Source organism: Phascolarctos cinereus, unplaced genomic scaffold (assembly GCF_003287225.1).
Source record: "Phascolarctos cinereus isolate Bilbo 61053 unplaced genomic scaffold, phaCin_HiC Scaffold_726;HRSCAF=1367, whole genome shotgun sequence".
Classification (NCBI taxonomy): Eukaryota; Metazoa; Chordata; class Mammalia; order Diprotodontia; family Phascolarctidae; genus Phascolarctos; species Phascolarctos cinereus.
This window is the reverse complement of record NW_027556098.1, coordinates 147991374-148063462: the sequence shown is the minus strand read 5'-3', so window position 1 is coordinate 148063462 and position 72089 is coordinate 147991374. Positions and strand designations below refer to the sequence as shown.

The 72089-nt window shown below is 39.0% G+C and overlaps 2 protein-coding genes across 2 annotated transcripts in view; both read left to right on the top strand.

Annotated features, from left to right (window-relative positions):
* The first annotated feature begins 15104 nt into the window (after positions 1-15104).
* DDX18 (DEAD-box helicase 18) lies at positions 15105-37432 on the top strand. The gene is made up of 14 exons (XM_020972923.2): positions 15105-15294; positions 18645-18836; positions 22809-22943; positions 24524-24659; positions 25217-25317; positions 25452-25651; positions 25745-25859; positions 27295-27434; positions 28218-28379; positions 29298-29450; positions 30446-30559; positions 35190-35246; positions 35521-35698; positions 36807-37432. Exons 1-14 carry the CDS (start codon positions 15204-15206, stop codon positions 36950-36952), a joined length of 1920 nt encoding a protein of 639 aa, XP_020828582.1. The 5' UTR covers positions 15105-15203; the 3' UTR covers positions 36953-37432.
* A 24465-nt stretch (positions 37433-61897) lies between these two features.
* Positions 61898-72089, top strand: part of LOC110198560 (5-hydroxytryptamine receptor 5B-like) — a 26068-nt gene continuing 15876 nt past the window's right edge. Inside the window, exon 1 of the mRNA XM_020972916.2 lies at positions 61898-65365. Within this exon, the coding sequence (XP_020828575.1) occupies positions 64580-65365 (786 nt within the window). The 5' untranslated portion in view covers positions 61898-64579. The remainder of the gene's footprint in view (positions 65366-72089) is intronic.

Below are 72089 nucleotides of genomic sequence, written 5' to 3'. Positions count from 1 at the left end.
GCCAGAACTAGAAGCTCCCTCTCCTAACTCTAAGTCCATGAATCTTTCCACTGTGCCATCTTGCCTATATTGTCATATATTGGCCTTTAGTGTATGTTAAGTTTTGTCTCTCCAAGAGAATAGGGACTGTATTTTCTTTTGTATCATCTCCAGCACTTAGGACATAGGGATCAATAAATACTTTGTGAATTGAGTTGAGTTGTGGCCATGGTTTCTCGTATCCTGCTTTCTTACTTCTAGGAATACAAAGAACTCAAGCATGCCATAAATGAGATGAATCAAATTGAAGAGAATGACTCACTCCATATTTGTTTATAGTGATATAGCACTTCTGAAAATACTTAGAGTGGGTGGAGTTGATCTTTATGGGAGCTTAGAAGTTATTGGTAAAAAATTTTCAAATATTCTAATGCAGAGGTTGGAGAGGATGAAAGAAAGAGGAGCATGTTTGATTCCAGCTGTAACTGACTCACACCTCTATATTATTATTGACAAAAATAAAAACTGATTTCTCTCCCCTCACCCACACCCCAGTGAAGTGGAACTTTTGTATTTGAATGAAAAGAATATATATATACAAATTAGATTTTATTTTACATACTTCTATGAGACTGGAAGGCTGCAGATAAAAATTTAAAGAACACCAAACAAAAGTATGCCAATTAATATTTAAATACTATCATGTAGGAAAATGGAAAGAGGCTACTTTCTTTCCTCTCCTACCTACACGTAGCACAATACTTTGCATAAAATAGTCACTAAAGAAAGGATATTTTTATCTCTTGACACCCTCTTCATGGAAGATGACTTATTCTCCCACTTTTGCTCACCCTGTGAGTCAGGAGGTACAATGGACATATTGCTTATGTACAGATCATTTCTGTCTCCTGACTGACCTTTTTTCTTTCAAGAGCCATTCAATTCACTTATTCCACCCTCTTTCCATTCTCATTACTTTATTCCATCAACAATCAGTCATTCTCCCTGTTTTCTCAATAACCTTAATATCTGGTTCATGGACTTCCTCTTCATTGGCCATATCCCTTACCACCAACTGCAAAGGAAAGAAGGAAGAAAAGATGGAAAGAAGGAAGGAAAAAACATAAAAACATTTATTATGTTCCTATGCCAAGCACTTTGCAAATATTACCATTTAATCCTCATAACAAGATGGGTGCCTGAGAGATGGGTGCTATTATTACTCCCATTTTACAGTTGAGGAAATTGAGGCATACTTGCCCAGGATCACACAGCTAATAAATGTCTAAAGCCATATTTGAACTCAGGTCATCCTGACTCTAAGCTCAGCACTTATCCATTGCCACCTAGCACCACCTAGGAATCTAGGTGGAGTCCTACCAGTTTCTGTTAATAACCACTCACTTAACCACGTAAAGCTCAACCTCTTCAGTTTCAGTGACCTCCTTCTCAACTCTACTTCAATCACACCAACATGTCATATCTTACACCTTACTATCTCTCTAAATTGTCAAAATTCCATTCTAACCTCAATTCCTACCCTATGACCTTTCCCACCCTTTTACTCACTGAACTTACTATTCCCTCTTACTGTGATCTTCAATTCATTGATACATCCATACTTTTCCATCCCATCTCTCTCCCTTTGGCTTTACTTGGGTCCATATCCAGCCTTGACTCCATGTTCAGAATGTTTCACTTACTACTCTAGGATCTCTGGCCTCTATAACTTTTGTTCTTCAATCAATCAACAAGTGTTGAACAGAGGACAGTTTGTCTAAACTGCTGGCTGTGGAGAGGGAATAATGTCCAATAAGGCTGGAAAGAAAGTTTGAGGTGGTTGTATAGGGTTTTGAAAAATAAATAGAGGAGTTTATATTTTAATCTAGAGGCAATAGGAAGCTACTGAAGTTAAATCTAGCTTCTGTTTGATAAGCTGCATTGCTTCATTATATAACCTTAAATAAATCTCCTTTCCCATCTTGAGGCTTCCTTCCTCTGTCAAGTGAAGTTATACTTTGACATTCTTATAAAGATGAGCCAAAATTTTCCTGGATTCCCATGCTAGTAGTCAGCTATCACTCTGTAGCTTTCATTGTTGTTTGTAAGTTGGTGGAACCTGTTTTGGAGTGGTCAAGAGAGGCTAAAAGCTATAGATGAATCATCTCCAACCAGCAGATTAGAACTGGAATGTACAACTTGATCCTAATAACAATTCACATTGCTTTAAATTTTTATTCTGAACTTAAATAACAAAAAAAAAGCATTTCCATAAACACAGAACACAAAGAAACTGTGTCTATTTTGTACCAGTTAGTTTTTTTAAGTATATACTAAATTCTGCTTGTTCCTTTTAAAACTTTCTTGCTTGTCTATGCTTCTTTCTGAACTTCATTCTGTTCTCTTCCATATATTTATTTGAAAAATGTTACACTGGCTCCCTCTTTGTAACAATTCACACTTATATGGTAACAAAAGCAGCTTCTATTACTATAGAGAGTTAACGTTCACAATGTACTTTCCTCCCAACAACCTTATAGGGTAGGTTGTAGAAGTAATATTATATTGATATGTTGTGTTCTGGGGAAGAGCTTACAATTTTACTCCTGGAAACTGCAAATCTTTAATATAAAAATTAAGGGTATAGGAAATGGGGTTCCTTGTTACCACTAAGCTTCTATGACAAAAATTGGTCAGTGTAAGAAATTCTCTTATTCTCTTCTCTTCTTTTCTCCTCTCCTCTCCTCTCCTTCTCTCTCTCTCTCTCTCTCTCTCTCTCTCTCTCTCTCTCTCTCTCTCTCTCTCTCTCTCTCTCTCTCTCTGTCTCTCTCTCTCTGTCTCTCTCTGTCTCTCTCTCTCTGTCTCTCTCTCTCTCTCTTTCCCTCTCTCTTTTTCTTATCTCCATTCTATTCCCTTTTAATGGCACCTTCTCTTTGGCTATGATCTTATGTAACTACTCCAAAATTCTTTTAAAAGTTTTACTCACTTTGGACCATGAAACATAGACTGAACATGTCTACCTTAATTGGATGGGGGAAAAGGAGGTGAGGTGGGGTTTGCACCTTTCACTTGACTTCATTATTTCTTTCAAATATGAAACTTTGGCAGTACAGCATAATATAATAGTGTCAAACTCAAATAGAAACTGATCCCTGTGGGGCCCCATATTGACTAAGAAAATCACATATTAACATTGTCCATGTTCTATTGCATTTTTATTTATTTCTCTTAAACATTTCCCTGTGATGTTTTAATCTGGTTTGGCAGTACCAAGGGAGCTTTGCAATCTTGAGGTTTGACCTCTATATATGTGATTCCGTGGAGGTTTTATCAATTCAATCAGATGTCTAAAAGGGGTGTTCTTCACACGTATTTTCCCTTCAGGGAGTCAACTTGGAGTAGACAGGAGGATGACACCTCTGGCATACTGGATAGATGGGCTAGCTTGGAGTTGAGAAGGTGTAAGTTCAAGACTGCCTTTGTCCCATGTTGGATACTTGACTCTGGGATCATAGGGTCATAGATAGGGCTTGAAAGATCCTCAGAGACCATCTAGTCTGACCCCTGCACTTTATTGATGAGAAAACTAAGGACCAAAGAAGTTAACTTGCCTGAGGACACATAGGTAGTGGGTAATAAAGCCTAGATATGAATGGAGGGTCTCTAATTCCAATGATTCTCTAGCACAAGTTACAAATCCCCAGAAGTTTTCAACACCAATGAAACCATAGGTCTAGTTTCCACACCCTCTAAAAAAATGACATCTCATTTCTTTTCTACCTTGTGTTGCTAAATAATTTTATCCCTCCATTTCCTCTCAACTGGACCAATCTTAATTCCCTTATAAAATGGTTTACATTTTCACCTTTAAGGAGGTTCCAAGAAGGAAGGGAGGGAATAATGATTTATGTGGGGCCTACTATGTGCCAGGCATTGTATCAAGTGCTTTACAAATACTATCTCATTTGACTCTCACAACAACCCTGAGAGGCAAGTGCTATTATTATCTTCATTTTGCAGTTGAGGAGATTAAGGCAGACAATGGTAACATTTCTTGCCAGTGGTACCCAGTTAGTAAGTGTCTGAGGGCACATTCTGGTCTTCCTAACCCCTGGCCCAGCATTCTGTCCACTGCGCCACCTGGCTGCCTCAAGTTTGGGTCCAAAACTAGTTGCTTATATCTAGATACATTTGCACATTCTAAAAGGTAGGAGTTTAGAACAGAGTATTCAAGAAGGTGAATAGAAGGGGCCATGCTTTTTGGTTTTGCATTCTTCCATATCATGTTATTTCACTGGCATGACAGACCCAGACTGGATCTTGGTGAGGGCAAGGAAAGCTATTGTGTTCCAAACCAATACAGCCCTCTTAAGTTTGTTCAAATGAAGTCCCCTGAAATGATAGAAGGGGAATTTAAGTAGACAATCAAAAACTGACATTAGTTAAAAGCAACTTTCTAACCATAAGCCATAAAGAGACTTGGGATCTTGATAATCAGCAAGTATTTATTAAGTACTTAATACATGCCAGGTACTATGCTAAGTGAAGGGTATACAAAGAAATGCCAAGCAGGGAGCCCAGATAGTGGAGTAAGCACTAAATCACTGTTGCTCTCCCCTACTGACCTCTAAACAACCATGAAATAGAACCCCAGAAAAAATCCTGTAACAGAGGAGCCAGCAGAAAGACAGAAGGGAGCAGTTTTTTAATGCAAGAAACTTAGATGATGGGCAAGAAAGGTCCATCTCACTGGGGTAAAAGGATAGTGCATTCCAGGGCAGGAAGTGTCCCAGCAAGCCCCACCTCAGCAAACCAGCAGGAGATCCTGAGTCCCAGTGTGGTGGAGCAAGTAAATGCCAACATCAGGACCCCCTTCCCCCTCTGTGGGCCCTCAGCTGACAGGCATCCTCCAGGGGCCAGACCTCCACGTGCTTCAGGGTAGCCCCAGGGAAAAGCAGAAAAACCCCACCTGAGCTCAGAACACACCAGACACCACCACCAGGACCTCAGGCCAGCAACAGGTAAGCTGCCAGACCCCTACAGCCTGCAGCTGCCAGCACCTGAGGCTCCAGCACACAAAGCCAGTGACTAGGCCCCTGGCCCCCAACACAAGAAGCTTGGGACAGTGCCCCCCGTGCTCCAGTTGGAGAATTTAACTTTAAAAGCCAGGAAATAGGCAAACAAGATGAGCAAGAAGCAAAAACACATACTGACCGTAGAAAATTACTATGGTGACAGGGAAGATCAAAACAAACGCAGAAGAGGATAACATTGTCAATATACCTACATCCAAAACCTCAAAGAGGAATATGAATTGGTTTCAACCCAAAAAGCCTTTTTGAAAGAGCTCAAGAAGGATTTTTAAAGTCAAGTCAGGTAGAAGAAAAACTGGGAAAAGATATGAGATGTATGCAAGAGAGAGTCAACAGGACAAAAATTGACTGAAGAAAACAATTTCCTAAAAAATACAATTGGCCAAATGGAAAGAACTCCACTGAAGAAAACAACTCCTTAAAAAGTAGAATTGGCCAAATGGAAAAGGATATACAAAAATTCACTTCAGAGAAGAACTCCTTAAAAAGTAGAATTGGACAAATGGAAAAGGAGGTACAAAAGCTAACTAAAGAAAGAAATTCCTTAAAAATTAGAATTAGACAAGTAGACGCTAATGACTCTATGAAACATCAAGAAACAGTCAAAAATCAAAAAAATGAAAAATTAGAAGAAAATGTAAAATACTTCATTGGAAAAACAACTGACCTGGAAAATAGATCCAGGAGAGACAATTAAAGAATTATTGGTCTACCTGAAAGCCATGATCAAAACAAAGAGCCTGGCCAGCATCTTTCAGGAAATCACTAAAGAAAACTGCCCTGAGGTCCTAGAACCAGAGGGTAAAAGAGTCACTGAAAGAATCCACCAATCACCACCTGAAAGAGATCCCAAAATGAAAAATCAAGGAACACTGTAGCAAATTCCAGAATTATCAGGTCAAGGAGAAGATACTGCAAGCAGCCAGAAAGAAACAATTTAAATATCATGGAATGACACTCAGGATTACGCAGGATTTAGCAGCTTCTACATCAAAGGATCAGAGGGCTTAGAATATGATATTTTGGAAGGCAAAGGAACTTGGATTACGACCAAGAATCAACTACCCAGCAAAACTGAGCATAATCTTTCAGGGAAAAAGGTGCATATTCAATGAAATAGGAGACTTTCAATCATTCCTGATGAAAAGACCAGAGCTCAACAGAAAATTCAATCTTCAAATACAAGACTCAAGAGAAGCATAAAAAGGTAAACAGGAAAGAAAAAAAGCATGTTATTCAATAAGGTTAAACTGTTTATATCCCTACATGGGAAGATGATATTTATAACTCTTGAGAACTGTATCTTTATTGTAACATATAGAAGGGGTATACATAGATAGAGGGTGTGAGTATAAGTTGACTTTGACATGATAGAAAAAATTAATTAAAGGGTGGGGGAAAAAAGGATTGTACTAAGAAAAAAGGAAAGGAGGAGGCAGAAAAGGGTAAATCACATCACATCAAGAGGCACAAAGACCTATTACAATAGAGAAAAAGAAGGAAGGAGGCAAGCATTGTTTGAACCTTACTCTCATTGGATTTGGCTAAAAGAGGGAATAACATACACACTCAGCTGGGTATAGAAATCTATCTACCATATAGGAAGTATGAGGGGAAAGAGGAATGAAAAGGGAGGGGGGCTGATAGAAGGGAGGGCAGATTGAGGAAAGCAGTGATCAGAAGCAAAACACTGGTGAGGAGGGAAAGGGTGAAAGGAGAGAGAAAAGTACAAAAAGGGTGGAAGATAGGATAGAGGGAAAGACAAAGTTAGTAATCATAACTGTGAATGTGGATAAGATGAACTCTCCCATAAAACAGAAGCAGATAGCAGATACCACAATCCTACAATAGGATGTTTACAAGAAACACATTTGAAGCAGAGAGACATACACAGAGTAAAGGTAAAAGCTGGAGCAGACTACATTATGCTTCAGCTGAAGTTAAAAAAAAATCAGCTGTAGCAATCCCAATCTCACACAAAACAAAAGAAAAAATCGATCTAATTAAGAGAGATGAGGAAGGGAACTTCATCCTGCTAAAAGGTACCATAGACAATGAAATAATATCAATACTAATGTATATGTACCAAGTGATATAGCATCCAAATTCTTAGAGGAGAAGTTAAGTGAGTTACAGGAAGAAATAAACAGCAAAACTATACTAGTAGGGGATCTCAACCTTACCCTCTCAGAACTAGATAAATCTAACCACAAAATAAACAAGAAAGAAGTTAAAGAGGTGAATAGAATATTAGAAAGGTTAGATATGGTAGACCTCTGGAGAAAACTGAATGGGGATAGAAAGGAATCTAACTTTTCTTGGTGGTACATGGCACCTACACAAAAACTGACCGTGTTAGGGAATAAAAACCTCACAATCCAATGCAAAAAGGCAGAAATATTAAATGCATCCTTTTCAGATCACAATGTAATAAAAATTACATGTAATAAAGGGCCATGGAAAGATGGACTAATTAATTGGAAACTAAATAATCTAATCCTAAAGATGAGTGGGTCAAACAACAAATCATAGAAATAATCAATAATTTCATCAAAGACAATGACAATAATGAGACAACATACCAGAACTTATGTAATGCAGACAAAGTGGTTCTTAGAGGAAATTTTTTATCTCTAAATGCTTACATGAATAAAATAAAGAAAGAAAACATCAATGAATTGGGCATGCAATTTAAAAGCTAGAAAAAGAACAAATTAAAAATCCCCAACTAAATGCCAAATTAGAAATTCTGAAAGTCAATGGAGAGATTAATCAAATCAAAATTAAGAAAACTATTGAACTAATAAATAACACTAAAAGCTGGTTTTACAAAAAAAAACCCAACAAAATCAATAATTATCTGGTTAATTTGATTTTAAAAAAAAAGAAAGAAGAAAACTAAATTACTAGCATGAAAAATGAAAAAAAGTGAATTCACCACCAATGAGGAGAAAATTAAAACAACAATTAGGAGCTATTTTGCTCAACTGTATGCCAATATATCTGATAATCTAAGTGAAATGGATAAATATTTACAAAAATATAAATTGCCCATATTAACAGAAGAGGAAATAAAATACCTAAATAACCCTATTTCAGAAAAAGAAATTGAACAAGCCATCAATGACCTCCTTAAGAAAAAATCTCCAGGGCCAGATGGATTTACAAGTGAATTCTACCAAACATTTAAAGAACAATTAATTCTAATATTATATAAACTATTTGGGAAACTAGGTGAAGAAGAATTGTTTTCATTATATAAATATGGTGCTAATACCTAAACCAGAAAGTGCCAAAACAGAAAAAGAAAACTATAGACCAATTTCCCTAATGAATATTGATGCCAAATTTTTTAAATAAAACATTAGCAAAGAGATTATAGCAACTTATCACAAGGATAATACACTATGACCAGGTGGGATTTATACCAGGAATGCAGGGCTGGTTCAATGTTAGGAAAACCATCAACATAACTGACCATATAAATAACAAAATTAACAGAAATCATATGTTTCTCTCAACAGATAGAGAAACAGCTTTTGACAAAATACGATATCCATTTCTATCGAAAACACTACAGAGTATAGGAATAAATGAAGTTTTCCTTAAAATATAAGTACCATCTACCTAAAACCATCAGCTAGCATCATATGTAATAGGGATAAGGTAGAAACATTTCCAATAAGATCAGAAGTGAAACAAGGATGTCCATTATCACCACTGTTATTCAATATTGTACTAGAAATGTTAGCTTTAGCAATGAAAAGAAAAAGAAATTGAAGGAATTTGAATAGGCAATGAAGAAAAAAGTCATCACTCTTTGCAGGTGATATGATGGTATACTTAAAGAATCCTAGAGAATCAACTAAAAAACTACTTCAAATAATTAACAACTTTAGCAAAGTTGTAGGATATAAAATAAAGCCACATAAATCATTAGCATTTCTATATATTACTAACAAAGCCCAGCAGCAAGAGATAGAGAAATTCCATTTAAAGTCACTACAGACAATATAAACTATTTGGGAGTCCATCTGCCAAGACAAATCCAGGAACAATATAAACACAATTACAAAACACTTTTCACACAAATAAAGTCAGATCTAAATAAGCGGAAAAATATCAGTTGCTCATGAGTAGGCTGAGCTAATATAATAAAAATGACAATTCTACCTAAATTAATTTACTTTTCAGTGCCATACTAAACTACCAAATAATCATTTTATAGAGCTAGAAAAAAAATAATAAAATTCATCTGGAAGAACAAAAGGTCCAGAATATTAAGGGAATTAATGAAAAGAAATGCAAGGGAAGGTGGCCTAGCTATACCAGATCTTAAATTGTATTATAAAGCAGCAATCACCAAAACTACTTGGTACTGGCTAAGAAACAGACTGGTAGATCAGAGGAATAAGTTAGGTACACAAGACACAGTAGTCAATGACTATAGTAATCTATTGTTTGATAAATTCAAAACTCCACCTTGTGGGATAAGAACTTATTATTTAACAAAAACTGCTGGGCAAACTGGAAAATAGTATGGCAGAAACTAGGCATAGACCAACACCTTACATCATATACCAAGATCAAGTCAAAATGGGTACAAGATTTAGATATAGTATCAGAAGGCTGATACTATAAGCAAACTAGGAGATTGTCAGACTTATGGAGAATGGAAGAATTTATGACCAAACAAGAGATAAAGAACATTATGAAATAAAGTTTTTGCACAAAGCCAATGCAAACAAGATTAGGAGGGAAGCAGAAAACTGGGCAAGAATTTTTATAACCAGCGTCTCTGATGTAAGCCTCATTTCTAAAATACATAGAGAACTGACTCAAATTTATAAGAATACAAGTCATTCCCCAATTGATAAATGGTCAAAAGATATGAAATTTTCAGATGAAGAAATTAAAACTATCTATAGTTGGAGCAGCTAACTGGTGCAGTAGATAGAGCTATGGCCTTAGAGTCAGGAGAACCTGAGTTCAAATCTGGCCTCCGACACTTGACACTTATTACCTGTGTGACCCTGGGCAAGTCACTTAACCCTGATTTTCTCACCAAAAAAAAAAGCCAAAAAATAAAACAAACAAAAAACTTATCCATAGTCGCATGAAAAAAATGCTCTAAATTACTATTGATCAAAGAAATGCAAATCAAAACAACTGTGACGTACCACATGACTTCTATCAGATTGGCTAACATGACAAAATAGGAAAATGATAAATGTTAGAGAAGATGTGGGAAAATTGGAACACTAATGCATTATTGGAGTTGTGAACTGATCCAACCATTCTGGAGAGCAATTTGGAACTATGCCCAAAGAGCTATAAAACTGTGCATACCCTTTGATCCAGCAATACCACTTCTAGGTCTATATCCCAAAGAGATCATAAAAATGGGAAAATGACCCACAGGTAAAAAATATTTATAGCAGCTCTTTTTGTGGTGGCCAAGAATTGGAAATTGAGGGGATGCCCATTAATAGGGGAATGGCTGAACAAGTTGCGGTATATAAATGTAATGCAATACTAGTGTTCCAAAAGAAATGATGAGCAGGTTGATTTCAGAAAAACCTGGAAAGACTTGAATGAACTGATGCTGAATGAAGTGAGCAGAACCAGGAGAACATTATACACAGCAACAGCAAAATTGTGTGATAACTGACTTTGATAGATTTAGCTCTTCTCAGCAATGCAATGATCTAAGATAATCCCAAAAGATTTATGTTGGAAAATGCTACCTGGATGTGGATAATCCAGAGAAAGAACTATGGAGTCTGAATGCAGATCAAAGCATACTATTTTCTTTTTTGTTGTTGTTGTTGTTTTTTTCTTTTTATTCTGATTCTTCTTTTACAGCATTACCAATGTGGAAATATATTTAATATGATCATACATGTATAGCCTAAATCAGATTGCGTGCCGTTTTAGGGAGGGGGAAGGGGAGGAAGAAAAAATTTAGAACTCAAAATCTTATAAAAGTGAATGTCAAAAACTAAAAATTAATTAATTAATTTTTTTTTAAAAAAGGAAAGGCCAAACTATGGTTCCTGGACATTCTAATGGAGAAGATGACAAGCAAAACAGTATACATACAAGATATGTGAACCACGTCAATGGAAAATAGGTAATCTCAGAAGGAAGACGCTAGTATTGGGGGAGGGAACACTGAAAAAGGTCTCCTGCAGAAGGTAGTACTTGACTTGAGTCCTTTAAAAGGAAGCCAGGAAAGCCAAGAGGCAGAGATAAGGAAGAAGAGCCCTCCAGACATGGGGGACAGCCAGTGAAAAAGCAGAGTCAGGAAACGGACAATTTTATGTCAGGAGCTGACAGAAAGAAATCTGCTTTTCCTTTCTCTGACATACAGGTATATGAGGGCTTTCCTTTCCCGCTAAAGAGAGCCCAAGTTTAGCTCTGGATTACATGTTAAAAAGAAAGACAGAGATAGCAGAGTTATAACTCCTAATCTCATGTGGAAGACTCCAGCTGACCCAGAAGGTGGCAAGAGCTAAGAAGAGCCAGGCAAAGGAAGAGAATCAGAAATGCAACATTTACTGGGGAGCAGCTAAGTTATAGCACTCCGGGAAAACAAGCCAAACAGAGCCATGTAATAACATCACCAGAGAACACCAGTGGCCCTAAAACATCAGACAGGTGAGTATCCTTCCCCCAGGTATGGGCTGGCTAGACAAGCTCCCTGTGTGTGCCTCGTCCTTCATGCGAGATCCCACTGATGGTGTATTTCTGTGTGCAGGAACTTTATTACATCTCTTACTAAGCAAATTCATTAAATCTCTTTACTTTGTTCTAATTGCATCCTCTGTCTGACTAATGGGAATTTATGAGCTATGGTTTCAGCTATATTGTCAAGATCTTATACCTTGAACTTTGGGTCACTTTTCAGATGGGAAAGGGAAAAGCAAAGGGAAAAGGAAAGGGAAAGGGAAAGAGACTCTCCAACAAGCCCAGTTGCTACACATTTGAGATGCATTCTTGCATTCTCTAAGGTTTTCACTGACCTCCTCCCAGTCAAATTCAATAGCTTTCCTTCTTTCTCTATGAAAGTATGTATCCATTTTTTAAAAGATGGTGAATTTATGCACAGCCCTCCAGTTCTCACCCAAGACAGAAGTCAAGAATTCAAAATCCGGATGTGAAAATGTAAATGATACATCTTTAATACTTTTAAAGACTGTCTGCTTAGATCTGTCCTCTTCCTTCCACTATCATTGCCACCACTCAAGTTCAGACATTTATTACTTATTGCCTCTTACCAGGACTACTACTTCCTTACTAGTTTTCCTGCCTCTAGTCTTTGCACTATCCAGTCCATACTTTTCCGACAGATCTGCTTCCCTTTTGAAACAAAAACAATAATGCAAGAAGAAATTTAAAAATTCCATGTAAGATAATTTCAGAATATATAAAATATTTAAGTCTGTATGCTAACACATGCAGAAACTATATGACTACAATTTTAAAAACAAGTCTTCACAGAAATAGACAATTAGAAAAAATATTAATTGCTCATGGCTACACCAAGTTAATATAATAAAAATGAGAATACTAACTAAATTGATTTATTTATTCAGTGCTATAATTTTTGGGTCAAACTACCAAAGAACTATTTTATAGAGCTAAAAAAAAATAATAAAGCAATTCAGCTGGAACAGAGGTGTCAAGCTCCCCCGAGAACACACAACCTGCAAAATGCCCTACTGCACCTGAACCAGACTGAAATATAATTGGGAAATGTTTAGTAAAATTAAAATAATAATAACAACTTACAACATAATGTTAATTTGTGGCTTTAAAATCAATATGTGGCCCACAGGGGTCTGTTTTTGTATGAATTTGACACCACTGATCTAAAGGAATAAAAAATCAAGAATCTCAAGGGAAATAGTGGGGAAAAAAAAGTCAGAAGGAAGGAGGACTAGCAGTACTAGATCTCAAATAATACCGCAAAGAAGTAATCATCAAAACAATTTAGTACTAACTAATAAAGAGGTTGATGGGTGATAGAGTAAGCAACAGACAGAAGAAAATCAAGACTGTAGCTTAGTGTTTAAACCTAAAGACCTGAGTTACTAGGGTTAAGGACCCACTATTTGACAAAAAATGCTGGAAAAACAGAAAGCAGTCTGGCAGAACCTAGATATAAACCAATATTTGCGTTGTTATTGTTTAGTCATCTCCAGTAATGTCTGACTCTTCGTGACCCCGTTTGGGGTTTTCTTGGAAAAGATAATGGTGTGATTTGCCATTTCCTTCTCTAGCTCATTTGACAGATGAGGAAACTGAAACAAACAAGGTTGGTGACTTGGCCAAGGTCACACAGCTAGCAAGTGTCTGAAGCCAGATTTTAACTCAGGAAGATGAGTTTTCCTCACTCCAGGTCTGGCACTCTATCCATTATGCCACCTTGCAGCTCCTTAAAACATCTTACAACATAAGATAAACACCACATGGATACAGGACTTAGACAGAAAGAGTAGCATGAAAAATCAGTTAGAGGACTAAGGAAAAAACCACCTTTCAGACGTAGGGATAGGGGAACAGTTCATAACCAAACAAGGATATCACAGAAATTAAAATGGATATTTTGATTATACAAAAGTTTAACAGATGAGGACAAATAAAACCAATATAACTAAAGTTAGAAGAGAAGTAGATAAATATGCAGAAAGTTTCTCTAATAATGGTGTCCTTTCCAAGATATATAAGACTGTATTCACATTTATAAAAACAAAGATCACTCTCCAATTAATAAAGGGACAAAGCATAAACTTTTTTTTTTGAGGCAATTGGGGTTAAGTGACTCCCGAGTGTCAAGTATCTGAGGCCAGATTTGAACTCAGGTCCATCCTGATTCTAAGGTAGAGTTCTATCCACTGCACCACCTAGCTGCCCCAAGAAATTCCTAAGGAAAATAAGCTATCAACAGTCATATGAAAAAATGCTCATATAAGAGAAATGCAAATTAAAGCAACCCTGAGGTTTCACCTCACCCCTATCACATTTAGCAAAGTTGACAAAAAGGGAAAGTGACAAATGTCAAAGTTGCTATAGGAAAAGTCAGAAGAAAACACTGTTGATGCAACTGTGAAATGATCCAATCGTTCTGGAAAGCATTTTGGAATTATGCCCATAAAGTTAATAAACTGTGCATACCCTTTGAACCAGTAATACTGCTAGTGACCTATATATCAGACAGATTAAGTTAAAAAGAAAATGATCCACATGCAGAAAAATATTCATAGCTTTTCTTTTTGTGGTGGGAAAGACATGGAAATTAAGGGAGTACCCATCAACTGGAGAATGACTGAACTAATATTATATGAATGTATTGGAATACTATTGTGCCAAAAGAAATGATAAAAGGTATGGTTTCAGAGAAACTTGACAAGACTGATGTAAAGTGATTGCATAGTGAAGTAAGTAGAATGAGAACAATTTATACAATGACAACATTTTTATAAAAGCAAACAACTTTGAAGGACCATGACAACATTGTAAAGACAAACAACTTTGAAGGACTATGAACTCTGATCAACACAATGAGCAACCAGAATTTCAAAGGACCAATGATGAAGCCTGTTACCTTCTAACAGAAAGGGGATCTACTCAAGTACCTAATAAGACAAATATTTTTGGACATTCTAATGCTGGAATTTGCTTTACCTGACTTCTCCCATTTGTTAGAAGGTTTTTTGTTTTCATTTTTTAGTGATGGGGAGGAAGGGACAGGACCAGACCAGAATGGCTGGAATCAAGAGCTTTTGCCGTCCCATCCGCATCGCGAGTAAAGGATGAAACATGAGAGAGATCTCCCCATCCCCAGGTCCTGGAGGCTGGGTTGGAGCAAAGGTATCAGCAGAAGCAACGCGACTTCCTCTCCCGCAGGGGACGCTCGTCAGGGCCTGGCTGCCAGAGGTTACCGTCTCACCGCCTGCCTTCTCCACCTGTCCCGGAAGCATTTGTCCTGTGCGCGAAGTGGTCTGACACGTACTTCCGGTTTCCGACGTGCCCCACGTGTAGACCGAGAAAGGAAGGGTCTGAGGAAGCGGCGACAGGAAAAAGACACTTTAAGCAGCGGCGAGAAGAACGGGGCCAGCCGGCAAAATGTCGCACCTTCCGATGAAGTTGCTGCGCAAGAAGATCGAGAAGCGCAACGAGAAGCTGCGTCAGAGAAACCAGCGGCTGAAGCAGAAAGGTGAGGTTTGGCTGGCGCGGGCCGCGGGGCCGCTACGGTGGCCGGCCAGGCTCAGGCCGGGTTTCCAGACGCTCTGGGGGTGCCCTGGGGAGGCGTCAGAAGGCCAGAAAAGCCCGATCCCTCCCTTCTTAGGCTGTTCCCAAACTGGTGGCGGGGACTGTCCAGGCTCTGAGGGCCGCCGGGGCATCCGGGGCTGGGCTGCAGGGGACGACGCGGCGTCCACCTCAGTCTGAGGGGAGGCCCTGGGTCCGGAGGCCACCGCCCCACTGGACCCTCCGCAGTGACTCTCCACACGAATCCCTGCTTCCAGGCCCGGCGGGAACTTTCCCGGGGACAGAACAGCCACCTCTTCAGACAGTCTGCAGGCCTTTACTAGGGGCCTACTCTGACAGGCCAAGCACGATACTAAGTCCTGGGAAAAGGAAGAAAGGCCGGGGAAGAAGCCCTTGCTGTCACTGTCTTAACTGTGAAAACAAGAATCTTGTTTCACTGTATTTTTGTGATTGAGGTTCTTTCTGATCCTGGACCAAAATCCACCTGTAATCTTTTTATGAGTAACAGTGACCAGGTACTCCCTGCCTGGATCCTTAGCTAGGGACCGATGTATCTCTCTTCTACCTTGTTAGTATATTCTAGGGTTCTAGCCAAAAGGTTGGCCTTCCCAAGCCAGCCCATCCACTTTGACTTCTCCCTTCTCGGAATACCAATAAACACTTTGCCTTTTCTTATATGGTGTACTGTATTCTCAGCTTGTTTTGTATGTTTTCATCTAAAACATGGGGTGTTTGACCTTTTTTATTTCTTGGACCTCTTAGGTAGTCTGGTGGAGCCTTCTTGGAATGTTTTTAAATGTTTAAAATTGTAAATGAAACTAATTATATTGAAATAAACGTGTTTTGTTTTGTTCTATCATCCAAGGGCACAGACCTTCCTGAAGTGGGATCCCCGGGTCTGTGGTTCCTAAGTTAAGAACCCTTGAAATAAGATATTGTTAGTTCCTCCAGGACGAGGATTTAAACTTTAAAAAAAAAACATTTTTATGCTTTCTTCAACTTTTACACATACCCTGCGTCCTCAGCGCTTAATAGTGTTGGCTATATGTAGTACAATATAGCACCAAGTTCTTGTTATTAATATACAGAATATAAGCTTATTTATTATATTGTTACGGGCTTTTTAAGTGTGGCTTAATAGAAAAGACTGAAATAAAAATCAAGAGATAGGTATTCTCATCTCAGTGCTGCTACTAAGTAGCTTTGAAACTTTGGACCAGCTACTTCCTAATTTGAGAGATCACACCAAATGAGTTTTATTACCAATTGTTCCTAACTTACATTTCTCTCTTTCCCCATCCCAAGCATCCCACATACTACTGTCAAGTTATACTTGATAATGCACATAGTTATGGTTATTAATAGTTATTTCAAACCTTTGCTTAAAAATCTTTAGTGGCTCCCTTTGCCTGTTAAATAAAATCTGTACCTCTTACCCTTCCCTTAATTGCTTCCACAATCTAGTTCTAACCTACCTTTCCAATCCTTCCCCCACTATTCCCCTATAAGCACTCTGTATATCCTAGTGGGACCACTCATAGTCCCTTCCCCAAACATGATTTTTACTAGCCTCTGTGTTTATTCTCATGCTATTCCTTCCACCTAGAATATCCTGTCCCATTTTCTCAACCTGTAAAAATCCTAATTATCTTTCAAGGCCCAATCCAACTAACACTTTATGAATCCTTCTTCATATACTGTGAGCTTAAAATGATTATTGGTACCTCACATATGGCACTTATGTAGTTGTTAAATATCTTAACCTTCCTTCTGAGCTATTCTGCAGGATACTTGAATTTATTGATTATGTCAGCACCTAGCAAATTGTTTTGTAGGAGCTCAGTAAATAATGGTTGTGTAAATAAATTAATGAATTGCTGCATGTTTTGAAATAAGGCATCACTTGCAGCAAGCATATCCCTATTCTACCCATTTTGGGTTGTAATCAAAGTATGTAAAGGCTGCTTGGAATATCAGCTTTTGCCTTCTTCCATAGCTGTGTTTGTGACAGCAAAGCTATACAAAAATAGCCTGTAACTCTTCGTAATCTCAGCCAATGTGGGCTTTGAAGAACTGAAGAACAAATCTGTTAGAATTATGCTTTGAAGATAATATGTGGTCATTAAATGTTGATTGATAGACGTCCTGAGAAACAGTGTGAGGTTCCCAGAAATAATGTGTTGAGTGCCTTGCCTGCTTTTCTTACTACAAAAGAATCATTATGTTAAAAAAAAAATCATGGATATAGAATTTAAAGGGACATTAGAGATATTCTAGTTCTGCTCTTTTGTTTTACAGATGGGGAAACTGAGGTACAGAAAGGTTAACTTTTCAAAAGGGCCTATGGGAAGTAAGTTTCAGAGGCAGACTACAGTATACAAATTGTGATTTGAATTATGTAAGGGTAATAAGCATTTTGGGTTTTCATTTGGATAAAGAAGAGCATATAAAATAGGATTATATTAATGGTAAATATTAGCTAAATGAGTGGTTTCATCAGTTGATAATTTTATGGGAAAATTTGGGACACTTAAGTGGCTGTAGAAATGACTTTAGGAGGATCAGAACATGATGTGATGAATGAACAGCCACATTAAATCTATCAGTCAAATATTTATTTTGTTGTTATTCATTTCAGTCATATCTGACTCTTTGTGACCCCATTTGGAGTTTTCTTGGCAAAGATACTGGAGTGGTTTGCCACTCCAGCTCACTTTACAGATAAGGGAACTGAGGCAAAGAGGGCTACAGGATCACACAAGCTAGTAAGTATCTGAGGCTGGATTTAAACTCAGATCTTCCTGAGCACTCTGTCCGCTACAGCACATGGCTGCACTTAATATTTATTGAGCTCCTACAATTTCTGTATTTTTTTTTGATCTGGTATAATTATATTCTTTTACCTGCTAATTACCATAATTATTCTTTTAGAATGTCAGGGACATATTTTAACTAGTTCTTTGTGGTGCCTACTAAACGTGTATAATAAGTTCTTATTAAAATGCCACTTGGTTATGTGTCAGGGGGTAGAATCAATGAGAGCTTCACTATTTTCTCTGTTCTTTATCTGAAGGAAGGAAATCTTGCCAAGCTCTCAGATTATTGAGCCATACAAAATATTAGTATGGTAAAAATGGGTTAGAGCTGTATGAATGCCACATAAAGTACAAGTGAAAAAAATAAAGTATTGTAGTTTTGGATAGCAGTCATAGGTTAATTCTTTAGCAGCCAAATTATTTAAATTATTAACTTACAGAATTTTAGAGGCTTACAACTTTGTCTTTGTTTTTTTGATAGAGGCCTTGAGGGCCAATATAGCAGAAGCCCAAGATGAGCATGTATCAGAAGAAATAGTAGAAGAAATAAAAGTGGAAAAATCTCCCAAGAAATCTACAGTATTAGCCAGTGAAGAATCAACTGCACAGCTCCCCAGTTCTGAATTAAAAAAGAAAAAGAAGAAGAGAAAAATAACAGCTGATGCAGGACCTGGTAGGTCCCCTCTTTTTTTCCTGGATTCTTTAGAAGCCATCTTTTTGTCATTGGAACTATTCATTTGCCCAGATGACTAAAACTTTATGGATTTACTGAGGAGGACAATGCATTTCCCTACCCAGCAGAGGTCCAAAAATTTCTGAGGTCCTTAGTGCTATGTCACTCTATCCATCTTGCCTCCAGGTATACCTACCTCTGTCTTCACAGAAATGTCAGTACCACTTGCTATATTCCCCCTCTCCTCAAGGGGAGATCATTTAGATAGTTTAGTGGGTGAGGGCCCCTAAACTGTCTACGTTGGCCATTGTAGAGCTATTTGCTTGTGTATTTGTGTTTTACCTTAAAAAATTATACCAAAAATTAGTTAAATAGACTTAATAACCTTGAAGAAAAACTCACAATAAAAAGAGTCATGTTTGAATTCTAGAAATAATCTTTTCTTTATCCCTGATTGGACTTTTTCTGTCAAACTAAATATCAGGGGAAAAAAAGTCCTGTCAAAGTGAAGCCTTCCCAAGCTCTCCCCTGAGCACTCTAGTGCACAGTGATCTCTTCCCTCGCTAAACTTCAGTATTGTCTTTGCCACGCATTTGGCCCTTACTGTCAGGTACTGTCTTGTGACATCCTGTTTTATTATTTAAATTTTCGTCAGTTTGTTTCCCCAGGCCAATTGTAAGTTATTTGAGGGTAGGGAACATACCTTGTTGCTTATCTTTATTCTTTGAATCATACTGTATGTGGAACGATTATTCCTACTCTCTACCAAGTTACTGTTTTGAAATAGGCATGGGTGGTGGCCTTTGAGGCTAAGAGTGGTTATGTATGAAGTGACCTTGGACAGGTTATTTCCCTTGTCTGAGCATCAGTTTTCTCCTCTGTAAAATGAGGGAGTTAGACTTTATGATCTCTTAGATCTGTACCAGAATTATGGGTTTAGGGGTAAAGGGAAGACAGTTGGAATGGCATAGTGAGCAATAAGGACTGTGACTAAATATTAGAGACAATTGGAGCTGTGCTGGGCAAGGAAATCCCCCAGGAAAGTAATCTGTGTTGTAAGGTCCCTTGTACTTCTAACTTCAGAAAAGTTATGGTAGCACTGTCAACACTAAAGACACTTGAAATTCCAGGAGAGCTTAACTTCCAGCCACTTGTGGGTCAGATGACTATGCATTGAGATAGTATCTTGAGTTTTTTAATTTATCCCCAAACTGACACATACATATAAATTTTTTAGGTTTTGATTTAAATTTTGAGTTCTTAAAGATTCTTTCGGTAGAACATAAGCCAAAGCATGTACTCCTGAACCAGAAAACCTTAAAGCATGGACCCAGTTCTAAATTGTGTCTGTCATGTGAGGACTAGCTCATTTGCAGTGAGTTATCACCAAAACATGTCACTATTTTTTTAGCCACAGTGGTTCAAGAAACTATCTGCTAAGGCATGGAAGAGTTGGATTCTACATCAGCGGACAGAGGGAGTAACTATGGTTGTGAGATTGTAGATCTTTTGAAATAGCACCATAGAACTTAAAGAAAACCTTAGAGGTTATCTAGTCCAATTCCATACTTCTGTATCTGTGGAAATGAGGCAGTACGTGACTTTTTTTCAATGGGTGATAGACACAGTGAACGTTACAGGTGTTCAGAGAAGAGAGACGACGAGGCAGGAGTGGTCTATGAAAGGATATTGAAGTGAGGTCTCTTTGATCGGCCTCTTAAGTTGGGGGTGAGCAAAACTTCAGGAGCTGAAGTTTGGCCTAAGCCTTGTAAGAAAAGTAGGAATTTTTTCCCTCTTCCTCTCAAAGAGGTATGGTTCCATTTAGAAAATAAATTGAACTTGATTAAAATTCCATTGATTTTTCTATACTTTTTGCTAGTTGATATATAAGTAGTTGTATCTCAGAAATGCACAGGGAGCAGAAAAATAAGTAATCTGTTCTTGTTTTCTGAACACAAAGACACTTAATACTTAAAAGATTATTGCTAAGAAACTCCCCTAGGTAATCTTTTGTTCAAGGCAGATGCGATTTCTAAGATTATTTTTTCCCTGCTGAATAAAACCTATTATTTCTGTATGTTTAGAAAGGAATTGCATGAATAAACACAAATTCAAATGAGAGAGGAGTAGGATTGGGCCTTCCAGTTTTAGTATAAACTAACCATGACCCTGCTTTTTTGTCATTGAAGTGAATATAGCAAAGGTTTGTGTTTGGAGTGTATTTTCAGGTGCTGAACAATTGGCTTGAGAGAGTTAGTTCTCTTTTTTGAGAGCTTTTTTTGGGAAAATGAGAGGTCAGGCAAAGGCAGTGTGCAGATGAGCTCACATTTCCATGGTCTTGAGATGATTTTGTTGGCTCAGCTTATGGCCAAAGTGACAAACTCAGAGGGTAAAACAGGAGTGAAGTGGGAAAAGCCCTGAACTCTGAGGCAGGACCCCAGGGTTCTTATCCCCACTGTCATTATTCCTTTTTTAACCGTTGACAAGTCAATTTCAGGGCTTTCCATTTCCTCACCTTTTAAATGAATGGGGTTAAACTAGATGATCTGTAAGAGTCCCAGTGGGCTTCAGTTTCACTTGTTTATAAACCAGTCAACATAGACTGGGGAAAATCAGAAGTTGGAGATACAACCAGAAATGGAGCTTGAGGCCAGATAGTAAGGGGGAAGGTGAACTTAAAAATAACAGCGATTTTTGTACTTGATCTCCCTCAAAAGGTTCTTTTTCAAAACATTCTTAATGTACTTCTTTTTGAGATTTACCATCTCTTTTTTTCCCTGGCTAATAGATTTTTACTCTCACTTTGCAAAAAAGACTTTACGGAAATTTTCAGATTTCATTGTATAGGGGGCAAGATCCTAGTTTACAAATGAGCATGGAAAAGCAAATGCAGCACATTTCTTTAACACATTATGCTAACAGAATTCAGCATTACAAGGAGGACTCTTGAAACCATGCATAATTGATGTCCTCAACTTGATTCGGTTTTGATAATACATGTAGAGGCAAAATAAAATTTAAAGCAAATCCAATTAGGGCTTTTCAGTTAATTGTATTACCTAAATGATTACATAATAATTTTCTGTATACTGAGCAAGATACCAGGGTGCCTGGTACTAATACGTGCTTAACAGATCCTTGATTGATTGACTCAGGGTAAGGAAGATAACTTTATTCCCCTTTGTATCTTCCTCATTGCTTAGTATATAGAAAGCATTTAATAAATTTTACCTTAGTAGAGTAGAGAGAAAGATGAGAAATATGAGGTAGAAACAAAAAGATATGACAGCTGATTAGACATGTGGAGTCAAGAAGACAGGTGTCCAGAATCCTGAGGGCACAAACTTGGGAGATTGGAAGGATGGTGGTGCTTTCAACACTCATAAGTAGGTTTTTTAAAATGAGTTGTGGGGTAGAGGGAGGGAGATGATGAGTTCAGTTTGGGTCATGTTGAGTTTGAGATATCTCTGGGATATACAGTTTGAAATGTTTAATAGACAAGCAAGTGACGAAAAGGTGATGAGCAAGACTGAAGCTTAAGGGAGAAAAGGAATCTATTGCTAGGGGATAAGACATGAATTCAAATGTAAGAAAAAGTTGCATGTAAAAATGCATGACAAGTAGAAAGACAGTGTTGTGAGAATTCAAAGGAGAGAAAAAAAATCTTCATGGAGCAGAGAATGGAGGAGATAGGATTTGAATCAGACCTTCAGGCATGAGTGGGATTTCAAAACTGTTTCCAGTAAAGTGACCTCATAAATTACTCTTATCGAAACTTGATATAGATAGTGATTTAGAGAATTGAAAATTATTAGCAAATTCAAATCAGTTTTTTGAATTCTTGAAATTTGTTTCCTAGGTTTGTTACATGTCTTCTTCCTGTGGGTTCTAAGAGAGTATCTGATTAGTTTTGTCTATTTTGAGAAATTTTATGATTGAAGTTGGGGTGGTATGGTGTTTTTCTTTAACCAGAAAACAAAATAGCAAAAACTGAAGACCAACAGGGATCTGATGAGGAAAGTGAGAAAGATCCCAAAATAAAAGAAAACACTGTGGAGAATCAAAAGGAGGATGCAGAAATGCCCAGCCTTCCTCATGGTCTAACAGGTAATTTTCAGTATGCTTTCCGAATGTAAACCTCCTCTCCTTTGCCCTCTTTTCTTCCCTGCCACTTTCTATCTCTTTCTTTAACATAAAATACTTTGATACATCTAATTGGAGCCAGGTTGGTGGCATAGTAGATAGAATACTGGACATGGAGTCAGGGAGACCTGGGTTCAAATCCTGACTGAGGCATTTAATAGCTTTGTTACACTGAGCGATTCATTTAACCCCTCTCAGCTTCACTTTCCTTATCTGTAAAATGGAATGGAACCCAGCTCATATCAAATGAGATGATATATGTAAAGCACCTTTAAAAAACTTTACAAATACTAGCAATTATTTTTACATTCTAAGGACCTCTAAATTCTTTTTTTCCTTTTAACTTTTTCTGCTTCTTATGTAATGTTGAATGAGTGTCCCTCTTTTTTCTGCTTCTGATTTCTTAAACATCCAAAATCCCTTTGATGTGATTAGTCCAAACACTTCTTTTAATTTTTTTAAATTTGCAATTTTTTTTTCAATTTGTCCCATTCTGCATATTTAGTCATCACTTGGAGATGGGTAGCATGCTTCATAATTTGTCCTCTGGACTCATGGTTGATCATTGCTTTGATCAGAATTCTTATGTATTTCAAAATTGTTGATTTGCGGTGTTATTTTACAGTTGTTTACAAAGTATTTTTTTTTAGGTTCTCCTCTGTTCATAGACATCTTCGCATATAATGCTAAGGCCATTGCCTTCATCATTTCTTATAGCGTAATAATATTCCGCACATTCATGTAACAGTTTGTTCAGCTATTCTGCACTGATGGATGCCCCCTTATTTCTAGCTATTTGCCACTACAAGAAGAGGTGCTGTATGTATTTTTACACAGTTAGCACTCTTTCCTATTTGGAAAAGTATGTGGTATTACTGGGCCAAAGGGGGTACACAATTCCAGGCTGCTTTCCAGAATGTCTATACCACTTCACACCTCCACCAAACAATACATCAATGTACCTGTTTATCTACATCCCCACCACCATTTGTCATTTTCCCTTTTTTGTCCACTTTGTCACTCTGGAACCTCAGATCCCTTTTGTTCTATCAGTTTCCAGTTCCTACAGTCCTTCACACTGGTGCCCTCTGATCTGAGTGACAGGACCATATAGTAAAAAAAGGACTAGACTTAGAGTCAGAATACCTGGGTATATGTTGGAACTTTAATGCTTATTAATCATGTGACCAGTGAAAGTTCCTGTAACTTCTCTGAACTTCTCTTTTCTCATTGGCAAAATGGAAATGTTGTAAGGAAAACATTTACCTTTAGTCATCCTTTTTTCATCTTGGTAACAGATCTCTTTTGATTCCCAACTCCTAACTTCACAACTTCTTATGGTTAGAAGTTAAAAAAAACTAATGTCTCTTTCCAGCTGCTATCATGCAGAAATAATGATTAAATCATGACTTTATTTTAAAAGGTTTTCCTAAGCTGGTCTCCTAGTTTAATAAAACTAAAATCATCAAAATGAAGCATTTAGTTAACTCGTAATGTTCATCTTAAAAGATAAAGTTTGCTAATAGTCAACTATTTCTATCTAGGGTCCTTTGAGGATATTTCATTCACTTCACTTAATAATATCGTCAATGAAAACACTCTGAAGGCAATAGCAGAAATGGGCTTTACTAACATGACTGAGATTCAGCATAAAAGTATCAGACCACTTCTAGAAGGCAGGTAAAGTGAACATTGGTATGTATTATGAGGTGGTACAGTACAGATAGACCAGGAGTCAGGAAAACCTGAGTGCAAGTATGACCTACGCTTACTAGCAGTGTGGTCACATCACTTTTTCTCTGTCTGCCTCACTTTACTCTTCCTCTAATATGGGGGTAATGATAGCACCTGCCTCCCAGGGTGGTCTTGAGGCTAAAAATGTGATAATAGTTGTAAAATGTTTTGCAAAACATCAGGTGTTATATAAATGGTAGCTGTTGTTGTTATTGTCACTAAGGCAATATGGTATCTTCATTTGGTGCAGGATGAATTACAGTACCTGTCTACCTTGATAAATATTTACATGGTATTTTAATTTTTTTTTGTAAAGCACCAAAAAATATTGAGAATTAACCAGTTAACAACTGCTTAGGAAAAAAGAGTAATAGATGTGTTACCTTGTAGATGATACATTTTTGATTTGGTTTGGTACTTTTCTAGAATGAGACAAATTTTTTTCATTCCAGCATTGTTAGTGTACTAGTCTAAATATGTTTTTTTGTTTTTTAAAATAATAGGGATATTCTGGCAGCTGCAAAAACAGGCAGTGGCAAAACCCTAGCATTCCTCATCCCTTCGATAGAACTCATTGTTAAGTTAAAGTTCATGCCTAGGAATGGTAAGCTCTCAATTTATGTCTGTTTTAAAATATAACTTATTTTTACTCTTGTGGCTTAAGACTGTTTGATTTTGTCATTATTTTCTAAGAGGTTTGGGCTTGGGGGTTTGTTTTGTTTTGTTTTGTTTTTTTAGGAACAGGGGTCCTTATCCTCTCACCTACTCGGGAGCTGGCTATGCAAACCTTCGGTGTGCTAAAGGAACTGATGTCTCACCACGTGCATACATATGGTTTGATCATGGGAGGCAGTAACAGATCTGCAGAGGCACAGAAACTTGCAAATGGGATCAACATTATTGTGGCTACACCTGGCCGACTTCTGGACCACATGCAGGTAAATATCATGCAGCTTGTACTTTATTTTTCCCTTCCCCCTAAAGAATAAACATGTAGATAACAGGCTTCTTTCTGCTTCTTTATTTTATAGAACACCCCAGGATTTATGTTTAAAAACCTGCAGTGTCTTGTTATTGATGAGGCTGACCGAATTCTTGAGGTTGGGTTTGAGGAAGAAATGAAGCAGATCATCAAACTTCTGCCAAGTGAGTTGAATCTGCATATAGCTTAAGCACTCTCATTGTGTTTGGGGCTTTGTGTGCTGCTAATTGGAGGTGGTAAATGATGTTGCCATTAATAAAATCTAGTGTTAATGATAATGAAATTCTAGGTGGGGTCAAATCCTAAAGTTAACTTCTCGATGTGGATTTTTTTTTTCCCAAAAAATAATTGAAAGCACAAATAAAAAAAAATTCCCCTTGCCTCTATTTGCTGGTCTTTGTCAAAACATTAAGCCACTTGCCTAGATGTGATACATAGAAGATGTATAAAGCTATTTCACAGACATCTAGGAGATTATTATCTAAGATAAAAGGCACAAACTGTCTCATTCCCTCCCCCATCCAAGTTATCTCCTTTTCCACTTAGTACTTCCCATGTATTCAAGTTATAAAATAGACAGTTATGTCTACTTTCCCAAAACATAGGCAAAAATGCCAATAAAACTCTGGTCTTCTTGTTCCTTTTATAAAGGCAACAATCCCATTTATGAATTTAAAATATTTCATTTTGGAGTGGGAATTTATTTTGCTAATTTGACATTTACAATTATAGATTTATGGATTGAGGTTATTAGCCATTTCTGAAATATAATTGCGTAAAAAGTAGTGTTTAGGGGCAGCTAGGTGGCACAGTAAATAGAACACTGGCTCTGGAGGCAGGAGGACCCAAGTTCAAATCCGGCCTCAGACACTTAATACTAGTATGACCCTGGTCAAGTCACTTAGCCCCAATTGCCTTTCAAAAAAAAAAAAAATAGTGTTTATCCGTCTTAATTAATTACTTTGACTGACATGATTGTTTTCGATAATAGATTTTAGAGCTAGAAAGGACCTCCTAGGCCATCTAATCCAGCCTTTCATTTTATACTTGAGGAGACAGGCTCAGAGAACTTAAGTGATCAGTCAGTCGCAGAGAAGGGTTTTAAAACAATATCCTCTGACTCCAAATCTAGAGTCTTTTGTATTGTACCCCGCTGACACTCAGGGTTACCTTTGTTTGGGAAAAATGAAATTTAAGTGATTTTGTCCCAAAGTCAAGTCCTTTCAGCTCAACTCAGTGATGAGCTGTGCTCTCTGCTATTTGAAGCTTTCATATTGAAATACATTAAATTTGACAGCTGAGTCAAAAAACAAAACTATTGACAAATGTCCAGGTTACCAAAAATGGGGAGGATAGAAAATAGAAATAAGGCTATAGATATGAAGGATAAGGCTTTCATTTGTGTAACATTCCATGCATTGACTTTTTGTTTGAATGTTGTTCTTTGCATGTATAGAGAAAAAATGAATGGATTTGCTAAGCATGTAAGTTTCATGAGATAGTCATTAACACTTTTTTTATGGGAAAGTTTCATTCAAGTGTAAAATAGTTGGAATTCTCTGAAAGGCTTACTGTATTTCTCTACCATCTTTGTTTTAGGACGCAGACAGACAATGCTCTTTTCTGCCACGCAGACTCGTAAGGTAGAAGATCTAGCAAAGATTTCCCTTAAAAAGGAACCATTGTATGTTGGTGTTGATGATGATAAAGATACTGCAACAGTAGATGGTCTTGAACAGGTAATTTTTGCCAGTATTTGGGGACATATATGCAGAAAGACAATCCCTGACCTCAAGAGACTTTCACTCTTACAAAAACTACATTGTGTAAGGACATGGTGGCTTTGGAAGAGCATTTTGGTCTGAAGACCAAAGGATGGATCATTGCATGGTAGGGCTAATGCTAGAAGAGAGAGACCTTATTGTCATTTGCCTTTTTCTTCTAAAAATGGAATATATACTAATGAACAAAAATCCATGGAAGTTGAGGTTTTCATATATTACAGTTTCTTCATCCCATCCAGAATTGGAACCAAACCATGGATGAGGAACTCTTAAAAATATCAAGGGCATAAAATATCTAGTGGTTACAGCAGGAAATTATTTGTAGTTAGAGAGTAGTTAAAATTATAACTGAAATGAAAAGGTCACTTAGATTATTTTGGGAAATCATTGTTACTATCATTGTGATGTTCTTCTCTAAATGTAGGTCGTAAAAATGAATACATAGGTGTGTGTTACTAGTGCTTTCATTCCAATGGTTGGAATACATCAGTGTGGGAATGGGTGCCTAAAGATTGCCCTTATCTTTGAATAGTTTCTTGTTCTTAACATGAGAAGTACTGGAAGAACCGAGCTGTGTCAGTTGACTCAGTGTAATTTTTTTAATCCATAATAAGGCAAAGAAAATAAGGTGAAATTTTTTTATTTTAAAGTATAATTGTAATAAAAAATTTTTGTCAGTTGATGCACCTGATTCTTCTAGTGTTGAGGTACGTAATTGTTCACTTGAATTGTTTTTAGGGATATGTTGTTTGTCCATCTGAGAAAAGGTTCCTTCTACTCTTTACATTCCTCAAGAAGAACCGGAAGAAGAAGTTGATGGTATTTTTTTCTTCATGTATGTCAGTGAAATACCACTATGAGCTTCTGAACTACATTGATTTACCTGTCATGGCCATTCACGTAAGTGTTCTGTTCGAGGATTTTTTTGCCCTTTTAAAAAAAAAATCTTACATTTGTGATGTTACAGACTAACAGTTCAATCTGATGCTCCCAACCTAATCTATGAACTCATCTGTTAAAGCTGATCAGCAAACATTTAGTTATCAGCTCTTGTATTCAAAGACTGTGCTATTTGTTTGTGAGAATACAAAGAGATATGAAGCACAGTCCCTGCCCTGATGGTGGAGAGCATAACTGTCAGTACAACACAGCTTATAAATGCCAGCTTGTGTTATTTCTGAGGAAGAGAAAGATCACTGGGAGCAAAGGAAGATTTCACTGAAGACATGGGACTTGAGCTGAACCTTTATGGATGGGAATTCACTTTGTGTGTTGGGGACACCGGGAGTAAATAGGTGTGACTTAGAAACAGTTTACCTGGGGTAATAAATAAGAGGCTAGAAAGGGGGACTGGGGCCAGATTGTGGAGATTCCTTGGATTCTAAGTTAAAGGAAATAATTTAGAAGGAGAAAGATCACTGAAGGATCCAGTGAGATGCATGGGATCCCAAACCACTGAAGGTGACATGACCTCACTACGCTTTCAGTGAACCTAGAGTGTTTTGATGCTATATGCTTTGGTTTTGAGTTACTGCTTCTATAACCTGACTGAAAAAGTAAGTCTTGAGGACTCAGATCCTTGAAAGGTTGAGTGTTATGTGGTTTGTCCCATTATTGTCTGTCTCAATGTAATTTGGTGCCTTTTGCTGTGTCCTGGAGTTTTATTTGAATGTTATAAAACAATCCTAAATTTTTTTTTTTAGATTTGAGTCCTTAGATTTAGCCTTTTTTTTTAAAAAAGATTTGGATCCCCATAGTGATTGCAGTATATTTAACTGCTCACAGTGTGGCTCAGTAATGCATTTCTTTTTAATCTAGGGCAAACAGAAGCAAAATAAGCGGACAACTACATTCTTTCAGTTCTGCAATGCAGATTCTGGAATTTTGCTGTGTACAGATGTGGCTGCTAGAGGGCTAGATATCCCAGAAGTAGATTGGATTGTTCAGTATGACCCTCCAGATGATCCAAAGGTAATTGTTATCCTTTCTCTTCCAGATATTATCATATATGGATGATTAATTTTCTGAATTGTTTATTTTTCTTCTTTGTAAGATAAATTTTTTACAAATAATATCCTAACAAATGCTATAGTGTCCAGTACAGCTGGAAATGACTTTGACTACATTTCACAACAAATATCTTTTCCCTAGGCTTTTTGATTAATGTTACACAGTGAAGTAAATCCACAGTGTTAGATTTGTTCTGATATATGCTCTTGCTTTTGGAAGACACATTGCTCACAGAGAGAGGCATTAAGGTGGCACCGTGGAAAGTGTACTAGGAAGAAACAAAAACTTTATTAAGAGAGTACGTGAAACTTTACGTCAATACCATACACTTCATGTAGATGCTGTAAATTCGATGGATTGTAAATTACATTATATCCTAAACATGAAAAACTGGTATCAAGCAAGTTTGCAGAGGCAGCATGGTGCAATGAATGGAGAAGTGGCCTCAGAACCAAGGAGAAGTGCATTCAAGTCCTCCCTGTGATAAGTCTTGGCTCAGTAACACTGGGCAAGGCCCTTGGGCTCTTAGTGCCCCAGGCAGCTCTACTAGACTAGAAGTTGCCCAGCAGTCATCAGTCAGCATTGATAGAGGGAGTTTCTTCACCAGAAACCTTCCTACCCATAAGAATTCACAGACTACAACTTTAGGACCTCCTTAGGCTTATGTTGTTCTTGCCTCCTTTGTCTTGGTATTCACATTATGTTCTTTTGACATAAATAGGACATTGAAAGAAGGTAGCTATTACTGATTTTTTAAGCTAAAGATTGTTACTCTCATAATCCTGTTAATCCTATTTTATACAAAAAATGAAATTGAGAACAAATATGCCATCCGTACAAATAAGAGTGCAGATGATGTGCCATCATTAACAGATTCTTGGAAATTAACAGATAAATTGCCAGCATATTTTTACATGGGGCCACATTTTAAATCATATTTCCTTTTTCCATTTAAGGAATATATTCATCGTGTAGGTAGAACAGCCAGAGGTATAAATGGAAGAGGTCATGCTTTGCTTATTTTACGACCAGAAGAGTTGGGTTTTCTTCGTTACCTGAAGCAAGTCAAGGTAAGGAAACATATTTTAGACCTGGAGGAGGCCTTAGAGGTTATTGATTATCTGTTCTAACTTATTCTTACAAGTGAAGAAGCTGAGGCCCAAGAGGAATAAAGGCAGTTTGCTTGGAAAATCTTAAATTAGGAAAAGTCTAAATTAACCTGCATATATGAAAGAACATGTAGACTATGGGACTGTGAAGACTCCAGCATGTCTATAGAGCTGTGGGAGGTAATGGAAAGTGCTGGAGTGGGACTCAGTGGCCTGGGTTCCAGTCATAGATGCGATACTTACAGGCAGTGTTTTCTTGGCGCCCCTGCTGTGAGCTACTTTCTTTGCCCATAAATTGGGATAATAATACTTGGAGTGTTTACCATGAAGGGCTGTTAGGAGAAAATGCTTTATAAACCAGAAAGTACTATATAAAAGTGAGTTATTAAAGCAGTTTAGTGTGTCTAAAAACATTTTTTGATCTTTTCAAACAAATCTCTAACATTGTAATTTTATTGAACCGCACAGAGTTTATCAGAATATTGCCTATCATAAAAAAATCCTTATGTGACCATTTAACTAGCGCTAGTTGTTGACACAAAACTCTACTGAACACTATTGGAGAGGAAAGTAAATGGTCTTGTTTCTGCTGTCTATAAGTGTATTGTCTAAAAGTAGAGATTCATCCAGTTCATTCACATGAAGTGTTGTCTACTCTGCTAGGTGCTAGAGATGCAGTAACCAAGTAGTCCCTGTCCTCAGAGCTTACATTCCACTGCTCACAAATATAATACAAGTTAATTTGTGAAGGAAGAAAATAGGTTTGCGAGGATCTAAAAAGGTGTCAAGGAGATGACACCTGAGTCTTTATGGAAGGTAAATACTGAGAAATAGAAATGAGACTGTAATGCATTCCAGTTATTACTTATACAAATGTACAGATAGGTAGTAGCTGGAATGTTATATGCCAGGAACAGCTCATAATCCAGTTTGACTGGAAAATAGAGGGAGAAGGGAATAATGTGAAATAAAGTTAGAAAGATAATGAATGCAGATAGTCAGAAGCCTTAGGTGCCAGACCAGGTGGTTTATATCATATCATAGAGTCACTGAAGGATTTTGAACAGAGGGGTGACATGGTCAGACCTTTACCTTAAGAAGATTATTTTGGCAGCCTTCTGTAGAATAAGATTGAAGAAGGTGGAGAAGCTAGAGGCAGGGAGATGTGTTGGGAGGCTTTTGGAATAGTCTAGCAAGAGGTAATGAGGGTCTGAACTAGGGTTGTTCCCTTGTGAAGTAAATAAAAGTAATAAATGCAAGAGATTTCATGGAGGTAGAAGTTATAAGATTTTGGCAGGTAATGTGATATATTGGGATAGAGAGAGGCAAGATTCAACAATGATACCAAGGTTAAAAATCTGATAGAGTAGCAGGATATCTTCAGAAACTGTTTAGTGTGGAGCTTGGGGTGAGGGAGATGATGAGTCAGATCATTTGCAGACTCATCAGAGACACTCAAATTCAAGGTACAAACAAGGCATCCTGGTGGAGATAGTCAGCAAGTAATTGGTAATGTAGAATTAGAGTTCGAAAGCAAAATTGGGGCCAAGATATACAGAATTGAGTGTCATTTTTACAAAGATTATAATTGAATTCACAATGATGAATGAGATCACCAAAGAAGAAAATGTAGAGAAGGGAAAAGGGCCCAAGACACAGGTGGCAGGGTTAAGGGTGGGAAGTGATCAGGCAGTAGAGAAGGAGCCCACAGATTAGAAGAGGTTGATAATTAAAAAGAAGGAATGATCAATAGGGTAAACTCCTTGAAGAAACAGGGGGATCAGATAAAAGTATAAGTAAAGATGTTGGTTTTGGAAAAGAGAAAGTGCAACTCTTTCTCAGAGTTTAGAGCAAAGGTAGAAAAGATAGATGAACATAGAATAGAGTTGTGAGGTGTGGCATAGCAGAAATTTAAGGGAATTCATGCAAGTGACCTTGATATTCTCACTGGCACAAAGTGGCATTGAAACAGCTGATCGGGGGAGGATTTTAGCCAGTGGATGATTTGAAAGATTGCTATGTAACATGAGAATCAGTCCACATGATTGTTTACTTCTTCCAGCAACATTTCAGCATTTCAGAAGTAAGGAGTGGAAAGCATGGATGGAGGGGAAGTAACACAGGGTTGATGGCTGGCAGAGAACAAACAGTGGAAAAACGAATCAAGAGTGACGTGAATGCATTGTTAACCATATAAGGAGATCATGATTGTTGAGGTAGTAAAATGAGGCCAGAGCAGATGTGATGGACTAGAGATAATGGTGAAAAACAGTAGATTTAGGAAGCTTGAGTTAGGAGGAAAGATGGTAGGACATTAAAGTACACAGTAGCACAAAGAGGAACATTTCAGAATTCAGGATAGTAGTGGTGTGTACTTTTGAGTCTTGGTGAAGTGAGAGGTGTGACTCACCCCAGTGAGTGACTGGAATAGAGAGATTTAGGTCATGAGAATTGAGGTTGATGAATTGGGAGGCCTTGGTGTTCGAGGTGACGTCACCCTGAATGTTGAAGTCTCCAAGAATAAGGTCAGGAATTGGGATGGACAGGAAAAATATAAGCCAGGTATTGAATTACTTAAAGTAATTAAGGTAAAGTTAAGCTAATAGAGAGCCCTGTAGATAACAGCCAAATGGAATGAACCACAAAGGAGAAGTTTCTGAGTGATATCAGCAGGTAGAAGATCTAGAAGCAGCCATAGAAGAGTGGCTCTCTTGGGGTTAAATGTTAGGGCAATGACAGAACAAGCAGCCTAGAAAGGATGCCCAAGGATTGAGGTCTTTTCCAGGGAATTCCAAGTTTTCATGAGCATAAAATGAAAGAAGTGTGAGAAAACTAAATCAAATTCATTGATTCAACAAGCATTTGTTAAGCACCTACTATGTGACGAGGACTGATAAGACACTAGGTAGAGTTCCCCCCCAAAAAAAAAAAACTTCCCCTCAGAGAGCTTACTTTCTATTGGGGAAAACAACATATATGCATAAAAGCAAATACCAAATCTATACAAATGAAGGTGAAAGGGAGTTTGTGAAAAGTAGAACAAGGGATCCATAGGGCATGGTGAAAAGGGGCTATAACATATTGCCGAGCTGGAATGAGATAAAAGTACAAGAAGAGGTAGTAGGGAAAGGAGGGCTTTGTCTTGCTGGACTTTTTATCTGAATCACAGGGACTAAGAAAACGGGAGGTAGGAATTTGCCAGCCATAGATCCAAACTAGCATCAAGGGAAAGGGGAGAGGCAGCTCTAGGATAACATGATCAATAAGAAGGCTGGAAGGGCCATATGGAGAAGGTGGTAAAGATAACAGTCTACGTCCGTGGTGATGGTGGCCCTTACCTCCCTGGGCCTGTGGCAGCAGAGAGTTGGAGCTCATTTTTCTGTTGGTGATGATGGGCTCCAGGAGGATCAAGCAGGCTGTGGAGCTGCAGGTGGCAGTGGTGAAAGCCCAGCCCCTCAGGGGGAGCCAGGGCTACCTTGAGAGGAGTTATGTATAGTTAAGTTATGCATAGGGTTGTGCCGTAACTTCACAAAGTGGTTATCCAGTGACAAAACCTGCCCTCCACGCAGGAGTGTATTATCACCATAAATTAGAATTGGTGCTGATTGCCACCCCTCATCAAATGCCTGGCACGTAAACCTATATTAGAATAGCCTATGAGTCGTCATAGATGTTTATTTGGGAAGGGCTTTATCTGCTTTCCTTTCTTCACTACATTGAGCTCATTACTCCCTGTGGCTCAGACAAGCAGTTTTCCCTCCCTAAAGTATGGAAGACATTGTGACTTTGGTCCCCCAGAAAGGATTTGGCTAGGTTCTGGTCAAGACTGAAGTTAGCTCAGAGCAATAAGCAAATGTTTCAGTGTAGTTTGGAGCAGTAGTTAACAGAAAAGTTTATTTTATGTCTCCAGAAGATAATGTAGTGTGGACCAGACTGCCTATTAGAAAAATTGGGGGGGCAGCTAGGTGGTGCAGTGGATACAGCACCAGTCCTGAAGTCAGGAGGACCTGAGTTCAGATCCAGCCTCAGACCAAACACTTGACACTTGCTAGCTGTGTGACCCTGGGCAAGTCACTTAACCCCAATTGCCTAAAAAAAATAAAATAAAATAAAAAAGAAAGAAAGAAAAATTGGGCAAAGTTGAGCCTATAAAGTAAACCATATACACAATCTCCACATGTTCCTGTTTTTCTCTGTCCCTTTCCTTTCCTCAGCTTTCATAGCAGCACTTAAGGACAAATGATCTTCTCCTGGAAGTCAGCATAGTGTAGTTGCAAGAGCAATGGAGCAGGTGCCAGAACACCTGTATTCTAATCCCAGTTCTCCCATTCACTAGCTAGATGACTTTGAATCAATTACTTCCTTTCTCCGAGCTTCATTTGCCTCACATAGGAAATGAAAGAGGACAGATGGGATGAACTCTTTAATTCCTTTCTAGGGCCAACATTTTGGGATCTAACCCGAAACATTCAAAAACCCATAGGGTTTGCAACCCCACTGGAACATACCAAAGTATTACTCACCATATCTTAAACTTGGCCTTTGATTTGTTCTGGTTTACTAGTATTGGCTTTTTTTCCCCTCTTTCTAGGTACCATTAAGTGAATTTGAATTTTCCTGGTCAAAAATTTCTGACATTCAGTCTCAGGTATTTCATTTTTAAATGTCTATAACTATTTTTTATGTGCCCAGTTCCTCATGTCCCTAGGATATCCATCTTCTGCATTGAACTTGCCTTTAAAAACCTTTAGTCTTTGTGATAACATGTTTGAAAGTCTTTTTGGATCTTTGGAGTTATTTGGCAAATTTGAATGGATAAGGGCTGGGCAAGATAGTATCGCTGTATATGTAATGAAATTTGTATGTTTGAGGAAAAGTAGCACCTTGGATATTACAAAATATTTTGCTTCTTAAAATTTCAGTTGGAAAAACTAATTGAGAAGAACTACTTCCTTCATAAATCGGCACAGGAGGCATATAAATCCTATGTTCGAGCATATGATTCCCATTCTCTGAAGCAAATCTACAATGTGAACAGCTTAAATTTACCTCAAGTCGCTTTGTCATTTGGTTTCAAAGTACCTCCATTTGTTGACCTAAGTATCCTTTGCTGTGTTCTTATATCAGCAATCTGAAATCTCAGGGGAGTTTTTAAGTGAAACTCTCCTAGGCTCAACTGGCAAGTTCACGTGTTTTGGTCCTAATAGTTGGGTTTGGGTGCTTTCTGGGTAAGTATTAAATCAGCAGTCTTTTTCTGCTTGGGGTGTTTATACTACTGAGTGGGGATGCCATTCATGTGACCTATCATGTCCTGTGCTACACACATGGGAAGGATAACTTAAAGGAGATGATGTAGTATCAAGGAGTTTGGGCACAAGAGAAAGGACAGAGTCAATTCTTCCAGCTACTTTCTGAAGAGGATCATTAAGTTTGCAGAAGGAGGAACTGGAACACTAAGTGAGCTGGACCACACAAGATAGCATTGTGTAGTATTTATGATAGGAAAAGGAGATCATTATATCACTATCACAGTTGGTAAGTGAAAGGAGTTTGGTGCACCAGCCAGCTCAAATGAGGACACCATCTAACTAATTTTTGGTGCAATTGGGGGGGAAATGATACATGGAAAAGAATTGCTTCTTTATGTGACTAAGTGTCCTGAATTAATCTCCCCCACAAGAAATGGAAACAACTACCCACTTGCAAATTGAGGCTATTTGAATATATGTCAGCATACTTCAGCTGTTTATCCCAGGACTTAATGAGAGTAGTTTTAACAGTAAATTTTTGTAAGTAGTGGAAATGTCAGCAGGTGTGCTGGGTTCAAAGTCACAAGTTATCATTGGTGTGCTATTATGCATAGTCTTGTATGTATGTCTCATGATTTTCTGTAAATTACTTGTATTTATTCTCTTTGTTGTATTTGGAGCAAGAGAAGTAGCGTGGTTTGAATAAACAATGGAGTTGGAGTTTTTAAAAGCCCTGTTTGTAATGTAGGTTCTGCTATTTGCCTCCTGGATAGGTAGATCCCTTACCCTCCTTGCCTTTGTTTCAGAGGCTACATCAAATGATTCATAAGAATCATTTGATACTGAAAGACCACAAAATTGTGGCTTGGAGCAACTGGTTATTACTGTTACCTAGTAAATGTTAGATTGGAAGTCGTGTACTTTTCAATTGTCTGCATTCCTTAACATTCACTTTTCAGATCTGAACAGCAGCCAGGGGAAGAGGTTGCAGAAAAGAGGTGGTGGTGGTGGTTTTGGCTACCAGAAGCCCAAGAACGTCCACAAGTCCAAAATCTTCAAGCACATTAGCAAGAAGAAATCTGATGGCAGGCAGTTCTCTCACTGAGGCAGCAACTTTTCTAATCTTCAATAATTTTGTCCTCAGATAAAGACTTGTCTTCATCGCACTAACCATGGAATATTTACAGTGTTCAGGATTTGAATTATGATCTCATTTGCCGCACTTAAGTGCAGTGGCTTCAACCAGTTTTTCTTGCTGAAAAACAGTGAGATGAAGCTAAGTTTATCTTGCCTTCTAAAAGGCAAATGACATTTCCTTTTCAGTGGACATAACAAAAACAAAATTTTAACTGTAAATTATATTTTTTCAAAGAACTTATATTTTCAAATTGTAAACAATTCCATTTCTCTTTAGAGCATTTGTCTTGGTCTGGTAGCCTATCATTCCTTACCATTGTTTTTTGAGAACTCTGTGGCTTAGATTGCAATATCAATGACCTTTTAGTATATTCAGGGACATGAGGGTCTTCTCGGCTAGCTCTACAAATAAAGGCCTCAGTCTGTTCTGCTTGTTTCTTGGATAATACAGATTGTCTTTATACTTTCTAAATATTGTCTACAAAATCAAAGGATCTGTAACATTTTGGTTTTGGATTTGCGGTCAGAGGACCAAGATTCAAATCCAGACTACTTCTTTGTACTCTTTGTCCCTTAAGTTCTCTTGGCCTCAGTTTCCTTATCTATAAAATGACGGGGTTCCAAGATCCCTTCTAGCCCAAAACATAATCCTATAGTAACTTGTTAACAAACTTCATAAATTAAAAACTGTTTGCACTTCTTACCATAGTAATAGATTACATGAAGAAGATATTTCAGTTTCTTAGTATTGACCTGATTCATTAGAAGCATCTATAATGTATCCATTTCTTTCCACTGCTATACAAATCTATGGTAATCTGTGAAAATAAGATATGCCCCACAAACAAATACCAATGTTTATTCCAAGGCTTAAACTAGGGATGCTTTATGGAAACCTGGGCTCAATTTGCATCTCACCTCATATTCTTATTGGACACTGAGCAAGTCGCATAACATCTCTGAATCTCAGTTTCCTCTGTGAGCATCAACTGAAATAATATAGGTAAAGTATGCCAATCTTAAGATTCTGTATAAATGTCAGCTATTAATATTGTGCTTCGGTTTAACAAAACCTTGTTTGTAAAAGCCTCCAGTGTTTGCATCAGTCAGTCAAAGATGTTAATCACAAATTTTTTAAATTTTAGTAAGATCAGCGCAAATACTTTAGGTTCCTTGAAAAGCAAGTCCAAGAGAACTGGAAACAAAATAAATGCTCTTCACTTGGGAAATAGCTGAACAAATGGATGTAGCGAATATTAACTGCACAATAAGAAATGATGAATATGAAAACCTCAGAACCACGGGAAGTTTTATGTGAACTGATCCTAATAAGCAGAACAAGGGAAGCAAAATGTATGACCACATGGAAAAGAGGGGGGAAGTGAAGGCTGTAATTATAATAACGGCAGAGTGGAGGCCTAGGGAGTGTAGTGGGGGGGGGGGGTTGGGTTGCTGAACTACTTAAATCTTTTTAAAAAATCTATTGTTACAGGGGATAGCTCAGTGGTAGAGGTTGGGAGGGATAGATTTAGAAATATAGGGGATATGAAAACAAGATTTCAATAAAAGTGATATTTTTAAAACAAAACACTGAATTCCAAGTATTGCTAATTTCTGGAAGGAAAATTACCTGTCACAGATGCATAAAATTTGAAAGGAGTTTGGGGGTGAAAATAGGAGAAATTAATGTCAAGTGTAAAGAACTTAGGAAAAGTAGAGGTCAGAAATGAATTCAGTTTCATAGACTTTTTCACTAAATGTTTTTTTGTGTGTCAGACAATGTGATAAGATATTTTCTATCAACTTGGCACCTTTCTTGAACAGAAGGTAAATAGTCTTGCCCTTGCATCAGTTAATACTTGATTGCACACAAGGCATTGTACTGCCAATGTGAGTACACAAGGGAGGCAAGCTTTTCTCTTCATAATTCAGGAATTCTGTGTATCATGGATATATATATTGGTGCTGTGATGGGGGATGGGTCTCAGAAACCATACCTCAGGAGCCTCTAGGTGTTTGTCTGGATCCAGTGAGAGTAATGAGAGAAGATAAAATCAGAGGTTGGGAGGAGTCCCTTGCAGGTTTTCAAGAAAACATGCATCACTTAACGTAGGCAAGAGTAGAATACTTAATATCTATTCTGTGGTGCCTCTTATGGAAGCCAAGAGGGATTGAAGCAAGAAGTCATCTCAAATTAACCAAGTTAGACACACTGCCTTATTGTTTTTTAAGAAAATACATGCACCCCTTCATGAGTCAGGGTGTTGTCGAGGTTAAGCAAGGAATTTAAGGAGACAAAAAGACTCATTTGCAATCATGTAAGGGACTCCTCCTCCCTCTCCCTCCCACCACCTCTCACCTTTTCCTATGACCTGCGTAAAAAGTTGTGCCTGGTCAAAGTCACATAGAAGCCCTGAGGAGTCACAAACTGAAATTTCTAAGGTGAAAAATTACATTTATATCACTTTAATGTTTGCAAAGCTCTTAGGGGAATCTGCATTGGTCTATCAAGACTAGTCAAGAAACATTCCAATCCCTGCTAACTGCCAGGGACTACACTAAGCACTGGGGAAACAAAGCCAAAAGATAGAACCTGCCCCCAAGGAGCTTACATTCTAAGGGAGGGAGACCCTGCACAAAAGGAAGCTGACAAAGTGGGTTTGAAGGTAACCATGAAGCTTCATGGAGAAAGAAGTCCAGCAGAATGCAGAAATTAATAGGTGATTGACCTGGATGCCCTCCTTAAATGGAGGCTCTGAAAGAAACTATTCACCCTCCAATCAGAGGATGGGGCCCCAGAAGCAGAGGGTACTGATGAAATGTGAATCCAGGGATGAGATGCCCTTGCAGGATGAAGAGGTTCCTGGGACATAAAATCCCCACACTTCCTCTCCCTGGAGTAACTTGCGTTCCACAAAGTAAAGAACAAGTAGTAAGGGAACTACAGGACATCTGTAGACAAAAATCTGCCCAAGTAGGCAGTATAGTGGGAAGGAATTTGTCCCCTGCTCTTTATTAATTAGCCCTGGGACCCTGAGCAAGCCATTTCCCTTCTCTGGGTCTGTTTCATCTGTAAAATGAGAGAGCAGACCAGTGATCTCCAAGGTCACTTGTGGTCCAACCCAAGGAGACTTAAGTCTCCAATATATTTCTAAAGCAACAACTAAAATGGCTGCTATTCACTGTGTTCCCCAGCAGAGGACCTTACAAATTGGGGAGCTAGAGAGAAAAGATATATGATCATCTTCTCAACTCAGAAGTACTAATTATGAGTTAGCGGCCCTCCTGATCCAGTCAGCTACCCTACAGGAAGTGAGGAGGTAGGGTAGGTGGGCAAAGACTCATCTCCATACCCACCCCTATCCAAAGGAAAGCCTGATTCAACGGGTAGGTCGAAAGACTAGAAAAAGTGGTTTCCCCAGCTTTGACAGGGAAGGAATATATCCATATTCCTTGCTGAACCCCAGTATAATGCTATTACTCATAGGTTCACATGTTTAGTCAATTAGTTGTGTCCAACTCTTCATGACCTATTTGAGATTTTCTTGGCAGAGACAGTGGAATGGTTTACCATTTCCTTCTCCAGTTCATTTCACAGATGAGGCAAACAGGGTTAAATGATTTGCCCAGGGTCTACTAAATGTCTGAAGTTGGATATGGACCCAGTTCCTCCTAACTTCAGGGCTCCTACTCTATCCACTGCATCACCTAGCTGCCCACAGGCTCACATAAATAAGACTTATTTTGGTTCTTGAGCAACTATCAGGATTATTAAAGGGGCAGACCTGCTTTGGGGGGAAGAAGGGGTGAGGGAAGAACGTACTGCTGATAATGACATGAATAGGGTTAGGGAGTGGGTCTGTGAATTCATTGGTATAGGGAATAGATGAGAAAACTCTTTATACCAAAATAGGTTGGAACCTTCCCCACAATTTAAAGTCTTAGTTGCCTAAAGCAGAGGGGATGTCAAACTGCACAACACTCCCCAAATGAACCAAATTGAAATGTAATTAGGAAATATTTAAGTAAATAAAAATACAATAGAACATAAATAATGTTAATATGTAGATTTCTAAGTCAACATGTAGCCACAGTGATGCTTATGTGGTTATATTTGAGTTTAACACCAAGAGGTCCAAAGGGCTTAAAGGGTAATTGACTTCCTCAAGGTCACTCAAACTAATGTATCAGATGCAAGACTTGGAATAGGTCTTCTGACTCTGAAACCAGCTGAATGTCCTCCAAGTCAGGTGTTCTCAAGCTTTTTTTGTGTCATGGACTCTTGACAATACTCTGGAGCCTCTGGACCCCTTTTCAGAGTAGCATTTTGAAACAGCTGAAGGAAATGCAAAGTTTCAGTTAGAGGTTAATGAAAAGTAGATGAATTTTTTCCTATCCAAGTTCATGGACTTCCTGAAATCTCTCTGTGGATAAGTTAAAAATTCTTGCTTTAAACTATGCAGCCAAGACTTCTGGCATAACATAGAAGAAAGAATATATAAATTCTATTTGCTTCTATTTTCTTTATCAAGAATAAGATTAATGCTAGAAAAAGAATAAAAATGTCTAAGAGGTAATTGAAACTCAAAGTAATGAGTGAATTGGAGAGCTCCTAGTTGCCCTCAGTGAGTTTCATTACACCCCTGGGTGCTTAAAAAAAAAAACCCTGCAAGTGTGATTAATGGATTAATGATTAATGTCAACAATCAAATGGAAGCTATGTCATGAGCCTGGAAACAGATAAATATCACTGATCTATTAAGCTAAAAAGAAAGGTCCTGGAGGACCAAGAGGTGATGAAGACTGGAGTCAGGTAAATGCCTCAGTTAAAAAAAAAAAAAGGAATCTACAACGGGCAAATAATTTTATTTGGGACTTGAAGGAAACCAAAAGGAAGGAGCAAGTTCCAGCTTAAGGAACAGCCAGTGAAAAAACTCAGGAGATGAACTACCACGTTCAAAGAACAGAAAAGAGGCCAATGTCACTGGACTGCAAAGTACAAAGAGGTAAGGAATGTGTAAGACTAGAAAGGTAGGAGGGCAGTTACAGAGGGCTTTACATGCAGAACCGAGGATTTTATATTTTATTTTGTAGGTGAAAGGGAGCCACTGGAGTTTATTGAGTGGGGGGAGGAGGGGACAACATGGTAAGACTTGAACTTTAAGAAAACTAATTTGACAGCCGAGTAAAGGACAGACTGCATTGAGTCAGGGAGACCAATCAATAGCCTATCACAGTAGTCCAGTTATAAGGTACTGAGGACCTGCACCTGGGAGGAGAGATTGGATTTATTCTGCTTTGGTTCAGAGGGAGAAAAAAGGAACAGTAGTGGAAATTAACAGTAAGAAGATTCATCTCATTGTGAATAAGAATCTGCTAACAATTAGAGCTATCCCAAAATGAACCGAGTTGCTTCAAGGGGAAATGAGTTTCCCCATCACCAGAGATTTTCAAGTGGAAACTGGATGGTTAATTATATAAAAGATTCTTGACTCAAGTAGTAGTTGAATTGTATCAGCTCCTAGGTCAGTTCCATTTCAAAGATTCTAAAATCACCCCCATTGTATGAGAGCATTTTATCAACAAGCATCAACTGAGCCCCTGGGTCAGATTGCTTGCCCGGAAGAAGTCTGCCCAAATACTGATTTCTTAAAAAGCACTGGAAGCCACATTATTGATTCTCTGAATGTTTGTGCCACAAGAAAATGGTGCTTGTGAGGATCATTTGTTATTCGACAAGCTAACGGGAAGGTGAATCATCTCAAATTGATTGATGCTTCTAGCCTTAGATTTGGGCATTTAGATACGGGACATGAAACTTGATGTTCTACGTTAAAGCTCCAAAGGTACTGAAATCAACCAGGTGAATGTATGGTTCATCTTCTCTGGTTCATACAGTTTCTAGACAGGGCCACTTAGGTGCCATCACTACGGCAAGCTAGAGAAGCACCACTAGTTAACTTCTCGCCTGCCAGTGAGAAGTGCCTGTTCTCCCTGAGTAGTTCAGAGAATACAGATCAATGGATCAGAAATTTGGATCTGGAAAGGACCCTAGAGGTCACAGGATCCTAGGAGCATAGATTCAGAGTTGGAAACTGCCATACTTGGTTGCAATGTCCCCCTCCAGTCTGAAACTCATGTTCCCACAGTGGGAACCCAAGCTTCTGACTAGTGAGCATTCACCCTAATGAGCCCAGACCTAGGCCCTAATATGGTACTTCCTTTCTCACCTCCCCACCCCTCACTCCCAGCTCTACAAACAGTAATCAAATGAGCTCTACCATTCATTGAAAGGATGTGTCAGTCAAATACTCTATGACTGGATTCACTGGCCCTGTAACTTTCCTATTCAAAATATACCTTCCTGACTGCTCCTCACCTATATAAGTTGACTTCCTTTATTAGAATGTAAGCTCCTTGAAGACAGGAAGAACCAAGTTCAAATCCAGCCTCAGCAACTTATTAGTTTTGTGAACCTAGACAAGTCAATTAAACCTCTATTTGCCTCAGTTTCCTGTAAAATGGGGATAATAATAGCCTCTACCTCAAAGAGTTGTTGTGAGGATAAAATGAGATAATATTTAACAGTGCCTGGCATATAGTAGGCACTATAGAAATGTCTATTGTTATTAACATTATTATCACAACATCTGGCACAGAGTAAGTGCTGAATAACTTTTCTTATTCATTCCTTAGAGATCACCTTGAAAAATTTTATTTTACAAATGAAGAAACTGAGGCCCAGAGATGTTAAGTGACTTGCCTAAGGTCACACTGGTAGCAAGAGGCAGAGTCAGAATTCAATTTCTGATCTGTCTCCTTTCTAACGAACCATCTTGTAAATGCCATGTTCTTTATCATCTAGTCCATCTTTCACATTATAAAGTAGGAAAACAGATGCTCCAAGAGGTCATGATTTACCCAAGTGACACAGCAAGTTAGTAACCAAACTGGGACTAGAACTCAGGTCTTTAGATTCCTAGCCCCAGAAAGAACTAGTGTTGAGTAACTCATTGTCCTTTCCACTTCTCTCATTGTGACCAGCATTATAGTCATGGGCCTCTCCGAATTTAACTAAGTTTATTTAAATTTATTCCACCTAGTGATGACAGATACACAAATCCATTGTAAAATCCAAGTTCAAAGCTATTTTAGCTTAGCCAGACCTGACAGGACCTGTTTTCCATGAGCATGACCTTCAGGAGCCCAGGGTCACCTTCATGCTATGATGAGGTATGGAGAGCGATAAACAGACATGTGCCAGATAGGCCACCAGACTACCACATCAACTACCACCTCCCCTCAGCCATTGGTGGAGGCATCCCAGGACCTTGCACCCAAGAACCCTAGGAATAACGATGTTCTCAAGGCCATCAGGCCTGCTTCCAGCCTGGCTCTGGTAGCCATCACCCAGAGGGGCAACCCTTGAGGAGATATGACCTGGAAACTGCCTCTGGGGATATAACCCCAGGCTCCTCAAGCAGCCACAGTTAATAAACCCAGGAAAGAATACCTTCTTGCCTTCAGTGTCCTTGACAATGTCAAATTGTTCAACATCAGAATGGGATATGGGTCTTATAGTGGAAATGACACCAAAGATGGTCATGATAGATTACTATCTGACTTGTTTCTGAACCAACCCTAAGGACCACTGGGCCTTTCCATTTGCCTTGGTGAATCATCCTATATGTAAGGAGTTCCCAACCTGTGCTAGACATACCCCAAGGGAATATGCAAAGCTTGTCAGATGGGTACAAGAAACCTTTAGTAAATAACAATGTTAAGTATTCCAAATATTCCAAAAGTACAGTGTTAGTGAAAAATATTGTCTACCAAATAAAAATTTCTTTATGAAAAATTATTCCAATTTTCTTTGTTACGTGCATGTAAATGGTATACTCTAGAACTTACTTCTTTTCATGTTGATTAGGGGGTTTGGGAAGGGAACTATAAAAGGTTGGGAACCCCTGTTCTGTGTACTGTCACTCTAATTACAATCAAACTACTTGAGAGCAGGGACTTCTTACTTTTCTATCTGTATCACCACCACTTAGATCAGTGCTTGGCACATAGTAAACAATGCTTATTCATTCATTCTGGAAACCTTTTCTGATAAATAAATAAATATTTCCGTTGTCTTTTAGCTATGTATGGTGATTAAATGTCTTGATGTCCTTCAAACTTTTCTCCCAAGTATATGTGGTTTCTTTAAATACTTTGATTAGTTACCATAGAAATCTTACTTGAGCAAGAGGCCAACTATATGTTTCACTGATATAGCTTGGAGAAAAACAATTGATAACATGCTACTCCAATCATTCTGTAAAGCTGGGCAGGGTATTAAGGGAGTGAGAACACACTCAACCTTATTATGAAAAAGAAATGCTATCACCAGTTCTTGAGTATTCACAAAAGAAAAATGTCAACAAAGGCATGGATAACAAATATACCAATATCCCCAAACTTCTTCTTGTACCCTACCTATTGAAAATAACTGATTGGAGTTTCCCTTCCTTATCCTATTATACAGTACCTATAACCAACTAGGGAACTGAACAACTGAGGACAGCAATCAGAAGAAAAAAAAAACAGATGAAGCTTAGAATGGATGGATCCCCAGACTGGAAAACTGACGCCTGAATTACTAAGAGTCAGCTGTACCTCACAAAGCTCCAGGTGCATAATGCGCCATTTGGAGGCTAAGTCTCTGCCACATAGAGGTTGGGTAGAGACAAGGAAGCCTAACTAGCAGTTACTTCAAAGCATTTAGCCATTGCCTTTTTAAAACCTCCCTTTGAGTTTCTGACTTTACCTCCCTTGTCTTCAAGGTATTCCACAATAGAAAGTAAACCCCTAGAGGGCAGGAGCTGGCTCACTTTTGAATTTTATCCCAATAACTTAGTTCAGTGGCTCTGCTAGGTGGCACAATGGATAGACTGCTGGACTTAGAGACAGGAAGACCTAAGTTTAAATCCTGCCTCAGACATTTGCTAGCTTTGTGATCCTGAGCAAGTCACTTTACCCTGTTTACCTCAGTGTCCTTATCTGTAGAATGAGCTGGAGAAGAAAATGGCAAACCATTCTAGTAGTTCTGCTAAGAAAACCCTAAAAGGGGTGACAAAGAGTCGAACACAACTGAAAATGACACTTGGCTCAGAGGAAGTGTTAATAAATGCTTTTGACATTCATTCATTCATTCATTCATGTATCCTGTTCAAATCAACAAGAATGTAGTAAGCTTCTGCTTAATATAAGCCAGGCAGTATGCTAGATGCTGAGGATGCAAAGATAAAAATAAAACAGCCCCTGTTCTCAAGAAACCTACATTCTTTCCTCATAAAAGGCACAGTGGCCAAGAGGAAAGAACATTGGCCTCAGGAGCAAGAGACATGTTCATTAAGAGGCAGGAAACTTGGCTGCTAACTTGCTGTTTAACTTTAAGAGTTATTTTTACTCCAGTCTGTTTCCTGTAAAATGAGGGAAAAGAACTGGATCATGAGTTCTTAGCTTACAATCTGTGAACTTACACACACACACACACACACACGTATATATGTGTATGTATGTATATGTATATATCTGTATTTCAACGTAACTGGTTTCCTTTGTGATCATATATAGGGATTCACAGGTTTCACCAGACTTTGAGAAGAGTCAATGACACAAAGTTTAAGAATCCCTGGACCAAATAATCTCTAGCATTTCCAGCAGACTTGCACAGTGTCTGACACATAGTAGGTGCTTCATAAATACTTGTTGATGTATTTTAAGCCCAAGGCAGGATGAAATTTTCTAGACTTCCTTCATAATCCTTTGACGATAATGGGAAAAGAATATGCAAAAACAACAAAAAAATTAGATTATCAAATGTTATTAGAAAACATTCCAATATCATCCAGACTGATATTTCACCAAGCAAAATTCACAACTTCCAACAATCTTTGCAAGGCACTTCTCTGAGCTCAAAAAATGTGTATCTTTGATAGTGAAGAAGCTGAGAACAGTTGGACAATTCTGTGAAAATGTCTCCTGCCATTTGTTGGCATTAAGGACAACCTTATACTTTCATTGTTGGACTCAGAACATTTAAATACCAGAATCTGTGTCTGCTGGGAAACTCAAAGATAGCAAGATTCAAATAAACTTGTGGAAAATCAAACATACTTCCATTTATTCACAGTCACTACAAATAGCCTTAATTAGTCAAAGTAAAACTGATCAGGTCTAAGAACGTTCTCAACAACAAAAGTATTACCCTTCCTTATTCATTAATTCACTCATCATTCTTCCCTGCCTGGGTCATTTTGTTGATGTTTGCTCAATATTTGCTTTATTCAGCTAATTAACCTGGGTGCTTACCCAATACTGTCTCAACTGTCTGTCTATGTCTTCCATTAGCTGTGTGTGTCCCTAGCAGAGATCTTTCAGCAGCATGTATAGTTTGACAGTTGAAACCCATCTAGTCAGAAAATACAAGTAGACCCTGCTGTCCTTCCTGAGTGACATTTCTGTCCTGTTGAGGAAGATAAGGAGCTGCTCCTATCCTTGTCTCCTTTCACATTTAACTTAATTAAGGATGAGATGATGCCAACTGCTTACAGTCTCCCTCCCTCTCCCACTCCCACTCCACAAGGCTTTATGACAAATGCCTCTCTCTTTTCAAGAATTATCCAGTGATGAAAGATGAATTTGCTCTATGGACCTGCTTGGTGACAATCCTGCCTTGAGGTAGGGAGATGGCTTAGATGAGTTCTTAGAATTTTTTCTAGTTCCTATGGAAATGTTTCATGCATAACCCAGCAGTGTTTGGCACACAGTAAGGTATTCAACAAATATTTGTTGAATGTTGATCCAACATTCCTTCACTGACACCTGAACAGCAATCCCTTCAATAATATCTTTGACAGCTTAAGCCTCAACTTGAAGACCTCCAGTGATTAAGGATCCACTAATCACTAGATACATCTAATCACTGGATAGTTTTTCCATATATCAATCTGGAATCTGCTTTCTATAACTTCTGCTCATTTCTCATCTGCCTTTTTGATTGAAGCAGAATAAGCCTTGTCCTCTTCCAAGTCAAATCAAGTGAAGTCAACAAGCATTTATTAAGTGTTTCCTATTTTCTAGTCACTGTGCTAAGAGCTAGAGTTACAAAGAAAGGCAGAAGAGAGTCCCTACCCTCAAAGACCTTGAATTTGAATGGGAGAGACAATATACAAAGAAGTATGTGCCAACAAGATATATAACAGGACAGCACTTCAAATACTGAAAGACAGCCAACACACCCTTTCCATAAATCCCTACTATCTGTTAAATCTCCTTAAACCTTTCCATTGATCTTCACAAGGAATGGCCTCCAGACTACATGCCATACTGGTCTCCCTCCTCTGAATGCCCTCCGTTTTGCCACCATGGTGTTCAGAATTAAACATAATCATTTAATTTTGTTTTTTTTTTTATTGTGAGAGACAGTGTGATGTAATGAATAGAGGGCTGGTTTTGGTGTCAGGAAGATCTGAGTTCAAATCCTCCTACTGACATTTATTGTCTGTGTAACCTGAACAAGTCACTTAACCTCTCTGTATCCAGAGCACCTGTCTAAGGGTATGTTACAGAGAAGGAGCCAATCTACAGTTCCTCACCAGAAGCACCCTCACTGTCCAAGTCAAAAACAAATAAAAAGTTGTGAACTCAGAATCATCAGCTAGCACAAACACATCAATATTGCTCTGACCTCCTAAGGTGGTTGTAAGGATCTTCATTTCTCATTCAATTGAGTTCCTCCCCCTTTTCCATTGTGCCCCAGGGCGTCTCATCATCCTTCAAGATCACTTCAGCCCCAAAACTCAAGTAACCTTTCCCGTAGAGCCCCTCCCTCCTTCCCTTTGACCAGATCATAGAAACCTCCTCCCAAAACCTCTATTTAAGGAGAACTACAAGGCCCCACGGGTCTTCATTTTCCATCTGGCGGCATTCCTCTGTTTTTCCATCCTGTCCCAGTACTGAGTACCTTTCCCTTCTCCCCTTCCCAGCTCTGTTTCCTTTCCCCATTAGATTATAAGCTCTTTGAAGGCGAGGACTATATTTTGCGTATCTTTATATCCCTAGCACTTTAGCACATGCCTGACAAATTGTAATGTTTACTGTTATGTTTATGTTTATTCACCCTCTCCAAGCCTTACTTTCCACACCTCTAGATATAGGCAGTAGTATAATGAATATGTTTATTACTCAATGTTTACTAGCTGTCTGACAGAGAACACAGAAGGACCTTTGCAAACCTTAAAATCCCACATCCATGCTAGATATACACAAAGTAAAAGAACTATGAACTGTTACATAGTTTTTAAAAGTTATATTATATATAGTTTAACAAGGTAACAAAATTAGTGTCCCTTTCTGTAATTTTTGTTTTCTTCTGTGCATTAAAAAAAATGCTTCATTGGTGCTTCTTTGGCATATCTGTTACTATCCATGACCTCCCCTCCCAAAGATTTTATCCCTTGTAACAAATACATACAGTCAAGCAAAATAAATCAACATACTGGCCATGAAGTGAACATTATTTTTCAGAAGTGGTCTGACTAGGACAGAGGATGGAATAACCATCATTTCCCTCTTTCTGGACTCTGCCTCTCTTAAAAAAGTCTAGGATAACAAGGACTTTTTGGACTGCTTGGTCACATTGCTGACATGTTTTGAATCTGAAGGCCACTAAAACCCTCAGCAGTTGCAAAGCCTGAAGTCGGGAAGATTCATCTTCCTAGGTTCAAATAAAGCCTCCAATACTTACTAGCTAGGTGACCCTGGGCAAGTCACTTAACCCTGTGTGCCTCAGTTTCCTCCTCTGTAAAATCAGCTGGAGATGGAAATGGCAAACCGCTCCAGTATCTCTGTCAAGAAACCCCAAAATGGAGCCACAAAGAGTCTGACAGGACTGAAAAACAACTGGAAAACCCCCAGATCTTTTTTACACTAGCTGTTGTCCAACCATGCCTCTCCCCCTCCCCCTATTCCTTTTCTCATGATGTTTGATCGTTTCCCACCTGGCTGCATTCCTCTGGACTTCATCAGTACTCTCCAAAATCTCATCATCCTGGAAGATCACATCACTAGTGGTATTAATAGTCATCTCCAAGGCTTAGTTTCCACACCTCTAGATACAGACAATAGTATAATTAGGTAAATGTGGACATCATTTAATGACTAAATCCAAGTAGTGCAAGCTAATGGGTAAATGTAAGCTTGGAGGGGGATTTCTAGAAGAGTCCCCTAAAAATCTGTCCTTGACCCTGGGCTGTTCTGTGTTTTCATCAATAACTTGGGTGTAGGCAAAAAAGTCATTGATGTTTGTCAAATTTGCATAAGCTGGGAAGGCTAGTTAACATGCTGGATGGCAGAGCTAGGATTCAAATTCACATTGTCAGTACCCCCTACCTGCTGCCCCCTGCCCATCTCCCTCTCATTAGAGGGACTGGAGAAGTCCTCCCAGGTCCTCCATTTAAGGAAGGCGTCCAGGGCAGCCATCTCTTCATTTCCCACCCAGCTGCATTCCCACCCTTCCTTTCTCCCTTTTCAGGTCTTTTAATGTATTATCCTCTCCATTAGACTGTGAGATCCTTGAGGGCAGGAACTATCTTTTACCTTCCTTTGTACCTCCAGAATTTGGCATAGTGCCTGGCACACAGTATGTGCTTAACAAATATTTATGGACAAATTGATCTGAATACAAGTTTAGAACTTTATATTGATCCCGATTAAATTTCATCTCAGATTCAGCCTTCCATTCTAGACTATCAAGATCACAGTTATATCGCTCTAGAACTGGAAGGGACATTAGAGGTCATGTCATTTACCACCTTCATGTCATAGATCTTTTGGGATCCTAGCTCTGTCATTCAACATGTCAATTAGCCTTCCCAGCTTGTACAAATTTGACAGGTATCAATGACTTCTCTACCTTCATCCAACTTATTGGTACAAACATTGAACAGTCCAGAGTCAAGGACAGATTTCTAGAGGACTCTTCTAGAAACCTCCTTCCAAGCTCACATTTACCTATTAACATGTACGACTTGGATCTAGTAATTAAATGATGTCCAAGTCTCTACCTAATTATACTACTGCCTATATCTAGAGGTACGGAGAGGATGATTATTAGTAACACTAGTGATGTGATTTGACCATAATTTCTTAACCCCTTTGAGCTTCCATTGTCCTGCCTATAAAATGGGGATAACAATGCCTTAGCTGGCTAGTGAGGGTGCAGGAACATCTGATATCTTGAGATTCCTTCCAGCTCTAAGAACTATGATTCTGTACTTGAATGAAATTCTAACACAGAACTAGAGTTGTATACTTCATTAGGGGAAAAGCTACAGAGAAAAGAGAGGAAAACAAAAGATTTCTTTAAAAAGTAGAGGGCAATAGAATTAGTAGAGCACTTTGGCTATAAATGTGGTAAACAAGCCTTATCTCAAGGGATCCATGAGCCAGGCCGCCATATTCAGGAAGGAAATAAAACAAGGCATCTGGTGTTCTGCTGTTATCGATCTGATTATTCTTAGTCTTTTTGGTCTTTTTCCAGGTCTTACCACTGGGCTGGTCTCAAATGGCCCTCAATCTAATACCAAGAAAGGGAAAAGGTTGAAATATATTTCCTTAAAGAGAAGTCTCAATTAATGAAAGTCACTGCCATGCAGTAGAAAGTGCATTGGTTTGGGAGTCATGATACCTGAGTTGTAATCTTGGCTCTGCCACTAGCCACTTCTATGACTTTGGTCAAACCCCTTAATTTCTCTGATCCTTAGTTTCCTTATATGTAAAATGGGATTGATAATGTATGCCAAGTCTAACACACCAGCTTGCTGTAAGCATCAGATAAGCTCATAAATATAAATACCCTCTTGAAAGTTAAAAGTATTTTTTAAAGGCAGAGAAAGAAAGATTCCCTGATGAAGTTCTCTAAGGAGCTGTGGAAAGTTTGGAATGAGAATAGCATACTACAATATTTGAACCTCTTCAAAATGGCTTAATCCTAATCCTGTGCCAAGTCAGTGATAAGACCAAGATTTCTGTCCCCACTTCTTTTCAACCCAAAACCAACAAACCGTAAGTATGGGCTAGCTAATTTCAAATTGAAGGAATCCCTGATCCAAAGCCTCAGAATGTACCTCAGTCCTTTTACTGTTTAGTCATTTTTCAGTCATGTCCAACTCTTCATGACCTCATTTGGGGTTGTCTTGTCAAAGATATTGGAGTGGTTTGCCATTTTCTTCTCCAGTTCATATTATAGATGAGGAAATTAAGGCAAACAGGATTGAGTCTTCTGACTTCAGGCCCAGCAGAATAAGCACTGAGCCACCTAGCTGCCCACATTTCAGGACTGGGGACAGACTTCAAAATTCTACTCCCAAGGACCATCTCCAGGGGCCTGGATAAAGTTTGTGAATGGCTTTATGGCAACCCATCAAAAGTTCTGTTCTGCTGCATTCTACTGATTCCTTTGCACAAGACAGTGCAATTTATTCCAAAGAGACTTTTCAGGCAGCGAGATAAACTGGATGTCCATAAAGTCCACAGACACTTAGAACGTGGTTCCAACTCATAGCACTCACTTGGACTCAGAAAACCTAGGTTGAAGTAGAATGTCCCTGTTCCTCCTCCACCAGAACAGTAGGATTTCCAACTATGGCAACATACCCACCTCAAGTACCCTCCCTGACAGCCAAGAAGTGGGAAAAACAAACACATTCATTGAAACAAGTATCTACGGAATGTCTGCTATGTCTTCATCTCTAACAGTCTACTATTTTCCTTGGCATTAAGGGCATAAAGAGGAAAGTATTATTGGGAATTACAGAAGGCATGTAAAACACAGTCATTGACCTCTAAAAACTAATAAGCTCTCTGGGGAGATGAGATATACACATATACACATTAAGTGGTTAAACAACAATACAGGGCACTGTGTCTTTAAGTGCCAAAATAAATACCCAGAAGGAGGAGATCATTGTGGTCTGCAATGCTCAGGAAAAGCTTCATAGGACAACTGGACTTAGATAGTACAATTTGGTTAGGAGGGAAGAGAAGGAAAGACATCTCAAACAATAGGAGGTTTTTGAAAGATTGTGTAAAAAGGGGCCTGGCAAGAGAAGGCAGCACGTTTTGAGACTTATGGAGAGACAAATACGGATGAGAAAGGAACCAAATTTTGAATAGCTTTTAATTTTTTAAGCCAAATTTAGTTTATGAGATAATAGATTCAGAGCTAGAAGGTATGATGGACATCAAGTCTAACCCTCTCATTTTACAAATGAGAAAAAACTGAGGCTCAGAAAGGTCATGTAACTTAACCAGAGTCATATGACTAATAGATATTTGTGTCAAGTTTGATTGAATCCAAGAAGTTTTGATTTTTACAGATGAGGAAACTCATGGCCCAGGAAGGGGAAAGGATTTGTCTTAGGTAGAAGGGAAGATATCCTGAGTGTTGCTCTTCTATTTTTTTGTTTTTTAGTTTAACTTTGAACATTGAAAGGAAATCTCCTGGTGCAAGTTTTAGAGCATAAATTGTGTTTTTCCATGCAAAATTTATTGTGTTTCAAATAGTAATTGGGGGTTAGAGTTCCTAAAAACCACAGATATGGAAGCGTAGACTTTCTGAAATAAAAGAAATATGCCTGGATTGGGTGGAAACCAAAATGAAAAAAAAAAAACCCCATAACTTCCAAGTGCCTTCTGAGAAAAAGTTTGTCCTTGGTATCCTGCCAAAAAGCCACATTTCAGTGGAGGGAAAGATCAAAACCATAGATAACATGGGGGAAACAGAGGCCAAGCTAAGCATACTGTAAATTATATGAAAGTAGAATTTATTCTGTCACTTATGAGGGACATTTAAGAACTGCAGAAGCATCAGACCTTTCATAGCCACCCAAGAATTGGCACTGACATGTAGCTTCCCCTATTAGAATCTAAGCTGCTCGAGGGCAGGGACTTTTTCATATTTGTCTTTATATCTGTAACTTTTAGAACAGTGCCACACACTTAACAAATAATAACAGTAATTGCAGTAACAATAGTTATATATTTATATACATTTATACAGTGCTTTGAGGTTCACAAAGTTCTTTACACATACTATCTCATTTTATCTTTACAACCACCCTGGGAGATAGGTGCTATTATTATCCTCATTTTGCAGGTGAGGAAACTGAGGCAGACAGTGGTTAAATGACTTTGCCCATGGTCACACAGTGAGAAAGAATCAGAGGCAGGATTTGAACTCAGGTCTTCCTGACTCCAGGTCCAATGATCTATCCACTGCAATATCCAGCAATAAATGCATGTGGATTGATTGGCTGAAATCAACAAAGGAGGACTATCCAGTACTCTGCCAAATCAGAATTCTTGTGGCTCCAGGGAATGGTGGGAGACAATCAGGTATTTCATCAGGAATGCTAGGGGAATTTCAGATGCCAAAGACTGTCTGATAGACCAGGGCTTCAGTATCTATAAGAACTGCCTATGGCCTATGCAACTTTAGGCCTGCAAATTTATTCTGGAAGCATGAGGACGCCTGCATTCAAGCTTCTGCTATGACTCCTTGGCTCTGATTTCTTGGTCTCATTCCCTGGACTTCACCCTTCAGAAAATCCTGCAACAGCCTCATTTTTCCTCTGACTGGATCAATGACTGGGTCTGTGACTGGCCAGACGTCTATTGACCTCACTTGGTCTAACAACATCTCAGACAGATGGGGAGGATGATGAAAGAAGGGTTGGTCTTAGAACCTGTATTTTGGCTAGCTTCTTCAAAGAGTGACAGACCCTGATATAGATCTTTCTTTTCACTGCTGATTATCTCAATGTACTCTGATCCTATTACTTGTTTAATGGATTTATAATGAGAGGCAAGGTAACATAATGGGAAAAAAACACGGGATGGCGTCATCAGATCCTTGAAAAAGAAGGAAAGAAATAAGCATTTATTAAGCACTTGCTTCATGCCAGTCACTGTGCTAAGTGCTTTACAAATATCTCATTTTATGAATTAATATTTGGTCCTCACAATGATCTTAGGAAGCAGGTGCTATTATTATCCCCATTTTACATTTGAGGAAACTGAGGCAGGCAGCAGCTAAGTAAACCAATCAGGGTCACACAGCTAGTAAGTGTCTGAGGCTAGATTTCAACTGAGGACCTCACCCCACCCCAGACCTAGCTCTTTACCCACTGAACCCTCATAGGATCAAAGGTTCATAGATTTAGGGCTGGAAGAATGAAAGAGGTTATTGGGGCCAACCCCTCTCATTTTAAAGATAAGGGAACTTTGGTACAGGAAGGTTAAGTGATTTTTCCAAGACCATAAATTTAAAATAAGAGGCAGGACCAGGATTTGGACCTAAATCCTCTGACTCTAGATCCTAAGGACTGGGTTCAAATCTTTACTCACCTATAATTTCAAATTTTAGGCAACTCACTATATCTCCCTGGGCCTGGGTGTTCTCACTTGTAAAATAGGGATGACATGGGGGGCTACTAGATTACCTCTAAAGCTTCTTAAAGCTCTAAGCACTAAAGGCATTTAAAAAAATGTTTTTAATAAATAGCCTAAATATCTCTGGCTATGTTCATCAACAGCCAGCAAGTCAGTAGAATTGCCTGTTTAGAAACTTTTGATTTTAAAATAATACTTTGTCCTTTCTAGGTTTTCTTTCTTTAGCATACCAAAAGTAGTGGTTGTAAAGCCTCTGACATGTATTTAGTCTTGAGAACAAAAGCACAATTTCTCACTTGGTCAAACTGTAGACTACTGATTTGCTAGGCATCCCTAATGGAGATAGTAGCCTGGGTTAGGTAAACCATTAGGTGGGGGGAAGTATCTATTAATATTCTTATCAATGATGCATATTAGTAGGGTAAAGGAATATAAGCAGTGATCAGGTGATCAGGAAGGAAGGGTCTGTTTAAAGAACATTTACTCTGTGTGTGTGTGTGTGTAAGTGTGTAGAGTGCTACTGCTTCTGCACCCTGTGAGGCTAAAAAAAGCCCCACAGTCACTCCCACCTCATTTAAATTGAGACTAAATTGAGACTTTGTTTTTGCAGTTGCATTTTCATTTGTATATTCTTTCTGGTTCCAAATATTCATGCCTGAGTGTGTATGTGCATTCATTTTACCTGGAATGCCCTTCCCTCCCATCTGCATCTGGTGAAATTTTATTAGTCCTTTAGTGGGGCCATCTCCAGTCATCCTGATCAATATCTTGCCACTGCATCCAGATGGCTCTGAAGGAGAAAGTAATACTGGTGACTTTGAACTGCCCTCTCTCACTTGACTCCAATTCACTTGTAAATCATGGCATCACCTCCCTGAAGTCATGGTCCTCTTCCAGAGCAAAGGACAAACAACAACAAAAACAACATTAAAGAATCTCTTCAAATGCTACTGCTTTCATAAAGCCTTCCTTGATTTCCATCAGCCAGATATGATCTTTCCTCCTCCTCTTTCTTTCCATAACAATTTTCTTGAACTTCCCTTATGACATATCACAGAGTAGATGAGGGGTTGGAGCTAGAAGGAACCTTAGAAATCATCTAGTCTGACCTCCTCATTTTCCCCCTCAGGAAACTGAGGCCCAGGAGATATTAAGTGACTCTTCCCAAAATCACACAGGGTGTTAGCAGCCTAATCCAGAATTCCACAGGATCAGGAGATCATACAGCCAATTATGGATCCTCAGACACCATTTAGTCCAACTCCCTCATTTTATAGATGAGGAAACTAAGGCCCAGAAAAATTAAATGACTTGGGGAGGGTTATACAGGAAACGAGTATTAGGAGGGATTTGAACCCAGAACCTCCAACTCCAAAGCCAGGGATTTTGCCACCATATAACCTTACCAAACTCTGCCTCATACTACTGCTAGTTGTATTCATGCCATCTCTACTATTTCATTTTTATCTTCTGGAGGTGGTGTTTATTTTTGGTTTTGTTTTTCTATTTTTTTTTATTTTTAAAATCCTTCTTGGTAGAAAATAAGCATTGCATATTTGTTTAATAAATATCTTTCTGTCATTGTCTATAACTAAATAAATACCTATGCTTCATTTTCTAGCATTAAAAATTAAAAAAAAACTTATAAAAATATTGAAAAGCACCTCTCATTATGCTATACTTACCTATTACTCTGGTCTGAGTAAATGGCTTTCTTTGGGTACTCCTAGTACCAACGGCTGCCCAAATTTTTGCTTTCTACCTCCTTGGCAAACCTGCTTTGTGTTCAATGGGCTAAGCAGCAGCAGAATGATTTCATTCACTTTCCCCATCCCTTTCTTCGTTCCTTCCTTTGACCACCAAGGGGACCAACCAGTAATAAAATGGCCCAAGTCAGAAAGAAAGTGAGAGGAGATAAGCCTAAGGCCATAAGAAATCCCAAAGAAGTAACCTACCTTCTCCTACTCCACAACACCAAAGAGTGAAATGCTTTGCATTGCTTAGGACTCAGTGGCTGATGAGAGCAAAGGTAATATTTTATTTACTATCATTTTTTTTCTTATTTCATTGTGAAGGTTGGGAGGGGTGAGCTTTTCCAGCTCTGGACCTTCTGTAGCACCCAGAAATAAGCAAGTAGAATCTTTTTTTAGGTGTGATGGATGGAGCCATGTGCAAATGAAAAACCAGTTACTCTCTTTGACTACATAAAGGAAATCAGCTATGAAATACAGCATTCCGCCTGCCTCATTAAGACACCAAGGACAGCAGGAGAAAGGGCAAGAGATTTTTAGTTCCCAATTACTCTAATTCATACCACTCTAAAGCTCCCCCCACCCCTTTCCTTCCTACAAACAAATTAGCTTCAAATCTCTCCATATTTAAAAGCTAAATGCCAATTACCCCTCGATGTTTTCCTGAGCACATTCTGCTTCTCCCTGCCGTCACCATCTGATCATTAATGGTGCTTTGATTTTGATTTGGAAACATGCCAGTTGCTTATTAAGGGAAGAGGTCTCTGATGACTGTGACTCTGAGGAAAGGTCACAAACCTTTAGACTCAGCAGACAGTGGCTGCAGCCCCAGATCAAAGATCTGCCTTCACACGTGGACAGAGTGGAAAGGAAGTTGATGGCCACAGCTACAGCATCAGAAGTGAGGCCCCCAAGTTAGGCCCCTTGATACCAACTTGGGATAGGGGAGGGAAAAGAGAGAAGTACTTTAAAGACACATGCAAATTCAATTTTGAAATGTCATTTTAATAAATACAAACCTGGAGAAGACACAGATTGGAATTCAGTTCAATACATGTATTAAGCTCCTACCACATGTCAGGCACTGGGCTAAGAGCCTTGGGTACAAAGACAAAAAAACTAACACTTTCTGCCTTTAAAGACCTTATATTCTATTGGGGGCAAGAACACAAAATACGATACATGCACAGCTAAGTGTTATAAGAGGTGAGGGATTAATGAGACACAAGAGAGAACAAAAGTGCTCTAGGATCATAGATTTAGAGGTAGTCCAGCACCTCCAAGATTATTTAAGTGCAATCTCTTCCTTTTACAGATGAGAAAATTAGATCTTGTTTGTATGTTTTCTTCTCCCTCATTAGACTGTGAGCTCCTTAAGAACAGGAAATGTGTTTTGCTTTCCTTTTTATCCCTAGCACTGAGCATAGTGCCTGGCACATAGTAAGGCCCTAATAAATTCTAGAAGACTGACTAAGGTCCAGACAGGTGAAGGATGCCCACAGATATAAGTAGCAAAGCTGGGATTAGAACCCAGGTCCTTTGTTCTACAGCCCCGTACTCTTTCCCTTGAGTCATACTATTTCCTAGAATATGTGAGAAGGGAAAAAACAAAATAAATTGTGGAGATAATTAACACTAGGGAGTTACAGAGAGTACTTTTGCTGTAACACTAAGTTATTATGTAGGCCAGTGGCGTCAAACTCAATAAAACAGAAGCCACTAAAATGTACATAACAATCTCTGTTGACTACATATTGACTTAGAAAAACAAAACTTAACATTATCTAAGTTTTATTGTATTTGTATTTATTTTGTTAAATATTTTCCAAATATATTTTAATCTGCTTTGAGTCATATTCAGAAGTGTCAAGAGTTACAGATAGGGCAGCGTGTCGGACACTTCTGATGTAGGCAACTATGTGGAGGACCAATTAGAAAGATGAGAGAATGGAATCAGTGAGATCAATTAGAAGACTATTGCAATAGTCCAGATGAAAGGTGATGAAAGACATAGATTAGTGAAGTGGCTATATGAGAATAGAGAATGTGGCAGATCCAAGAGATGATATAGGAACACAACTGATTTTGATGTTATAAACTTAGGTGACTAGAAGGATGGTACTGCTCTCAGCAGAAATAAGGATCACCCTGTTCGACAAAAACTGCTGGGAAAATTGGAAAGCAGTCTGGCAGAAAATAGGCTTAGACCAACACCTTATACCACACACCACAATTCCACATTAAAGATGATACTATTTTAAAAATTAGAAGAAAAACAGATTGTATACCTCTCACAGCTATGAATGAGTTGTATTATTAACCCAATGAGAGATAGAGGCAATTACAGAAGCCTAAAATAGATAACTTTGATTACTTGAAACTGAAAAGCTTCTGCCCAGACAACATTAATGCTTCTAGGATAAAAAGAAGTGGTTGAATGGGAAGAAAATTCTTTGTATCACATTTCTCTGATAATACTTTAGTATCCAAGATATAGAAATAATAAATGAACATATCACTAATAGTCTTTTCCCAATAGATAAATATTTAAAGGACATAAGCAGTTTTCAAAAGAACTGCAAAATATTGACAAAAACATGAAAAAGTGCTCCAGATCACTAATAACAAGAGAAATGCAAATCAAAACAATCCTCAGGGTTCACTTCACATTCTGCACATTGGCAAAAATGACAAAAACATGTCAACAGTCAATGTTGGAGAGGTGGGAAGATTGGGACATCAATGCATTGTGGAGCTGTGAAGTGGTACAATGATTTTGGAAAGCAATTTGGAATTATGCAAATAAAGTGACTGAAATGTCTATATCCTTTGAACCAGAGACTCCATTACTAGGTTTATAAGCCATCAATAAGAGAAAAAAAAAGCCCCATATACTCCAAAATATTTACAGCAGCACTTTTTATGACAGCTTGGAATTTGGAAGCAAAGCAAATGTCCATCAATTGGGGAACAGCTAAACAAATTGTGGCATATAAATTTAATGAATTATTACTGTGCTGTAAGAAATTATGTGTGTGATGATTACAGAGAAGCATGCCATCTATATGAACTAATACAGAGTAAAGTAAGCAGAGCCAAAAAAACAATATGCACAGTGACTACAACAATGTAAATGGAAACGGCAGTCTCACACACACAAATCAAAAGTAAATGTAATAAAATTAGAAAGATCAAGTGGGACTTGAATGAAAAGAGATGAGAAGACACTGCCAAACTACCCCTTTGTAGAGGTAAGACGTCCACAGATGTTAAACATTGCACATGCTTTCTGACTTCTTCAGTGCATTTGATCAATTGTGCTTTTTCTCTCTAAAAAAAACTATTTGTCATACTAGATGGCTTTGGGGAGGGGATAAGAGAGGAAGAGGAATAGATGGGATATTGTGGTGACGTAAGAAAGAAAATATCAACAAAAAAACTTACATAAGTAAAACAGATATAGGGAAGTATGGAAGCATCCCAAGGTTAAAGAGAAGATAATAGTTGCAACTGGTTTATAGTTCTCCCTGGAGAAGAAAACAAAATTGGTAGAATTGATTTATGTGCTGAAGACATTAAGAAACCCTCTTATGAGCCACTTGATTATCTCATGTTTCAGTGTTCATGATGTAAGTAGCACCAATGTACTTGAAGCTTATGTACCAATATCTGTCACAAAAGATGAGGTACAGAAATTCTACAGAAAACTTGATAAACTCCTTCAGACCAAGGTAGCATTGCTATGATATCATTGACTTTGATGCAAAGGCTGGCATAGGAGAAGAGGTCAAAAAGTACTTTGAAAGTTCTGATTATGGTTTATCACATGAATGAGGGCAAAGGTTCATACGCTACTTAGAAACCTCATGTCTTTTTTTAAATCATAAATACTTTCATCTGAAGGCATTGGACATGGCCAGCACCAATACCATTTGGGTAACTAGGGTTCTACCCTAAGATACTAATAGTTACGGGAGAGACTGAAAACTAATAGGAAATGAAGGGAAGAGACAGACAGAGAAGAGAGAAAAGAGAGAAGAGAAAGGAGAGATGGAGAGAAAGAGAAAGAGACAGGGAGGAGTCAAACGTTCTATCAATTTATTTAGATACCTCTTTGTAATCAAAAGATGCTCATTTATGGATTTTTTTTTCTTCCTTCTTTTAGTAAAACTTCCTCCTGTAAAATCATGAATTCTCTCCTCAAAGTGGAGGATGGACTCTGTATTCTGAAGGTAGAGGGTGAGGAGGACAAAACCATAAATGCTTCCCCCAGGGCTGCAAGGGAAGAGAATGATAAATCTCCCTTCATTGTACTCAGACCCTTAAGAGAAATCCCTTCAAGTGTCTTCAGGGGCTGGATTAGATTCTCTCTCAGAGATATACGTTATTTATAGTTGTGTGAAATCAGCTATAAAAACATACACATTTATTTATTTATTTTTAGGCGGTCTGCAGCATGTGATGCTCTTTATTGAGATGCTCGAGGTGGCTGCAACGTACACTAAGGCCTTTTCTTATATAAAAAAATAGATAGGGCTTTAATTAATTTCTCTATGACAGCCACTGGGACCCAAATTCAAAACTTTTAGGCATAATATATAGCTTTATATAGTTTATGGTCTGTGGGGTTGATTTTTTTTAATTTTAAAGTTTTCTTTGCTCATAGATAGGTAAATCTAAGTAATGCAGCATGTGTGATACAGTTAAGAATACAGGTAAGTCCAGCAACCAGTGTATGGTGGAGAAAACTGCTCCCTAGAACCACAGTCCCAGTGGGAAGGCAATGATAAAGACATTTCTTTTATTCTTGAAGGAAACATGAGACTGTGAAGACTAAGGACTTTTTACAAAATTTATAACAAAATTCAAAATGAAATTTGGAGTGATATAAATAATTGAATTTGATGTTCACAAGTTTGGGTTGTGTTTGTTTGTTTTGCTTGTATACTGCAATCCAGTGCACAATGCCTGGCACATAGTAAGGGCTGAATAATGCTTGTTGATTTGCCAGTCAAAAAGATGGCTAGTATAATAATATTCATAAAGCACTTAACACAGTACCTTGTACATAGTGGATATCATACAAATTCTTATTCTCCTCCCTTCCCCTATATTTCAAGAAAGAAAATAGTATATACAAGAGGTTGGTCAGACATCAAAGACACCAAAGTCATCCACTACATCGTGGGCCATTACCAGCAATCCCGACTTTTGTCTTGCCACTGGACTTCCATGACTCTAGAAGAGAGAGTGAGCTGATGACTTTTCATAACTCTACCTCACTTAAATCCACCCCATTCACAAGTCAAGACATCACCCCATGACATAGTTTGAAAACTCTTTGAAAGTGAGAGACAAACAACAAACAATAGTACACTCAAGTTTAATATTTTTGCCTTTTTTCATTTCCCATGCAGCATGTCTTAGTGAATGGGATGCTTGACTTGGAGTCAGAAAGACCTGGTTTCAAAACCTACCTTACTAGTGATGTGGTCCTAGACAGGACAGTTTCTATCTATACATCTCAAATAATTATCTGTGAGTTATTAACTGAGACATAGTGGAAAGCGCACTCATGTTGGAGTCAAAAGAGCTGAGTTCAAATTCTGTCTCTTAATGACTGAGTTTTAAGATGCTTTGCTTTTAACATCTGAGTTATTCAACATTAATTCTTCACTGGACTGGGAATCCAATCAACTAGTTCTAGTACCAGCTTGGATACTATTTGTGTGACCTTGGGTAAGTCTTGAACTTCCAGTATCTGTTTTCACATTTTAAAAATGACCTAGCTGGATGAGATATCAAAGAACACTGCATTTGCAGCGTGGATCTGTGGAAAGTGTGCTGGATTTGAAATCAGAGGAGCCAGATTTGAATCCTGCTGCTGCCACTTACCTATCAATGAGACTTTGCGCAAGTCATTTAAACTCTCTGGATCTCAAATTCTTCACTCGTAAAATGAGAGGGACTGGACTCAATGTCCTCTAATGTCCCTTTTGGATCTAAAGCACTAATCCTACTATAACTCCCTCTGAAATTTCTAGACCTGAATGTTAGAAGTTGGGAATGGGGTGGGGACGGGGATGGGGAACAGGTAAGGTTAATTTCATTCAGCAGTCAAGTCACAATTATTTATTAACTGAACACTTTCAATGTGCTTGAGAATTTTAAAAAAGGGCAAAAATGAACCAAAAAAACCTCAGTCCTCACATTTAAGAAACTCACATTCTAATAGGAGAGAAGACATGCAAATATCTATGTACACACAAGATGTATACATTGCAAAAACAAAGGTAATCTCAGAAGGGCAGGATACTGTCTTCACGGGGCCTGGGAAGAGCCGAACGAATGTGCTTCGGCTTTCAGGTAAGAGTGTGCGCGCCTGGGGGGAGGGAGGGTGTGAATTATCAGATTTCTCAAGGCCTTATCAGGCAGGTCCAATTTATTCAATCTAATTTTTAGTCTCATAGCGCAAGGGTGCTTAGGGTGAGGGAATGAGGGAGTACTCTTGAGTTTTTCATTTCAAATCCAAAATGCACCGGAACCCTTCATTCTCCCACTCCATGCTGGGCCGAGAAGCTTCAGCTGGGTCTCCAAGAGAGAACTGCGATGGGGCAACAAACAAATAAATAAAAAGTACCTGTTCCACCAACTTCCAAAAACACAGCCAAAAGTCACGACTCATTTACAGGATCTGCAAATGTGGAGGATTCAGAATTAGCCTATAGTAGCACATCCTTCTCCAAAAAGGACAACCAACAGCAGACTTGATAATACCACAGGAGAGGGACTAACGCTTGGAAACAAGCTGAGGAAGGGGAGTGTGCTGGACTCCCATTGGTTGGTGAGCCACATTTCCCCTCTCTCCGCCGCCCTAACCCCTAGGCAAAGAGGGAAGGCGCCCTACCACGCTCGCTGCTGTTCCAGCTGCTTCAACCAGAGAACAGACCTCGCTGCGCTCCAGCAGCCTCCCATCTCTCCTGCTGCCCGACCATCTTCGGGATGAAGGGAAGGTTTGGAGGGAGGGCCGAGAAGCATTTGTGGAGGAAGTCCGAATCTGCCGTTCTCCCTGACTGCCTCCTCCCCCGCCACCATCTCCGGGGTCGAGTTTAGCCACGAGCGAACAGCTCCATTCTCCAGCCCAGTGGGGGCGAGCAATCTCAGTAGCGCTGCTCCAGCTCAGTAGGTTGGGCGGTTTCTACCTTTCTTGTTTTCTTCCCCCGCATGCTCCTCTTGCCCATTCCCACCATCCTACTCTCCCTGCCGGCTTCGTGCCTATGCAATTGAAAGCTTGAGTTTGGGTGCCCAGAGTCTGGGAGGCAAAGGAAGGCGAGGAGCGCACGATGGAGAGCAGCAATGTATCCACCCCTCCAACCCTCACCTTCACGTCGGGGCCTGAGGATTACAATAGTAGCCCCAGCACCCTCGAAGCTGCTGGGGATCAGGGCGACGTAGGGGAGAGTGCGGGCACCTTGCACAGCAAGGAGTCCCCCTTCTCCATTTTCACTGTGTTAATCTTGACGCTGTTAGTACTCCTCATTGTGGCCACTTTCCTCTGGAACCTGCTGGTCCTGGCCACCATCCTAAGGGTGCGCGCCTTCCACCGTGTACCCCACAATCTGGTGGCTTCGACTGCTGTATCCGACGTCCTTGTGGCGGCGCTGGTCATGCCCCTTAGCCTGGTGAGCGAGGTATCGACCGGGAAGCGATGGCGGCTGGGGCGCGCCCTGTGCCACGTCTGGATCTCTTTCGACGTCCTCTGCTGCACCGCCAGTATCTGGAACGTGGCGGCCATTGCGCTGGACCGCTACTGGACCATCACTCGCCACATCCAGTACACCCTGCGCACCCGCAGCCGCGCCTCCAACCTCATGATCGTTCTCACCTGGGCCCTGTCTGCTCTCATAGCCTTTGCTCCCTTGCTATTTGGCTGGGGTGAGGTGTATAGTGCTGAGCTCCAGCGCTGCCAGGTGAGCCAGGAGCCCTCCTACGCTGTTTTCTCCACGTGTGGCGCCTTCTACGTCCCCCTCGGAGTAGTACTTTTCGTCTACTGGAAGATCTACAAAGCAGCCAAATTTCGTATCGGGAGACGTCGAGTTGCAGTCTTGCCTCTGCCTGAGACAGTTCAGGTAAAGAGAAGGAAAAAGACGTTTGAGTCACCAGGGATTTTTGGAAGGTGTAGGATGGGAAAGCAATTGGCTTTTGGGAAGTGGAAAAAAGAGGGAGCTAGAGGAGATTTGCACACTGCACTGTACGAAATGAGAAAACACCAGCCTTCACATCTGGGCTGATTCAGAGGTGATGGAGGAAGGATTAAGCTATTTCTATAGTGGATGACTCTAGCTGTTTGCCAGGAGGCCTGGTGGTATTTGAGATCTCAGAAGAGTAGGTGCTTTATTTTTCACATTCTCTTCATTCTCTCCATTTCTGCCATCTCCAAATTCTGCAACTGGCCTCACTTTTTAGATTAATTTTTGCTTTAGTCCCCTCTCAACTACTCTTTTCCTTTAAACTATCTATCCCTTTTGGGCAGGGGAGGTATAGGTGTATGCCAGTGTCCTGGGCTAGCCACTTTTGTCTTCATGTGGGACAGTTCTTTCCTATCTTCCCTGAAACTGGAAGGTTAGAGCCAGGGCATGGTGTTCAGGGTGCACTGGTCATCTGTACTCTCATCCTCTCAGCTTTAAGAAGTATCTCCCCCTTTAAAAACCACACTCATCTCCAGGCTGTAACTCAAAGCAGTCCCCTTGGGGAGATTCAAAGTTTCTTATTGACAAGCCCCAACCTGAGTTTAAAATGATGTAGGTCAATGAAGATGATTCTTAACACACGCCTGAAACATGCCAGAGGAAAACTCTGTTATGAGGAAAAGGAGAAGAATTGGTTTGAAAGTTTTTATTTAGGAGTTTAAGGGCCAGGTGTGATGGAGGAGCAGGGAAGGGGAGGTCCAATGTAATGTAAATACTCTGATTTTTTATTCAGTTGCAGAGGATGTGGACCATAGGGGAAACCCAGTAGTATAATTGCTAAATGTTTGGAGGGGTGCCGTATTCAGAATTAATCATACTCTTCAAAAAGTCTCTTGGTATTGCTTGGGGCAGATATAGCTTTCCAGGGAGATAGTATAAGAAGCAAAGCTCCCATCCATCTCCCAAAGAAAACGCTAAGACTTGCTAAAGATTTGTATAGATTTTTATTTCTGATCTGAGAAGAATCATTTTGGATTCCAGCCTGGTAGGCAGAAGAGTAATTAATGTTGGTGAACCTGCACAGAGAAAACTGATTTTTAGAGACTGGGAGCTGTTTTTTTGGAACTGGACCTTGGCCAAAACAAAACCAAATCCGAAGTAGCAATGTGGTCTGAAAGAAAGAGGAGTCTGGTCCCCAGCTCCACTCTTAACTAACTAGCCATTTGAAATTCAGCAAATCACTGGAACTCTCTGGGCCTTATTTTTCTCATTTGTAAAATGGGCTTGGACCAGATAATTTTTTAGGTACTTTTTCAGATTAAATATTCAGGGAATATGGAACTGATGTCAAGAGATGCCTGAATTACTTTCTCTCCTGCATTCTTCCCACTCCACTTATCCCTCTAACATTTTATACTTAGCCTAAATACCTGCTCAACAAACTTGGAAATATGGCATTTCCCCACTTGTAGCTGTAGGGGTTTTATGCTGAACTGTAGCATAATAAATAGAGCACCATATCTGGAATGGAAAGACCCGAGTTCTGAGCCTGACTTAGACTGTGTGACCCTCTGTGAGCCTAAATATCTCAAAGTCTTGTGAAAAAAACCCCTTAGAAGTAGGGTGTTATAGTTCAGAGGACCTGGATTTGTAGTTGAGTGACCTTGAGCAAGTCACTTAATTTCTCTGGGCCTCAGTTTCCTCATCTGTAAAATGGGCTGCCAACATGTGCTTACCCAACTCACAGAGTTCTCAATGAGGATCGAATGAAAAAACATGTTGTCAGAGTTTTATAAACTTTCAAAGGCTATAGACACTTGAGCTATTACAAGAAGCAGAAATTTTTAACAAATAGGCAACATTATCCAAAATGGACAGGTAGGTGACACAGTGGATAGAGTGATGTCCTTAGAGTCAAGAGGACCCAAGTTCAAATCCAACCTCAGACACTAATGGTGTGACTCTGGATAAATCACTTAACCCTGTTTGCCTCAGTTTCCTCATCTGTAAAATGAGCTGCAGAAGTAAATGGCAAACCACTTCAGTATCTTTGTCAAGAAAATCCCAAATGGGGTCATGAAGAGTCAGACGTGACTAACTGACCAAACAACAACACAAATAAACATCCGCAATTACAAACATAACTGATCTATGTGATCTTAGGCAATTGACTTAGCCTGTCTAGGCCTCAGGCTCCTCACTGTCCATAAGAGTGGTAGCATGGCCACTGGATAAGTCCTGCCTCCATGCCTCATTTTCCTCATCTGCCTCAAAGATCCCTCTCATTCTTAGATCTCTGATCCTATGATGTTTGTGTGCCACTTTGCAGTTTTAATAGATAGCACTTTTCACATTATCTTATTTAATCTCATTACTCTGAGGGAGAGATGGAGGATAGATATTATTGTTTTCACTTTACAAATGAGGAAGCTGAGGCTCAAAGTGACTGAGACTTGACCAAAGCCACATACCTTAAATGGTGGCTCAGCTGGGAACTAGAGCCCAGGTCTCCCTACTGCAACTCCAATGCTCTTTCCACTGTGCTGTGAAAATCCTCTGATCCTGTCCCTATTTTCAGGTAGCATAAGGATCACTTGTAGTTCTAGACTGTATGGGATAATTAGGGAGAACTAGCACTTCTGGTGTGAGGGCTCACTGAGCTCTTTTCAGGGCTGTTCATCCACCTTGGATGTCCAGCTAATTCACCCAATCCTCACCTGTAGGTCCAAGAAGCTGTAGCATGTGTAATGGGCACACCCCAGTAAACTGTTTCAGCAGATGGGTTAAATCAGATCGAAGTTAACCGACAGGGCTCAAAATTTTAGGTAAGGGGGACGTTTACCCCAAGTGTGTGAAGACTTTCCTTCCTGCAGAATGGGCAGATAGAACAATTTGTTTGAACAGGGACTGTGGAGCGCTTAGAGCTTGGTCATTCATTGCATCCTGGGCCATAGCAGTCATCTTGATTTTTGTCTTGCCACTGGACTTTGATGACTCTGGAAGAGAGAAAAGCTGACAACTTTGTACAACTCTGCCTCACTTAATTCCAATTCACAATCAAGTCAAGAAAGAGATCACTCATGAAGTCTTTGGTCCTGTTTGAAAATGAAGAACAAACAACAACAGTTCTAGACTCAAATCTTCCTCTGCTAGCTAGCTGTTCTTAAGGGGTCTGCTATTTTGCTTTTGCTGATCTAAAGCTCTCTGAGGCAGACTGCTGTTGTGATTTTAAGGGCAGCGGCATGTTGGCCTGGGTGCCTTCCTATATTTCTCATGTTTTGGGTATTACCAAAAAGGAGTCTGGAATTTCTTGACTGATTTAACTAGTCACTAATACTCAGAATAAATAGGCAATTCTAGCTAGGAAAGCACGAGATTATCACCTCCTTTGAGGTTTTCTTTCAAATCTTAAGCCTCTAATATCAATCACTTCTGTGGGGTTATGGTCAACTCTGACATAAGCCAAAGGGGATGACAGGAAATATGTTCTTGTATTTCTTTCCCAATCATCTAAAGCTTTATTCTAGCTTGATTTTTGATGGAGGAATTGGGAGAGGGAGAGGAGGTGCAGCAGCAGTAATTATCACTGAGTTCAATTTGGAAAATATTCCTAAAATAGGGTATCATTCTTTAAAAGACAACTCTTTGGGGTTATAATTGTTTTAAGGACTTACTTCAAAAATGCTTCCCATGATCTTGCAACTTTTATTATTTAGAGGGAAAAATGACTCAATAAAAACTATCTTACTTGATTTTTAAAAAGACAAACACCACTGAAATTACCTTAGGTGTACAGATTTAGAGCTGGAAGAGACCTTAGAAAGCATCTAGCCCTATTCAATCATTTTGTAGATAAGGAAACTGAAGCCCAGAAAGTTGGAGTGGTTTGCTTAAAGTCAAACAATTAGTAGCTGGCCAGCTGGGATTCAAAGCCAGCACTTCTGACATCAGTTTCCCTCTCTTTCTATTATACTCAGCTGCCTCTAATCCTCAGAGAATTCTGAGCAAAGATAGAAGCTCCAATAGCTTGATGAGGGAGGAATGTCATCCAGCCAGGACATCACAGAGGCAAAAAGGGAAACTGGTCTACAGGGTCAGGACAGAAAGACTGATTTCCTTGCTCTCCAGACTCTGGGGAAGGAATCTAAAGGCTTTTCACTATCACCACTTCAGGGAGAGGGGAAAAAAAGATGACCTTAAGAGGGAGAAGGAGGTAAGAGTGGGCAAGGGGGGAAAGAAAGGGGGAATTACATTTCATGGCTCTCTTTCCTCTAAGCTGTCTTTTGGTGAGCCCCCCAGACACTACAAATTATTAATAATCAGGGTCCTTGGGGAGCCATTGGAATATTCTTTAGGGAGCTCTCCCCTGTTGTTCATTTGATTTTTCTAGTCCTAGATGCTAGCTTGTAGGGGAGATTTTAAAGAATTTTTAATCTTAAATCTTTCACTTATAGTCCATGTCTTTCAAAGAAAGTTTGTGTAAACACAACAAAATGAAGTAAGAAAGAAGAAAAGGTAGTTATCCTCAAAATACAGGTCTAAAATTTGTGTTTCATCCAAATTACAGGATCTGGATGTCTTGCTTAAATCATCCAGACAATTCCTTCCATAGGCATTTTATTTTATGTCTATATAATAACCAAACTGGTTCAAGTAGGGCCAGTGGTGGTAATCTTGACAAAGCAACCAAACTCTTCTTTGATTAAAACTAATTGAAAATTTCACTTCTTTGCTCATTGTATTGTTATGGAGAGACAGCCAGTCTGTGTCTCTATGTGTATGTATATGTATATCTTTTTGTTTTTGGTTATTGACCTCTCTTCTGGGGCTTGCTTTTGACGTGCACTTCTGGGGGAACATTGTAGAAGGTGCTCAATCCTTTCATCTCCCCCCACTTCTAGAAGGGAAGAGAGAACACAATCCCTGCTAGGTGTCTTCATTCAGACCTTGCTTGTCTCCACAGTGCCTCCCTTTCTTGGAGGCTGGAGATTTAATCAGCCATACTCTATTACAACAATTAGCTGACTTTTTAGCCTAGGGGCAATATGATGGTCCTCAGGTCCACATGATCCTCTTTGCTGTTTTATGCAGTTTATATAGAGAAAGTTATTAGTATAGTCACGATAGCTCAGAGTCCCCAGTAAGGAATATTCCTAATATTCAAAGAAATGTTTGACACTATGCATTGGTTTAAATATTTGGGTATCTCCAGCTACCCTTGAGGCAAGATCAGGATACAAGAAACATTTAAGGTAAAAATAAGCAATATACATTATTGTGTCTCTTACTGAAGAGGGCCAGGAAGAGGAAGTTTAAGGAAAGAATAGGCTTCGTTTCCCTTCCCTTAGTCTGTCAGAAGTGAGTATAACCAACAGCCTCACTCAGAGTTCTTGGTTCTGAGATGCCTCCTGAAGCCCATTGAACCTTCCTTCACCTTTCCCTTTTCTTCGGTGGTGTCACCAATTATTCTGGTCTCTATTCCAGTTGTTTCTGTCAGGTGTTACCCCTTAGCCATTAATGCTTTTCATCTCACCTTATTAAGTCATTGGTGGGACTAGGGATATACCATCTCCAAGATCCTTCTTCACAGATGGTGTGTGTGTGTGTGTGTGTGTGTGTGTGTGTGTGTGTCTGTCTCCGTCCTTTTTCAAAATTCCTGGGCATGGCTCCAAGTCCTCCTTCTTGCTCAAAGAAAGAAACAGTCCCAAATGCTCTCAGAAAGGGAATTTTCATCCCTCTGAACCATAAATTCCAAAATTCCATTAAGCTTTAAAACATCTCTTCCGTGTATATATGTATATATATAATGTGTGTGTTATGTATGTGTAGGCATGTATATATAAACATGTATGTATATGTATATATGTGTGACCAAACAGAAGCTAATAACTTATTAGAAGGAAGAACTAGGTTTATAATGTCAACTTCAATGGGGCTCCTTTCTGTATCATACTATGTAATTAGGTTTCTGCGCAGAGTAGTTGGATAATAAACATTTGTTTAATTGAGGTCTTTAGGATTAGTCTGAGACAAAACTTCATGATCATCTTTGCCCTTTTCCATCTTCCCACAGTTTATACCTTGGCTTGATCCTCATTTCCTCCCTTTCTCTTATCCTGCATGATAAATTCATTACTAAATCTTGTTCTTTTTATCTTTATGACATCTCTCAATAGCCTAGCCTAGCACTTTGGCCTTAACAATGCTTGTCTGATTCCCCAAAATCTGTCTTCCTTTCTCCCCTCTTATTGGAGGGGGTTATGTTCCTAAAAAAATCTCATGGAATTATAGAATTTTAGAGTTGGAAGGGCCCGCAGAGATCATCTAGTCCTGCCTCATCACTTACAAATAAGGAAACTGAGGGTGGAGGAGATGAGGTGACTTGTACAAAGCCACACAGGTACAAGAAGTAGAGTCAAGACTGAAAGCCAGGCCCTTTGGCTTCATAACTAGGGCTGTTTCCACGAAGGATCTAATTTTTCACATTTTAATTTTCTGGAGATATATCATAATAGTACCACACATAGCTCAAACTCTGTCTTCTCTTGCCCCTTAATTGTATCTTCTTTCTCCTTTCCTTTTCCCTTTTCTATGTTCCTTCCCTTCATCTCCTACTCTGTCTTCCTGCCTTTCTTTCTACCTCCACCTTATCCTTTTCTCAGTC

Excerpts from the sequence above, each read along its gene's own strand:
- DDX18 (XM_020972923.2), top strand. The coding sequence starts at position 15,204 with ATGTCGCACCTTCCGATGAAGTTGCTGCGCAAGAAGATCGAGAAGCGC. Across the intron at positions 29,451-30,445 it reads ACCCTCCAGATGATCCAAAG|GAATATATTCATCGTGTAGG; the intron begins GTAATTGTTATC and ends TTTCCATTTAAG. Across the intron at positions 30,560-35,189 it reads GTTACCTGAAGCAAGTCAAG|GTACCATTAAGTGAATTTGA; the intron begins GTAAGGAAACAT and ends CCCTCTTTCTAG.